We start from the raw sequence: 72089 nt of genomic DNA, 5'->3' as shown, positions 1-72089 counted from the left end.
AGTAACGTGACTTTAGAAAATCACCATAAATTTATGGATTTGAATTAGAGGCTGAATGAGACATGAAATTAAAGCTTAATGAGTCTAGTTTCTTATAAAAGAAACCGTGTAAGCAAAGGAATTTCCGATAATGAGATATTTAAAGTTGTGTGAGACGGTGTCAGAATGACTCCGAAATCCCCTGTTCGGTTTTTAGAAAATCATTATAAATTGTACAAAAATGGTTATAAGATAAAATTTATATGCTTAGACTCCTTAATGAGTCTAGTTTCAAATGAAATCAAATACAACACATTTTGAATTCTGTAAAATGAGAAATTTTATTCTTAGTGAAGAGTGGTCAGATTAGTCAAACAGTGAAACAGGGGAAACTTTAAGAAAAATATGGTATTGATTGGCCAAACCTAAAATTCTGGAAATTATATGTATGGAAGATATACGAGTCTATATTCAGGAAAAATTAACGGAAAGTGATTTGGAGTTTTGTAGCTCCAGTTATAAATAATTTAGTGACTATTGCTCAGGAAAAACAGCTTGTGCTGAATTTGAGATTATGTTGTGAACCTTGATAAACTTGTTTTAGTTGCTCATAAGCTATTGATTAAACCCATACTTGAATTCTAAATCGTGATATTGTAAGTTATGAGTATTCGAATATGAAATGATAGTAAGGCCTAATGGCCGATGTGATGAATGTGAAAGTGTATATATGTGATATGGCCTAATAGCCGACGTGATGAATGTGAAAGTGTATATGTGTGATAAGGCCTAATGGCTGATGTGATGAATGTGAAAGTGTATATGTGTGATAAGGCCTAATAGCCGATGTGATGAATGTGAAAGTGTATATATGTGATAAGGCCTAATAGCCGATGTGATGAATGTGAAAGTGTATATAGGTGATAAGGCCTAATAGCCGATGTGATGAATGTGAAAATGTATATATGTGATAAGGCCTAATGGCCGATGTGATGAATGTGAAAGTGTATATATGTGATAAGGCCTAATGGCCGATGTGTGAATGTGAAAGTGTATATATGTGACAGGGCCGAGTGGCCAACGTGATGGATGTGAAAGTGCATAAATGTGATAAGTCCCGAAGGGCATTTGTGTCAGCACTATATCCGGGTTAAAACCCCGCAGGCTTTATGCGAGAATATTATCACTGATTAGTGTCCTTAAGCTTCGTGCTTGTACTATATCCGAGCTCTAAAGACCCGATGACTACGTGTGGGGATTATGTCCGGGTAAGACTTCGTAATAAGAATTGCTTATAAATATATTCAATGCGAAAGGTTAAACAGGTATGTACTCCAAGTTTATATGTGAGCTTGATTTGCACTAAATCATAAGGTAGTTATGTGATGCATACGAGAGCAATCTATGAGACTATTCCTATGATTATGTGACATCGGATCAGTGTGAGAGGTGATGTGAAATCATACGATATATCTATGTCACATGAGCTCACTTTTATGTGAAAGTTTATCTGCTTATTGTATATGATGAGATGTGCATATTCGGTAAAGGGATGGTATGCCCGAAGGAAGAGTGAAATAAAAATACGAACAACTATGTTATAATTTGATTGTTATCTGTTGACACTGCTTAAAACTTACTAAGCATTGTAATGCTTACTCCGTTTACTCTGTTTCCTCTGCTTTATAGATCTCATTGCGAAGCTACAGGCTCGGGGATCGTCAACAACTAGTCACACTATCACTATCCACTGTTTGGTACTGCTACGTTTCGGATTGTCTTATGGCATGTATAAAATAGACTAGTGGCGGAAGAATATTTTGGTTAATGTATATAGCCATGCGAAAATGGCTTATATATATTTGAGCATCATGTTATAATCATTTGGTATGGAATGGTTAATCACTATCATAATTTGTGCTATTTATGCTAAAAGAGCTAGTTGAATCATGGAAACTATGAAATAGGTAAAGTCTACCTTAAAGGCAGATGCTGGCAGCAGCAGTGATATAGATTTGGAAAATCACTAAAAACAGTAGAATTTGAATTAAATAATGAATAAATTATGTAAACGAACCTTGATGAATCTATTTTCATAGGAAAGTAACGAAACTATCATATGGACAGTATGTTAAGAGATATTCAGGTTCTCGTGAGACAGGGCCAGAACAGTTTCTGGATTCCCTGTTCCGACTTTGGAAATTCATTATAAATTAACCAGAGATAATTAGGAGTCATTCCATATATGTATGGATTCCTCTCTGAGTCTAGTTTCTATAGAAACAAACGGCATCAGTATTGAAGCTCTGTGCAGGGAGATATCCAAGTCGTAATGCACAAAGGTCAGTGTAGTCAATCCCTGTAACATGGGAGACTTTGACTAATAAAATGTACTAATTGGCCTGACCAAAAATTCTAGAAAAAAAAATGTAGATGGGCATATGAGTCTAGTTTCAGGGAAAATTTACGGAACTGGATTTCAAGTTTCAGAACTCAAGATATGATTTTTTAAGCGACTAGTACGCAGACTGGCAGCTTGTCTGGGAAATTTTTTTTAAGTGGTTTGAAGTCTGTTAACACCTCGTGTTCGACTCCGGCGACGGCCTCGGGTTCGGGGTGTTACATTTGATTGGTATCAGAGCTACGGTTTAGTCGGTTCTAGGACTAACGTAGCACGCGTGAGTCTATTTATACATGCCATAAAGTGATAAAATGATAGTGTGATGATTTTTTGGCTATTAAAATGTGTTTGTTGTATTGTAATGAATCTTGATCCCGATCGAGCTGTAGCAAGCTTCTGACTATTAGAATTTGCGATATAACTTCACTTAGATATGCCTAAATTATTAAGTTGATCAGGTACGTATCATGTACTCGTATTTGAATTTCGATTTGGATTGAATTATAAGGGTATAAGTGATGCAATTTTGAAGGAGTGTTATGACTATAAATGTGATTTTTGTATGTGGCCATGGAACTGGAAGTTGAATGGTCGATAAGCATGTTGTGTTTGTATTCAAGTAATGTAAATGATATCCTAATGTGTATTGCTATATGTGTATATGTATGTAGAGACGAAATCGTCGAATGTAAAAGGGCAGTGAAGCGTATAGAGTGGTTGGTTTTCAGCACTAAGTGTGCGGGCAATAAGTGTTCACGATTGTGAGATTGGCACTAAGTGTGCGGGCAATAAGTGTTCACGGTTGTGAGATTGGCACTAAGTTTGGCACTAAGTGTGCGGGCAATAAGTGTTCACGGTTGTGAGATTGGCACTAAGTGTGCGGGCTTGAAATGCCTGGCACTAAGTGTGCGAGTTTAAAGTACATGGCACTAAGTGTGCGTGGTTGATTATTAAGCACTATGTGTGCGAACCCACTATATATATATATTTTCTATCAATTATTTATATTAAGGGTGCGACCTTACCGAGTCGATTTCGGACAGCGGAAAGGGGTAAGTTCTTGAGTAAAAGAGCTTAAATTATGATTTGATTAGATCATGTTTTAAGCAAATTAAAATCATGCTCTTTGTGTGGCTATTGAGCCGAAATTGCAAGAATGATAAGTGTCTTGTGTTCGAGTTTTGCTAACGAAAATGAAATACGAATGTGCCATGATTTATTGTTAAATATGCATGGTTATTTGAATGATATCCGGGCTAAGTCCCGAAGGCTTTGTGCTAAGTGACCATATCCGGACTAAGATCCGAAGGCATTGGTGCGAGTTACTAAATCCGGGCTAAGTTCCGAAGAGCATTCGTGCTAGTGATATATCCGTGCTAAATCCCGAAGAGCAATCATGCTAGTGACGTGTATTCGGGCCTTCGTGCCTAGTAGGCTTCGTGCCGGTAATTTGAGCAAAGTTTAAGTATTCATTACTATACGAATTCAAATTTAAATGAGATGATATGTTTAAAAGTGTACATACATGATGTTTATAGACTTGGTTAAGTCATATCAATGTGTATTAACGAATGAATAAGAGCCCTATGTATGTGAATAATTAGAGGCACTGTGTGTGTGCGAATTCCTTTAACCGAGCACTATGAGTGTGAGATCGGTCAGTGGGCACTAAGTGTGTGAAGTGGAATTCATGTAAGACCTCGTTTGGGACGAAGGCATTGATTTGAGATAGTGTGTAAGACCATGTCTGGGACATGGCATCGGCTCGATATGTGAGAATATGTAGGACCATATCTAGGATATGGCATTGTAAGAGCTATATGTGCTATTGCTGAATGGACACTATTTTGTTGATCTTGTTCAAGAAGTTATTTTGATTAAGTTTCGACATTCGAAAGTTTGAAAGAATTTTTGATGAATGTTGATAATTTTGGATATACGAGTTATGCGCTAGAATAAATCTCATGCCAGAGTATTATATTAGGCTTTATGCCTATTCGACTGTATACGGGTAACGTTAACTATGATTGAATGTGCTAAATGAACTAAATGTTCAGGTACGTGGAAGTTGACTTTTCTTTTGGAAATGAGTTAAGTTGAATATTGAGATGTGATAAAGTTATAAAGGATATTTATTGGGATGTTTGAGTATATGTGTACTTTTGGTCAGATTACAGCTTATACATGAATGAAAATGTGGGTTACAAATATGTGGGTTGATGATGTGAATTATACATGTTAATATGTGCTTAATATGTGTTTGAAATGCATTTGTGAATTAAATTAAGTGATTATTGCTTATGAGATCAAGAAAATGAGATATATGTGCATACTTGAAGAAATGTTTATGTATTTGTCTTAGGATAAGAAAATGATTTTACGGATCGATGCGAAATCAGTAATGAATTACAATTGCTATCGATGAGCTAATGTTTATATGGATATAATTCAATAAGAGGACGTTATCCTAAACTATGCATCGGTAGAAATTTTCGGGGACGAAAATTTCTTGAGTGGGGGAGAGTTGTGACAGCCCAAAATTGACCCTAGTCGGGAAGTGGTTTCGGGACCACAAAACCGAGTCATACTAATAATTAGCCATCATATTTGATGCTTATTATATGTATATATGCATGTGTGAAAATTTCATGCTTGAATTTTGTTAATTGTAAGTGAATTTTATTAAATAGGACTTATGTGAGAAAATTTAGAAATGTGCTAGGCAAATGTGAAGTGGCCTATTAATGCATGTTATGAAAATGATGGGTTTGCATGTCAAATTACCCAAAATTTGAGTTAGTGGCTGGCCATGCTATGGGTGGAAACATGTTGGGAACATGTTGGCTTAGTGTGTTATGTTAGAAAGAATAAATAAAAGGGTTAGTAATTAAGTAATGAAAAGGGAGGGGTGATGAAAACAAAGTTGTCTCATCCATCCCCCCCTCCATTTTGCCGTAACTAGACAAAGAAAAGAAAAAAAAAGAGAAAGGGTGTTCATCCTTTAACACCTTGGCTGAAAATTTGAAGGAGGAAGGAAGAAGAAAGGTTGAAGAGATTCGGCCATGCATGTAACTAGGCTAAGGTATGTTTGATGATGTTCCATGAGATGCATGCATGTTTTAGTTGTTAGTTTGAGTTCTACCTAGCCCATGGTCTAAATCTTGCTATGTGATGGAGGTGATATTTGGCCATGGGTGTTGTCTTTCTTGGTTGGTGTTTTGATGTTGTGGTGATGAGGCATGAAGATGATTGAGCTTGAGTGTTTAATAAAAAGGTTTGGATGTGAGAGTGTGTGAGGAGTAGAAATGAGGGGTCTTAGCAACTTCATGAAGGTTCGGCCATGGTGCTTCAATATTGCACTTGTGTTTAACCCTAGGATTAATTAGTTATATGGTTAGTATGGGTATGAGTGACCGAATATGAGAGCATGAATAGATGGAGAGTTTGGTGAATTGATATGTGGTAAATGTTAAGTGTTAAATGAAATGGAGATGATAGATTAATGTTGCACATTCGGCTATAGTTAGGCATGTTGATGATCTTATCTTGACTTAGATAATTAGGCATAAAAGGGTGGTAATGAGGTTGAGGTTGTTGAATGGTTAGTTGGGTAACAAATGAAGCATTCGGCCATCACTTGGGAGCTTATGTGATGTTGAGTTTAAAATTAGCAAAGGTGATTACCGAATGTCCAAGTATGCATATGCATGTGTGATTAGATTATTGATAGTATGGTAATTGCATGAGGTTATTAGCCGAATAGCTAAGAACATAAAGTAGCAAGATGAAAATTTTACCATGTCGTTTCGTATGTCATAAAATCATTAAAATGTGGATACCAATATATGTAGCAAAGCGGTTAAGTGAGTTAATTTATTTGTTTAAGCTCAAGACTCTAAAGGAGAGGCGTCCAACAAGGGAAAATCGAAGGTCATCGAATAGCCGCCGAAATTGATCGACCACATCCGAGTAAGTTTTAAGCGATTAAACGTTGAGTAAATTCAATTATAATAGGACATGATGAGTTGATTTAATAAGATATGATGTGGCCATGATATGTTCTAAGCTCAAATGGTAAGTTCTTAAGTGTTTGAGCTTGGGAATTCAAGGGTAATTTGAAATAGTCTGCTTAGGACAGCAGCAGTAACGTGACTTTAGAAAATCACCATAAATTTATGGATTTGAATTAGAGGCTTAATGAGACATGAAATTAAATCTTAATGAGTCTAGTTTCTTATAAAAGAAACCGTGTAAGCAAAGGAATTTCCGATAATGAGATATTTAAAGTTGTCTGAGACGGTGTCAGAATGACAACGAAATCCCCTATTCGGTTTTTAGAAAATCATTATAAATTGTACAAAAATGGTTATAAGATAAAATTTATATTCTTAGACTCCTTAATGAGTCTAGTTTCAAATGAAATCAAATACAACACATTTTGAATTCTGTAAAATGAGAAATTTTATTCTTAGTGAAGAGTGGTCAGATTAGTCAAACAGTGAAACAGGGGAAACTTTAAGAAAAATCTGGTATTGATTGGCCAAACCTAAAATTCTGGAAATTATATGGATGGAAGATATACGAGTCTATATTCAGGAAAAATTAACGGAAAGTGATTTGGAGTTTTGTAGCTCCAGTTATAAATAATTTAGTGACTATTGCTCAGGAAAAACAGCTTGTGCTGAATTTGAGATTATGTTGTGAACCTTGATAAACTTGTTTTAGTTGCTCATAAGCTATTGATTAAACCCATACTTGAATTCTAAATCGTGATATTGTAAGTTATGAGTATTCAAATATGAAATGATAGTAAGGCCTAATGGCCGATGTGATGAATGTGAAAGTGTATATATGTGATAAGGCCTAATAGCCGACGTGATGAATGTGAAAGTGTATATGTGTGATAAGGCCTAATAGCCGACGTGATGAATGTGAAAGAATGTGAAAGTGTATATGTGTGATAAGGCCAAATGGCCGATGTGATGAATGTGAAAGTGTATATGTGTGATAAGGCCTAATAGCCGATGTGATGAATGTGAAAGTGTATATAGGTGATAAGGCCTAATAGTCGATGTGATGAATGTGAAAGTGTATATATGTGATAAGGCCTAATGGCCGATGTGATGAATGTGAAAGTGTATATATGTGATAAGGCCTAATGGCCGATGTGTGAATGTGAAAGTGTATATATGTGACAGGGCCGAGTGGCCAACGTGATGGATGTGAAAGTGCATAAATGTGATAAGTCCCGAAGGGCATTTGTGTCAGCACTATATCTGGGTTAAAACCCCGCAGGCTTTATGCGAGAATATTATCACTGATTAGTGTCCTTAAGCTTCGTGCTTGTACTATATCCGAGCTCTAAAGACCCGATGACTACGTGTGGGGATTATGTCCGGGTAAGACTTCGTAATAAGAATTGCTTATAAATATATTCAATGCGAAAGGTTAAACAGGTATGTACTCCAAGTTTATATGTGAGCTTGATTTGCACTAAATCATAAGGTAGTTATGTGATGCATACGAGAGCAATCTATGAGACTATTCCTATGATTATGTGACATCGGATCAGTGTGAGAGGTGATGTGAAATCATACGATATATCTATGTCACATGAGCTCACTTTTATGTGAAAGTTTATCTGCTTATTGTATATGATGAGATGTGCATATTCGGTAAAGGGATGGTATGCCCGAAGGAAGAGTGAAATAAAAATACGAACAACTATGTTATAATTTGATTGTTATCTGTTGACACTGCTTAAAACTTACTAAGCATTGTAATGCTTACTCCGTTTACTCTGTTTCCTCTGCTTTATAGATCTCATTGCGAAGCTACAGGCTCGGGGATCGTCAGCAACTAGTCACACTATCACTATCCACTGTTTGGTACTGCTACGTTTCGGATTGTCTTATGGCATGTATAAAATAGACTAGTGGCGGAAGAATATTTTGGTTAATGTATATAGCCATGCGAAAATGGCTTATATATATTTGAGCATCATGTTATAATCATTTGGTATGGAATGGTTAATCACTATCATAATTTGTGCTATTTATGCTAAAAGAGCTAGTTGAATCATGGAAACTATGAAATAGGTAAAGTCTACCTTAAAGGCAGATGCTGGCAGCAGCAGTGATGTAGATTTGGAAAATCACTAAAAATAGTAGGATTTGAATTAAATAATGAATAAATTATGTAAACGAACCTTGATGAATCTATTTTCATAGGAAGGTAACGAAACTATCATATGGACAGTATGTTAAGAGATATTCAGGTTCTCGTGAGACAGGGCCAGAACAGTTTCTGGATTCCCTGTTCCGACTTTGGAAATTCATTATAAATTACCCAGAGATAATTAGGAGTCATTCCATATATTTATAGATTCCTCTCTGAGTCTAGTTTCTATAGAAACAAACGGCATTAGTATTGAAGCTCTGTGCAGGGAGATATCCAAGTCGTAATGCACAAAGGTCAGTGTAGTCGATCCCTGTAACATGGGAGACTTTGACTAATAAACTGTACTAATTGGCCCAACCAAAAATTCTATAAAAAAATATGTAGATGGGCATATGAGTCTAGTTTCAGGGAAAATTTACGGAACTGGATTTCAAGTTTTAGAACTCAAGATATAATTTTTTAAGCAACTAGTACGCAGACTGGCAGCTTGTCTGGGAAATTTTTTTTTAAGTGGTTTGAAGTCTGTTAACACCTCGTGTTCGACTCCGGCGACGGCCTCGGGTTCGGGGTGTTACACTGAATATGAACGAGAATTTGTGAGATTGAGCAAGTATGCTCGGGAATGTGTATCCAATGAAGCAATAATGTGTAAAAGGTTCGAGGATGGACTAAATGAAGATATTCGTTTACTAGTCAGGATTTTGGAGATTAAAGAAATGGTGGTGCTCGTTGAGCGAGCTTGTAAGGCTAAAGAATTAATTAAAGAGAAAAGAAAAGCTGATTTTCAAGTGAGAGATGCTAGAAAGAGATCTTCGAGTAAATCATTTCAGTCTGGATCAAAGGAATTCCGAGATGATCAGAACCGTTCAAATACTAATGTGGGACATTCGAGCCGAGATCGAGCTAGATCGTATTCGAACACCAGAGCCCCTGTTACTTCTGTTGCAAGTGTTGGAAATGTCCGATCTGAGAGACCTGAATGTAAACATTGTGGTAAAAGACATCCAGGAAGTTGTAGATTGAATGACCGAGCCTGTTTCCGATGCGGATCTCTGGATCATTTTGTAAGAGATTGTTCTAAACCTGTTGAGTAAGAGAATGTACAGAATCCGAGATCGAGTAATACCTCAGCTAGAGGTAGACCTTCCAGAAATTCAAGAAATGCAAGTGGTGGTCAAAGAGCTACTGGAGATACTTCTATTAGATCTGAGGTTAGAGCACCTGTCAGAGCCTATGCTATCCGAGCTTGTGAGGAAGCTTCATCACCAGACGTGATTACTGGTACTTTTACTCTTTATGATACTTCTGTGATTGCATTGATAAACCCTAGATCAACACATTCTTATATCTGTATGAATTTAGTGCACAGTAAGACTTTGCCTATAGAGTCTACTGAATTTGTAGTTAAAGTATCTAACCCTTTAGGCAAAAGTGTTTAAGTTGATAAGGTCTGCAAGAATTTCCCGTTATTGATTCGAGATATCTGTTTTCCTGCTGATCTGATGCTATTTCCTTTCAACGAATTTGATATAATTCTGGGAATGGACTGGTTAATTTCGCACGATGCTATTGTGAACTAGAAAAGAAAAGTCATTGACTTAAGATGTAAGAATGATGAGATAATTCGAATTGAGTCTAGTGATCTGAATGGGCTATCAGTTGTGATATCAATAATGAAAGCACGGAACTATGTAAAGAAAGGTTGTGAAGCCTACTTAGCTTATGTGTTAGACTCGAAAGTGGATGATAAGAAAATTGAATCAGTGCCTGTTGTCTGTAAATTTTCTGATGTGTTTCCTGAAGAACTACTTGGTTTGCCTCCGATTCGAGAAGTTGAGTTTGGTATTGAATTGGTACTTGGTACTACTCCGATATCGATAGCTCCATACAGAATGGCTCCGACTGAACTAAAAGAATTGAAATCTTAGTTCCAAGAATTGACCGATAGGGGATTTGCTAGACCGAGTTTTTCACCTTGGGGTGCTCTTGTTCTGTTTGTGAAAAAGAAAGATGGCACTATGAGAATGTGTATTGATTACCGTCAACTTAATAAAGTAACTGTAAAGAACAAATACCCTCTGCCTAGGATCGACGACTTATTCGATCAGTTGAAAGGTGCTACTGTGTTTTCGAAGATAGATCTCAGATCGGGTTACTATCAATTGCGAGTAAAGGACTCTGATATTCCGAAAACTGCTTTTAGAACAAGGTACGGGCATTATGAATTTTTAGTTATGCCTTTTGGAATAACGAATGCACCTGCCATCTTTATGGATTTGATGAATAGAATTTTCAGATCGTATTTAGATCAATTTGTTGTTGTATTTATTGATGACATATTGATTTATTCACGTAATGAATCTGAACACGCCGAGCATTTGAGAATAGTGCTATAGACACTGCGAGATAAATAGTTGTATACGAAGTTCAATAAATGTGAATTTTGGTTGCGAGAAGTTGGTTTTCTGGGCCATATTGTATCAGCCTCTGGTATCTGAGTTAATCGGAGTAAAATTTCAGCTATTATGGAATGGAAACCTCCAAGAAATGTATCTGAAGTCCGTAGTTTTTGGGACTTGTTGGTTATTATAGAAGATTTGTAAAAGGTTTTTTGAGGATTGCGACTCCATTGATGAAGTTGCTACAGAAAGATGTGAAGTTTGAGTGGTCTAAAAAGTGTCAGAACAGCTTTGATCAGTTGAAAGCTTTGTTGACTAAAGCTCCAGTATTAGTACAACCTGAATCGGGTAAAGAATTTGTAATTTACAGCGATGCTTCGTTGATTGGTCTAGGATGTGTGCTAATGAAAGAAGGTAAAGTCATTGCTTATGCTTCGAGACAGTTGAAGCCACATGAAAAAAACTATCCGATACACGATCTTGAGTTGGCAGCTATTGTGTTTGCCTTGAAAATCTGGCGTCACTATATGTTCAGTGAGAAACGCCACATGTTTTCTGATCATAAAAGTCTGAAGTATTTGATGACGTAAAAAGATTTGAATATGCGACAGAGAAGATGGTTAGAATTGTTAAAAGACTATGAGCTAGTTACTGATTTTCATCAGGGAAAAGCAAATGTTGTTGCTGATGCGTTAAGTCAAAAATCGTTGTTTGCGTTGCGTATAATGAACGCTCATTTGAATCTGTCTGATGATGGTTTAGTCTTGGTAGAACTAAAAGCAAAACCCTTGTTTATACAGCAAATCTGCAAGGCTCAGAAATCTGACAATGAATTGATAGTTAAACAAACTCTGTGTGATTCTGAATTCCGGGTTGATGTAAATGATTGTTTGAGATTCAGAGATAGACTTTGTATTCTGAGAAATCCAGAGTTAATTCAGTTGATTTTGAGTGAGGCTCATAGTAGTAGATTCTCTATACATTCGGAGAGTACGAAAATGTATAACGATTTGAAGCAATTATACTGGTGGCCAGGAATGAAAAGAGATATTTCTGATTTTGTTTCTAAATGTTTGATTTGTCAACCAGTTAAAGCTGAACATTAGGTGCCATCAGGTCTGTTGCAACCGATTATGATTCCAGAATGGAAATGGGATCAAGTGACTATGGATTTTGTTTCGGGTTTGCCTTTGTCTCCGAAAAAGAAAGATTCGATCTGGGTTGTAGTTGACAGATTAACGAATTCAGCTGAGCTTTATATTTCTAATATTGTGAGACTACATGGTGTACCATTCTCGATTGTGTCAGATAGGGATCCGAGATTTACATCGCGATTCTAGAAGAAATTGCAAGATGCTCTAGGTACTAAATTGCATTTCAGCACTGCTTTTCATCTACAAACAGATGGTCAATCTGAGTGGATTATTCAGATACTCGAGGATATGTTGAGATGTTGCATTCTTGAGTTTGAAGGTACGTGGGAACAATATCTACCTTTGATTGAATTTGCTTATAATAATAGTTTTCAATCGAGCATTAAAATGGCACCGTATGAAGCCTTATATGGTAGAAAATGTAGAACTCCATTACACTGGTCTGAGCTCAGTGAGAATAAGATTTACGGTGTTGATCTGATAAAAGAAACAGAATGAAAAGTGAAAATAATCCGAGATAGTCTGAAAGCTGCCTCTGATCATCAGAAATCTTATGCGGATTTAAAACGGAAGGATATCAAATATGAGATCACTGATAAAGTGTTTCTAAAAGTATCTCCGTGGAAGAAACTGTTCCGATTTGGTAAAAAGGGCAAGCTGAGTCCGAGATTCATCGGACCGTATGAAATCATTGAGCGAGTTAGACCAGTTGCTTATAGATTGAAGCTACCATCTGAGTTAGAAAAGATTCATAATGTATTTCACGAATCGATGCTTCGACGATACAGATCTGATCCTTCGCATGTAATTTCTCCGTTTGATATTGAAATCCATTCTGATATGACTTATGAAGAAAAGCCGATTTGAATTCTGACTTGTGAGATTAAAGAATTGCGTAATAAGATAATTTCGTTAGTCAAAGTACTGTGGCATAGACATGGAGTAGAAAAGGCTACATGGGAGCCTGAAGATGCAATGAAACAGAAATATCCGAATCTGTCTAACGGTAAGATTTTCGGGGACGAAAATCCCTAAGGGGGGAGAATTGTAACAGTCCAGTTTTGACCCTAGTCGGAATAGTGGTTTCGGGGCCACAAATCTGAGTTGAAAAATATTTTAATATTACTTTCTGTGTCTGGGATATGTGAATTTATATCTGTGAAAACTTCTGTGATTTAAATTATCTGTTTTTGTGTTTAATTACGAAGGACTTAATCGCGTAAAATGAAAAAGTTGCATGCTAATTGTTAAAGTGCTTATTTGACTTGCTTTATAAATGAGAGGTACTTATGATGCAATTGGACCATTGTATTAATGCATGGACAATTATGAACATTAGTTGGTATAAATTCAATGATATATGTTATGGGCAAAATGGTAAAAGATGGATATAATGTTTATTATAATAAAACAAAGCATGCAAATAGCTATTTTCACTTTGTTCTTGCCGAAATTCAAAGAGAAAGAAAAGAAATATAAGCATTTAGGGTTTGGCTAGATTAAAGCTCAATTAAGGTATGTGTTTTCATCCATTTTTGATAATTTCTACGTTTCTGTGATCGTTGCTTCTTGTTCTTCAAAGCCCATGTCTGAATTTCTATTTCTGTTAAAGATTTCATTAAATGCCATTATTGATATCATGAGCTTTGTGATGTTCTTGGATGAATTATGAAAGTTTGGTAGATGATTTATAAGTTTTGTCTTTAAATTTTTTTATGAAATTGAGCTATTTGGGTTAAATTTTGAAAATGAGGTTTTGAAGGACTAAATTGTGAATTAAACACGTTGTATGAGCTTATATAGAAGCCATGAAAATTCGGCTAGCCCTTGTTGCAAAGAAATTTTGCATATTGATGATTTTGTGAAAAAATGGACTAAATTGTCAAAGTGTGAAAATGTAAGGGTTAAGGTGAAAAGTGCCCAAAATATGTGTATATGAATGATTGAATGGTTGAATTTGTATTGTGTTAGATCAAGAACAAAGAAAATCGGAATTAGATCGGGGGAAGTTCAGAATAGTTGAATAGTCGACTCGTTTTATCCAAAATCCGTTTGAGGTAAGTCAAATTACAATTACATGTTAATTTGAATAAATTCTGTATATATATATATAAATTCTAATCTGTATTGGACAGCCTTGAGAGCTTGCTGAATAGAATTTGATTAAACTCTGATAATATACTAGTATTTGCAAAATTCTATATGCCTTTAAAGAATGTTGGTATTGAACTGAATTATCGTGTAAGACTATGTCTGGGACACAGGCATCAATTTGAGAATTACGTGTAAGACTATGTCCGGGACATCGACATCATATTTGATTTCGTATAAGACCCTGTCTGGGACAAAGGCATCGATACTGAATTACATGTAAGACCACGTCTGGGACATCAGCATTGTACCTGTCTGTGAATGTCTACTCTGTTTCTGGATTGTTCGATGTTAAAGTTTGAGATATGGAATGTATAATCTAATCAGGTATGTATGTATCGTATTAAATCTTTGAATATGAAAGACTTTGTTCGGTGATACAATGAATGAGATGTATGTACAAAATCATGAATTACTCTGTGAAATAACTCTGAAATCTTACAATTAACTTTTACTTGTATGTTTTAAATAGATGGACTAGTTGTATTGACTTACTAAGCTCTTTGTAGCTTACTCTAGGTGATTTCTATCTGTTTTATAGTTATCATAGCTACTGAAGGCTCGGGGATAGTCGAGGATTGTCATCACACCGTCAAACTCTTTTTGGTACTTTTGAAATGTACATATTTATAAGTATGGCATGTATAGGCTAGAATGTCTAAGTTTGTAAGCTTGATATGTATATGAGTTATGCCATATAAATTGGCTAGCAAATGATAAGTTTGAGTATAGTTTGATGTATGTTTTCAAATGTGCTATATTCTAATGTGTTTTGGTCATCTTCAAGTATGGAATTGGTTGGAAATGTTGGTATGAATGTTGCAAATTAATGCTAGTAGAATTGGAACCATAAGGGGTGGCAAACTGGTTTAAACAAAGCCTACATTGTGCCACACGGTCAGGGAACACGGGAGTGTCTTGTGGCCGTGTGAAAAAGTCAGTAGCTAGCTAAATTTTACATGGTCATGGCACATGGCGGTGCCTATCGGTCGTGTTAAAAAGTCAATATAGGACCTATTTTTGACACGGTTAGACCACATGTGCATGTCTTTTGCCCGTGCGAGTCACACAGCCTAGTCACACGGGCGTGTGACTTTGTCGGTTTTGAAAAGTTTGTTCAAGCTCTGAAAATTCTAAATGGGTTCGGTTTAGTTCTGATCCCTCCTGAATGTATGTTGTTGGTCTCGTAGACCATTTTATTGGATGAATTGTTGGTGAATGCATATGTATTAATGTTATATGACATATATGTGATTCAGTATTGTTCTGGTATGCTCTGTCTGTCTAGTAATGCCCCTTATCTATTCCGGCAACGGTTACGGGATAAGGGTGTTACAGGTGTCTTGTACGCTGTTCTGTAAGTCCATAAAGCATCATCCAATCTTTTGGACCAATCTCGTTGGTTTGGGCAAACTACCTTCTCAAGTATGCCTTTGATCTCTTTGTTCGCCAGTTCAGCTTGCCCATTCGTCTGCGAATGGTAAGTTGTAGCTACCTTATGTTTCACTCCATGTTTATCTAATAACCATTTCAACCACTTGTTCACAAAATGGGACCCTTCATCGTTGATAATAGCTCTTGGGGTTCCAAACCTTGTGAACACGTGTTTCTGCAAAAACTTAATTACAACCTTTGCATCATTTATCGGATAAGCTTCAGCCTCGACCCACTTAAACACATAGTCTACTACTACTAATATGTACTTGTGACCAAAAGACGGCGGAAAAGGAACAAGAAAATCAATGCCCCATACATTAAACAATTCTACCTCAATGATATTTGTTCAAGGCATCTCATTTTTGTTGGTGACATTTCCAACCCTTTGACATCGATCACAACTCTTTACGTAAGCATATGCGTCCTTGAATAGTGTTGGCCAAAAGAATCCGGCTTGCAATACTTTGGCCGCAGTATGTGTACCTTTGAAGTGTCCCCCACTTCGAACTGAGTGAAAATGGTATAGAATATTTTGTATTTCATTTTCTGCCACACATCTCCTGATCGTTTGATCTACGCACTTTTTAAACAAATATGGTTCTTCCCAGAAATAGTACTTCACATCGTGAAGAAACTTTTTCCTTTGATGATATGTTTTATCAATCGGCATCAAACCACAAGCTAAATAGTTAGCAATAACAGCAAACCAAGTGGTATTATGGACTTGATTTACCTTTAGTATGTGTTCATCCGAAAACGTCTCTCGAATTGGTATAAGAGGAGAGTTCCTTTCTTGCGACTCCAATCTGGACAAGTGATTTGCTACTTGGTTTTCCACTCCCTTTCGACCTTGAATTTCTAGATCGAACTCTTGAAGTAGAAGTACTCGTCGAATCAACCTCGGCTTAGCATCTTTCTTAGAAAGTAAATACTTAATTGCCCAGTGGTCCGTATAAACAGTCACCGTGGTACCTACAAGATAAGATCAAAACTTGTCAAAAACAAACACAATAGCAAGTAACTCTTTCTCTGTTACCGTATAATTCAGTTGAGCTCCGTCAGAGTTCAACTTGCGTAGTAGATGGGATGAAAAACTTTGTTCCTTCGCTGGCCCATGACAGCTCCTATCACGAAGACACTTGCGTCACACATCAATTCGAATGGAAAATCCCAGTCTGGTGTGACTATTATGGGTGCCAAAACTAGTCAAATCTTCAAATATTTAAAACTTCTTAAGAATCCTTCATCAAATTTGAATGCCGTGTCCTTCTCCAATAATTTGCATAAGGGTTTAGCTATTTTGCAGAAGTCCTTGATGAATCCTCGATAGAAACTGGTGTGGCCCAAAAAGCTCCTAACACTCTTTATAGATGTTGGAGGTGGGAGTTTCTCAATAACATATATCTTTACTTTATCAACCTTGAACCCATGTCTTGTTATCCGATGCCCTAGAACAATACCTTCTCGTACCATGAAATGGCACTTTTCCCAGTTGAGTAATAGTTTAGTTTCTTCGTATCATCTTAGTACCTTTGTTAGATTGGCTAAGCAATCATCATAAGTATCTTCAAATACTAAAAAATCATCCATAAAAACTTCAAATACTTCTCAACCATGTCAGTAAAAATAGACATCATACATCTTTGAAATGTAGCGGGTGTATTACAGAAACCAAATGGCATGCGTCTAAATGTGAATGCACCGTACGGACAGGTGAATGTTGACTTGTGCTGATCTTCCGATGCTACTGTAATCTGATTATACCCTGAGTATCCATCGAGAAAACAGTAATAGTCTCACCCTGCAAGTCTATCCAAGATCTGGTCCAAGAACGGTAAAAGAAAGTGATCTTTCCTAGTCACCTTGTTCAACTTCCAGTAATCGATGCAAATTTTCCATCCCATAACCGTTTTGGTTGGTATCAACTTGTTATTCTCATTTTCAATAACCGTGATACCTCATTTCTTTGGCACACACTAGACCGGACTTACCCATGAACTATTTGAGATGGGGTAAATTATACCCGCATCTAACCACTTGATGATTTCTTTCTTTATTACGTCCTTCATGATGGGGTTCAGTCTTCATTGTCCATCAATTGTCCCTTTTTCGCCATCTTCAAGAATAATCTTGTGCATGCATATAGATGGACTAATTTCACGAATATCAACTATGGTCCATCCAATAGCCTTCTTGCATTGTTTCAACACTAGGATGAGTTTCTCTTCTTGTTGACAAGTTAATTCTGCTGAAACAATCACCGACAAAGTACAAGTGTTACCTAAATAAACATTTTTTAAATGTGAAGGTAGTACCTTGAGTTATAATTTAGGTGGCTCCTCAATTGACGCTTTTGGTTGGGTATAATCCCTATTCTCTAATTCCAAAGATTCAAAATGGGGTTGCGGATTAAATTCCTTTTGATTAGCTTCTAACAACGCTAAGTATTCATCCTCTTCTTCATCATTTGGAGGATCTAATGTCAAAATTTGTTCCAATGGGTCCTCAACATAGTTAAGCTCCTTCTCTACTATTAAATCCTCTAAATCGGACACTGCAAAACAATCATCAATTGTGTCAGGAAATCGCATGGACTTTAAAACGTTAAATGTTACCTGATCATCCTGAACATGCATAGTAAGCTCGCCCTTCTGCACATCGATAAGAGTCCTTCCGGTTGCTAAGAATGGTCTTCTTAAGTTAATTGGCACTTCTTTGTCTGCTTCTAAGTCTAGGATAATAAAATCAGCAGGGAAGATAAATTTATCTACACGTACCAATACATCCTCGATTTTTCCTTCTAGATATGCTAAAGATCGATCTGCTAATTGAAGTGTAACCTAGTTGGTCTAACTTCACCTATCCCCAATGTTGCAAGGTATGGTAAAACATCCAGGATCCTTCAACTTTGGGGGTAATTTGTCTTGAAGATATGCACTGCTTTCCTTTGGTAGAGCTACTGTCTCAAATTCTCCAAGTCTTCATTTTTTTGATAGGATATCCTTCATGAATTTGACATAGTTTCGTATCTACTCAAGTGCTTCAACCAACAGGATGTTGATATGAAGTTACTTAAGTAAGTCTAGGAACTTCTTCAATTGAATCTCCTGCTTCTGCTTTTGAAGTCTTTTAGGGTAAGCTGGTGGTGGTTTCTTTACTGGAACTGATTGATTCATCTTTTGTGCCAATTCTGCATCTAATGGGTTTGTTAGTTGATCAGAATTTGCTGGTTCTGAAATTACCTTGTCGGGTTTTGTAGATTCTGGTTCTTGTGAAACTGGAATTTCAACACTCGGTTGAACTTCCTCTGAATCTTGAGCGTCAGCTTGCTCCTTTTCAGCTTCGACGGTGTTGGGCTCTACTGTCTTTCCACTCCTCAATGTCAACACTTTGCAATGCTTCTTTTTCAGATTCCTTGGATTCTTCGTATCACTAGGTAAAGCACCTGGTGGTCGGTTCTTGAGTTCAGTTGCAAGCTGGCCCATTTGGTTTTCCAGTTTTTTAATGTAGCTGCTTGGCTCTGGATTAAGGAATCATTCTTGGCCATGTATGCGTTCAATAGATTTTCTAAGATATTGGATGGGTCGGCTTGGGTTGGTTTCTGAAGTTTTTGCGGAAAACTAGGTGGCTGGGTTGGTCTAGGTTGGACGTAAGTGTTACTGGTTCCAGCCCCTTGGTTACTCCAGGAAAAATTGGGGTGGTTTCGCCACGATGGTTATAGAAATTGGATTGCAGTCCTTGCCTTCCTCGATTTTGGTTCTGGTTACTTATGTAGTACATAGATTCTGGGTTTGATGGACATTCTTCAAACAAATGTCTTTCCCCACAATAGACACAGGCTATATTTTCAAATTGATTTGGTGGTTGTGCTACAAAACTATTAGACCCATTAGTAGTAAGATTTTTTTAACATTGAGGATATTGAGAACACCTGAGATGCGAGTGAAATGAGAGCATCTACTTCATGTATTCTAGCAACTCGTCTTCCTAACACTGCTTGATTGGTTAGCCATTGGTAATTGTTGCTGGCAATCCTCTCAATGATTTCATAAGCTTCATTATAAGACTTAGAAAGGAGAGCACTGTTAGCAGAAGTGTCCACTACCATCCTTGTGTAAGCATTGAGACTATTATAAAATGCCTCAAGTTGGATGCAATATGGGATTCCATGATGAGGGCACTTTCGTAATAACTCTTTGTATCTTTCCCATGCCTCATACAAGGACTCATAATCTATTTGTTGGAAAGCAGTGATCTCTCGTTCCTCAACTTAGCATTCTTGCTAGGCGGGAAATACTTCATAAGGAATCTTTCTGTTAACTCTTGCCATGTGGAAATTGAGTTTAGTGGCAATGAGTTCAACCAGGCTCGAGCTCTATCCCTCAGCGAATACGGGAACAACTTCAATCGTAATGCATCTCCAGGTACTCCGGCTAACTTGAAAGAATCGCTCACCTCCATAAATAGTCTTAAGTGTAGGTGAGGATCTTCGGTAGGCATTCCACTGAATTGGCCCACTGTCTGAAGCATCTGAAACATGACTAGCTTCAGCTTGAACTGTTGTGCCTTAATTTCGGGTCTCCTAATACCCGGATTAAGATCATTAAATACTGGCACAGCATACTGTCGTAAAGCTCCATCCCTATCATCGGCAATAAGGATAGGATTTTGAGCAGGGTTTGCTCCATTTCCTTGGATTGGATTTTCAAAGTTCATCTCTCCGATCCTCCTCTGATTTGCTTGTCTTCTTCGCTGTTCGAAAGTTCTTTCTATCTCAAGGTCTACAAGGAGTAGGTCAATAATTCGGTCAATACTCATAAACACCTGAAATAATAACAGAAAAATTAATTAAGTTAAAAATTAAACAGAAAAATAAACCAAAATGAAAAAATAACAAATTCACAAATAATGACTTTTTAAAACAGTAACAAATTCAAAAATAATGACTTTTTAAAACAGTCCCCGGTAACGGCGCCAAAAACTTGGAACGATAAAAATGTGCAATTGACACAATCGCAACAAGTAATAAAGTGACAAGTAAATGTCGAGTTATTGTACCCACAGGGACTGTGAAAAGGATTATTTATGAAAGCAATTTAGAACACTTTGGTGAAGAAAAATATTTTGTTTTAAAAAGGGTGATTAAGAAAAATAAGATTTTAAACTAAGTAACTAAAGAAATAAATCTCAAATGCACAATTTCAAAATATGATTTAATTAAGATGACATAATTGTATTGATTTAATTACATTTCTTTAACTTAGAATTATTAAACTCATGCTTATGTTGTTACGAATAAATTCACGGCAACTCAGTAATTTGCTAACTTATGAACATATTCACCTACACAAATCCATTCATCTCTTAACATATCCCTCTGTTAATTCAAACGATTAAACAGATTTTAATAGGCAAACATGTTATGGCACATACATACTCATTAAATTGAACTAATCTCTTGCATATCCCTATGTCAATTCAAATGGTTAATAAAATCTAAAGAACATATAAAAGACTATGTGAGGTAACAAGGTATTCTTACCTTGAAACAGTTTAATCATAATAATCTTGCAAGTTATGCAAGGCAAGTGTATCGCCAGATACATTGCTAATTTAACCTTTAGTTACCTTAGAAGAATAAGTATGCACTGATTAAGTATTGTGTCCATTAATTACAATTTCAATCCATTTAAATAATTAATTCATTAGCTACCTCACAATTGTAATGCAAGAATAACTTAGGCATGATTTTACTTAATCAAGTATTTTACCGAGGCCTATAACAGCATAAACACAATTTTAATAAATTAAGCAGATGAAATGCAATCAAACCAACACGAATTAAATTCAAGCTAAACTGATTAAATTAACCATTCTAACAACATAAATATTCATAGATATGTTCATCATAACAACAACAAAAATTGAAGAGATAGGGAACAAGAATCAAATCCGGTGTTTTTCCGTGGCTTGACTAGGTTTCTCAGTCTTCATTCTTTGTTGTCCTCACCGATCAAGGCCGATATGAACACTTAAATGTTGCTCCAAAATGGCTGAAGAATAACCATTTCCCAAGGGGAGAAATCGGCACAAGAGTAAGGGACTTGAAATGCAAAAATGAGAAGAGAAAGTGAGAGAGGAGAGAAGAGATGTGAATGAATTGAGGGGTGTTGAATGATCAGCCAAGGGGCGTTTTTATAGCTGAATATGGCTACTAAAATTAGCTAAAAATAGATAGCAGCCAAAGAGCCATACCTTGGCCGGTCACACATGTGGCAAGGTTGATGGTTTCAACCTTGCTAAATTTGGCTTAGGGCAAATCTACAAAGCCACCAATTGTGGAGGGGTTTTAATGCAACTTGAACAAGTCTTCAAGGGCCTCTTTGTAACACCCCCTACCCGTATCCATTGCCGGAATAGGTACGAGGCATTACCGGAGTTTACTGAATATTTTCAGATAATTCTGAGTCATTTATTATTCATATTTTGAAAATAATCATAACGTCTCTCTATTGGGCCCTCAAAGCCCCAAACATACATTAAAAACCAACCAGAATTAAATTGGGATCATAAAAAAAAATTTTGCAAAATCTTAAATTTTATTTTCATCTAGGTACTTACCATTTCAATACTTCTTATAATTAAACATGTTACCATTCAATCAATAGCTTGACACTTGTCTAAGCGTCAAACAACATTATTGTTAGTATACTTGCATATATTTCATATAAATTCAACATTTATATACTTATTTTCTCGACATGTTACACTTGAGTTTAATAATTGTCTTTACTTACATAATTTCCTTGTATTAACATATCAAAGATAATCATATATGTACATGTCATGAAACATATCATTCTCTTATCGTTTCTTCATAAGTATATATCAATCATTTCATTATATCAATATTTCATGCACCATCATTTCCATATATTTTATGTATATTTATTCCGGTAAAGTTTATATCAAACTTAACATAAATTATATTCCATGTACCTATTCTTATTTTGTTTATCTATCTTCATAATTATTTCATACAACTATTTTGTACATATATTTCCATATGACCAGTTCTTGTAAACATTTCACACAACTATTTCATATAACCATTCGTCATCTGATACATATTACCTGAATATCAATTGTTCAATAGATGTCATCGCGTCTCCCATCCACGGTCTTATTTATCTTTGACATGATGTCATAGTGTCTTTCAACTATGGTCTTACTCATTTTCTGTCATGTTGCCATGGTATCTTTCAACCATGGTCTTATTCATTTCCCGTCACGTTGCCATGGTATCTTTCAACCATGGTCTTATTCATTTCATATCAGTGGTCTTAGACATTTCATATCAGGTTGCCATGGTATCTTTCAACCATGGTCTTACACATTTCATATCAGAGAGCACACTCCCGCGAACCTCATCCTTACAGTGGGATTACCAATCCAAGCTAAATCCCCTGTAATATAAACTCATAGAGTATTGTCGGGATTACCAGTCCAAGCTAAATCCCCTGCAACGACAATTACTCTAATGAGCTTGGATCTGAATTACCAGTCCAGGCTAAATTCAGACCCTAATTTGGATTACCCGTCCTAGCTAAATCCATTTACACGTATTCTTCGGGAGGGCTATATCAGGATAGGATCACCCGTCCGGACTAGATCCTTTTTACCGTCAATTCTTTTTCAGAGATCCATCGAAATTTCCTTTTATTCAACCGGGATTTCTTCCCCTTTTTATCAAATATATCAATGTTCCATCAATTTTCATACAATGAACATTCAAATTATTTTCACATCAATAACATACATTTCAAGCATTTAAGAATATAATTCAAGTTACACGAACTTACCTCATTGCTTGTTTGTGTTTATAATTTCATTAATCCAATATCTTTTCTTTTCTACGATCTAGTCTCATATTTGAGTCGTCTGGATCTTTATAAATAAATTTGATCATCATTTTCATTCATTTCATATTCTAATGCATTTAATTAATGCTCTAGACAAAATTACCATTTTGCCCCTAAACTTTTAATTAATGACGATTTCATCCTTAGGGTCAGGGAAAATAAAATTCTTGCAATTTAATCCTTATTTCTAGCTATTATTCTCATATGTATTGATAACAGTTCATGAATTCTATAAAATATCAGAATTTTCCATAATTTCAACACTTTTCAATTTAATCCCTAAAACATGTTTTCCCCCGATCTTGAACTAAATTAATAATTTCATTAAATTTTGTAATTTAAATAATAAAATAATCCATTTCATGCAATTTGGTCATTTCTGACTTTTTTACAAAATTACCCATAAAGTTTTACTTTTATTCAATTTAGTCCCTGAGCCTAAAATATAAAAATTAGCCATACTAGATGAATATTCATACATATTTTTCCTCCTCCTCCTCTCCATTCCACATCCTTAATGTAGATAACACACTTGTAAGTAACATTATCCATAATTTTTATTATTTACTTTTATGAATATTCAAGCTATCTATCTGCGTCATAGTCACTAAATTATTTATATCTGGAGCTATAGAACTCCAAATTAAGATCTGATAATTTTCCATAAAACTAGACTCATATATATTCTTACCATAAAATTTTAAGAATTTTTAGTTTAGCCAATAAGTACAGTTTATTCTTTAAAGTTACCCCTATTCTGCTGTCTAACAGTTCTAGCCCTTCTTCACTAAAAATTAATTATCTCCTCGTACAGAATTCTAATGATGTTCCTGTTTGTTTTTATTGAAAATAGACTCATTCAGAATTCTAAAAATATAAATTTAAGTCCATAATTATTTCTATCCAATTTTTTATGATTTTATAAAGTCATAACAGGGGAACCCGAAATCATTCTGACCTTGTCTCACAAAATTCATCATATCTCATGATTTACAATTCCATTTCTTACATAATTTCTTCTATAAGAAACTATACTTAATAAGATTTAATTTCATATTTTATTCATTCTATAATTAGATTTATACAATTTTTTATGATTTTTCAAAGTTAGACTACTGCTGCTGTCCAAAACTGTTTTAGTACAAGATATTAATTACCATGTTATAACACCCTTATTTTCTTTTTCTACACCATTTCTCATCACTTTTTCTTATTTTCTCTTCACTAACATATCAAGAACATAGGACCTTATGTAAGAAAACTCCACTAGAACATTATTTCCATGCTTTGTCAATAATAACAAACTTAAAAACATATTGAAATCTTGATATACTTACCTTGTTCTATTGATACTAATCTTTAACTTGATTTTTTCTCTCCTTCAGCTTCTATTTCTTGAATCCAACTTGATATTCTAACTCCCCATGGTCTCCTTAACATTTTTCTCTCTTAGTAGCTATGGAAATTCTTTTGATTTCTAGGTGAAAATGGTGAATTTTTGGTGGAAAGACCAAATTGTAAAGAAAACAAAATTTCTTTCTTTCCTTCTCTTCTAACGTTGGTTGCATGGGAAAGGAAATGTGATGTTAATTCTTCATCTTTCCTTCCTTTTATGCTAAATAAATAATAATATAATAATAATAAACATATCATAAAAATATTAACAAAATAATATTTATCTAATTAATTAATTTAAAATATCATCAACATAATCATTACATTCTAGAATTCTCTCTCTTACTAATTGACCATTTTGCCCTTCATGATCTTTTAGAATTCCATCCTTGAGTCATCACTTAATTTGGTAAAATTATGATTTAGTCCCTCATAATTTTTCACCTATTCAATTTGGTCCTAATTCATCAATTTTTCTTAGTTTCTAAATCATTCCAACCTTAAATTATTTGCACCATTAGTCCTTCAACTTTTTTATATTTACACTTCAACCCCTTAAATTTTGAGTATTTGCTCTTGTGCAACAAGACTTTTCTTATCTTTGCAATTTAGTCCTTTCTTGAATTAATATATCATAATATACTTCCCAATATTGACATAACTCAAAAATTCCCTTTTTGTCACTTTATTTCCTTATTTTACTATATCACGGATAATATTTTACTGTAAAAATTTTTGGGGTGTTACACTCTTTGCAAGCTTAAATAACCAACTAATAAGCTGATTTGGGTCAGCTCTTGGGATGGTTTTGGGCTGTCCATTTCTTGGGCGGTTCGATTCACTTGGTTCGGTTCAACTTGACCACTTTTTCATAATTAATTAATAATAATTTATTAACCCAAATTAAATTGGAAATAAATTAAAATTAATTATATTTTGAATTAATACACATAATTGGACAGTCTTAGGCCGAAAATTAATTCGCCTCGATACTTCAATTTGCTTCTCGGTTTTGTGCTTCTGACAATATCTGCCGAGCCATTTTTCACCCTTTGTATAAATCTGTCGAAAATAACCAAAATTCAACAAAAATAATTATAAAATTAACTAAATTTCAACATCTTCATATTTTAAGTGCATTTTAATTATTTTATAAAAATTAATTATTTTTCGACAAGAATTTAATCGAATTCGCATGAATTTAAGTTAAAAAGGTATGAAAAAGTGTGTAAATTTTTGTGTTTCCGCACCCTCAAAATTAATTCATTACTCGTCCTGAGTAATGCACAAATTTTGAAAAGAATTTCTCGGAAACACCTTTGAAAAATTCCTTCAGAACAACATTTTCCTCAAAATTATGAATTTAATATACTTATGCTCAAAGACAAGAAGTTTGATAGTTATGCTACTTAAGTATTCATATCGTTCAAATAAATCTCAACAACTATTGTGATAGCAAAAACTAGACTAAATGCTTCCTAATAAAGTTTATTATGTCTTCATATGTTGTACGTAGCAATTTCTCTGCACTGATGTAAGTAGCATTGGAACTTTTGAATCAATAGGTCTTTAACAAGGTTGTAACGTGGTTGGGCTTAAGGGTAGGCAAAAGATAGATAAATTTAGGCTTTTAAACCCTAGACTCAGCTTGCATCGAACCTTTGAAATAATTACCTTTAATGCATCAACTTTCTTTGCTTTCACATGCTCTTTTGTACATCTTATTTTCAGAACTCATGCTCTTTTTTTTTCATAATTCGAGCATTTTGCTGAATGTACTACAATTTTAGAGCATTCGATACTTCTTTTCAACTCCTCCAAACTTATTTTTAAAGCATACTTCGAATAGTACTGAGTCTAGTGTTTGGAACAATTTTGAGATAGTTAAGAGAGAAGTGATGGCTAAATTTGCAAGGGTTCAAAAAAAATTGGGCCATATAGTCTCAAGGTTGGGTTTCAAGGGATAAAAATTTCATCATGGTTGGCTTGAAAGGCTCAAACGGTCCAAACAAAAGTTTCCTAAATCATTTTCAATGCTCCATGCTTCTTAGGATTTCGCGTCGAGAAACTACTAAGTCAATTCTAAAGACTTAAACTTTCATGCACGCCTAACTTTCGTAAGGAACTAAAAATTTTATGGTACGATTTGCATGCTTTATTAGAAATACATTCATATCATTATTAAGCTAACATAATAATTTATTGAAATAATATAACTTTATTTATACTGAAATTTATCATACTTAACAAAATTTCAAATTATTGAACAAAATATACCCTAATCATAATTAAAAGAAAAATTTATTATGAGTGGAAATAATTCAAATTCAATTTTTCGGTCCCCTACTTAATATGAACAATATCCTCATTGTGTAAAGTGAATAGATACTATACACCAGGTAGGATTCTAGAAAAGAGGAGGCGAGTCAAATTGACTGCTTAAGCACCAAGCTCTCTTTAGATCCAATCCTAGACATGTATATACCTATTGCCACACTTTATACTTTGCGACTTGTTCAAATTTTATTTATGATTTTCCTCTCTTATTCTGCAAAAATAAAAATTCCTAATTAAACTTAATCCTAAAATGACCTAAGAACAGAAATAAAATAAGGTCAAGATCCCTCCTTTTATTTATTTACAGACCCTTCCGAATTTGACTCATATTTTACTCCATCGTTATTGCCTTTGCATGAATCGCTTCGCTCCTTCTTCGATAATGCACTCCATGGTTCAAATATAAAATCTGGAAATTTAGGCACAAAAACAAATGGGTCATTGTAAATTTTCTTAAGAGCACTTCACATCGAGTCATCCCTTGTTTCTTAGTATCTCCAGTAAGCTTGTTGCTGCCATTGCATATGCTGCATTATGTCCATCAACTTTAACAGCTCATCTTGAAGATCTGGGCTCGACGGTTGAGCTCTGAACATTGAGGTTTCGTCATCAAGTTCAACTTCTGGTTCCAGTGGTTCCACCTTATCAGGGACTTCAGTCGATTGCATTAGTTCCTCTATGGGATCTTCTTCCTCTTCTTCGGGATCCTCAATTTCTTCAATTTGCTGCTATAAAATAGAATCTCCAACTATTCGGTAGAGGTCCCAATCTGTGATTGTGCCCTAGCTATAGCCTGTCTTCTTTACGTTTGCAAGAATTTTAGCTTTCAAGCACAAAAATGTTATTGTAAAGGGATAGTAGGCTAGGCCAGAACATCTAACGGCACAAATTCGTATCTCTCAAGACGATTTTTCCCACATCAACGAAATTGTTTGAATCTTTGTATGTAGAAATTCTTTTGGTTCGACACGTTTGCTTTAATGGCAAGAATGAAACCCTTGCTGCACTTTAAAACAAGTAATCAAACTCGTGTTTTCAAACCTGGAATTTATTTTTTTGAAATGTCATTGAGAGAAGCAAGCATCCGCAATTTTTTGTGAATAAATATGTGAACCATTTTTGCTTACCTGAAGCTTTGTCTTTAAGTTTGAAAACAATACATGTGAATCTTGTTGGCTTGCAAAGTCATAATCCACTTTTTGAATTCGGATGTTGTTTTATATTGTGGTATATAAGACTCAAGCATGTGTTGCATGATAATGACTTTAACTTGCCTTATGATCTTTCTATGATGACGGTCAAGAAATTGTGAAATCAAATTGAAATGGCAGTGAATATTGTTTTTGATCCCGAAAAACATCGTTCTCTATCATTGTTCAAAGGAATTAAGTCATGGACTTTTTTTGTCCAAAAGTATAACTTTCGAGTGCTCCATGATTCTGGTTTGTTTCTATCAAGGAACAAGGTAAAATCAACTTCTGTTTTTTATCTCAGCATTGATTTATATGTTCAATTTGTGAATAAGACTTCAACAAGTTCTATTGAGCCTATATACCATGGTGTCACTAATCCATTTAAATTTCGTGTAGGTGGCACTTTGGAAAGGTTCCTTCCAAAAGAAGGAGGGCATGCAAACAATCTGTTTTGTGTTTAAGTTGTGTGTAAATTTCTGGTTATCGGGAGCAATTTTTCCAACTTCATCAACCAAGGGGGCTATGACCTTGAAAGATTTTTCACGAGCAAATAGCCCAAATTAAGGACAAATCATCTTCAAGAGGGAGAGAATGATGCGATCCCGGCCATATCCTATTGTGACTTAAATCGAAGACACTGGGAATGGTCTAAACACGAGGGTGCCAAGTGCAAAATGAAACTTAATTTCAGCTCAACGAGCTCAATCTTTGTTTTTACCCAGCTCAATGGAGCTCAATTTGACTTGATGCTAGCTCATTGAGCTTGATTCTAATTCATTTAATTTCATGCATTTTAAGCTGCTGGAATAAATTTATGTATTTAATTGAGTTAGTTAATTTAGTTAAAGTTCAGCTCAAATAATTAAATTGCGTTTTAATGTGTCTAAATTCTGGACATTTTAATTTAGCTTAAATGTGTCTTAGTTTAATGCATGGTTTAAATGTGTCTAAAGTAGAGACAAATTAATTAGTTGTTGCTGAATTTAATTTGTGTCTTAGTTAATACATGATTAATAGTTGTTTAAGGTGTCCAAATCTAAGAAAAATTAATTTCATGTTTCTAATTAATTTGTCTAGTTGAATTTAAGTTGTTTTAAGCTGATTTTCAATTTTGTTTCAAGTAGTGCATGGATGGCATTGAATGGGTGTGCTGATGGTTGAGATGCTCCAAGCACCTCTTCGTTGAGTCCAAGAGACCTTGTGCTACTGATTTCTCTTCCCCAAGCTGACCATTGTGTTCCAACAGCCCTTAAACATTTTCACACTTGTTGGAGGTTTCTTTCACTTCGGTTTGAGCTTTCACACCAAGATGGCTGCTCAATTTCATTGTTTCACACTCAAAGGCTATTGAGTACTCCAAGCTACTCAATAAAGTCCAAGACTGTCCAAATATTCAAGGCAGCTCAATTAAAACAAGTTCACACCTCTTGACCGAATTTTATTAAGCCAATTCAGCTCCTAATCACTCCAAATTAATTCCAGCTGAATAAAGGCCTCTAGAAGTATTCCATTGGCATCTCCCATGCTAGGAAACTTCAAGGAAGCTTCAAGGGATGTTCTAGGAAGTTGCCAAGAAGTTTCAGGTCATTAAAGCATAATATTTGCTACCCATTTAGCCTCTTAAGTGTCTATTCGGCTAACTAGATGTGTAGCAATAAATAGTTTGTTTTGAAATCATTTTGGGGTTAGAAAATTTAGACAAAAATACTTTTTATCCTTTTATGGATGTTTATAACATTGTGAGTCTAATTTAACTCTCTTTGTTCTTTTAAGACTCAGCTTGACTTATCTAGCCTAGCTAGTGGTGTAACAGCCCGATTTTGGGCCTAGTCAGAATAGTAGTTTCGAAACCACAAATCTAAAATCAGAGAAATTATTTTGAAATTTATTTTATGTGTTGTGGCATGATGATACGAGTGCATGAAAATTTTGGTGGATTAATTTTAGCGATTGCATGTTTAATTGTGAATAAGGACTAAATCGCATAAAGTGCAAAAGTCCTATTTTGATAGCTAAGGGTGTCAAATAGCTGGAAACCAAAATTGGGGTCTTTAAAGGGCAAATAGACCCTTAAAATAGAGGTGAATGGCCATAAGGACAATAGGGATGATAAAGTCAAAGTTAGGTGGCCTAAATTGAATAAAATAAAACATAAGAAAAAGGCTATCATCTTCTTTTTCTTCTTTTTTTGTTTTGCTCCTTCTTCTTCACCGATTTTCCTCCAAGAAAATGGCCATGGAAGCTTGAAAAATTTCAGCAACTTAAAGCCTTTGAAAGTAAGTGATTTTGAGGGCTTTTCTTGAATATTTTTATACTTTTGAGATCCTTGTAGCATAAGCTTTCTAACAAGGGGACTATTTTGCAAAATGGTTGAAAGTATAGGGTTTTACCATGATAGTAGACATGTTGATTTCTGAAATTTTATGGAAGAATATGAGTTATGGTTGTGAAATAAACAACTTTTGTGAAGTAGTTTTCATGGAAACCCTAACTAGGGAGCGTTTTGCATAAGTTGTGAAATAGATTTACATGTGTGTAATAATAAGAATTGTGGGCTGCTTCTAGTATAAAACGTATTCGACTAGGCTTGGTTAATGAGAAAATGTGATAAAAATTGATTTTTGGACCTAAGGGAAAAATGGTCATTTTGCCCAATTATGAATTTTTGAGTGTCTAGATTAATATGCTGATGAAATGAATAAATGTCTATCATTTTAGATCAAGAATTACAAAATCTGGTTTTGGACTGGGGAAAAACAAAGCTAGTGGACTAAGTCGAACTAGTCGCCTACATTTTGTATACCGAGGTAAGTTGTATGTAAATAATACAACTACATTGTGTTATATGTGCTTGAATTGATATAGCATGAGTTGCTTGATTGTGGAAATGATGATGTACGATGATAATTGAGATAGTAGAACTCCGTTTGAACCTTAAGAAATAAATCGGATATTCATGCCATGACATTCGGGTTATTTGTGTGCTAGTGTAAGACATGTCTGGGACATGCATCAGCCACATTATGAGAGCCAGTGTAAGACCATGTCTAGGATATGGCATCGACATTGAGACGAGAGCTAGTGTAAGACATGTTTGGGACATGAATCGGCTACAAGATGTGTCAGTGTAAGACCATGTCTGGGACATGGCATCAGCACATATAGAGGTGTTAGTGTAAGACCATGTCTGGGACATGGCATCGGCACGAATATGTGAGAGCTAGTGTAAGACCATGTCGGGGACATGGCGCCAGCCTCAGTTTCGATAGTCAGTGTAAGACCATGTCTGGAACATGGCATTGGCATTATACCCTATGTTTAAGGCTTAGTGAATATCCAATAGCATTCAAAATGGTTCAATGGTGAAAATTACAGTTTAAGTGAAATGAGAAAAGTATAACCATGTTGTGAGTGGTACAGGTACCTATTTGAAAGGTATGAGATGTGAGCTCAATATATGATATGTGAATTGTATTGGATAGTGATGAGTAAGTTGTGCTTATGCCTACTTTTGTATTATGAGAATGATGATGAATGGTAAAGTTGTTATATTTATTTGCATGCAACTTACTAAGCTTTATGCTTACTCTCTCTCCTTTCCATTTTTTATAGTGCCGCCAAATTAGCTCGAGGATCATCGGAGGCATCGATCACACTATCAACCGAAGCACTTGGTATAGTTGGTTTTATTATTTTAAGTATGACATGTATAGGGCTTTTAGACTTTTGAGTTTTGCGTCAATGTTAATTTAGCCAAGGTGTTAGTTTGGGATGAATCCCTTAGTTTTGTATAAGGCCTTGGATAATGGCTAATATTCATTATTGATATATGCAAATGATGATGATATTTTCATGAATAAGTTAATGCCTTGTGTGGTTGATTAGACTTTGTGCTGTTGTGTGGATTTGTCATGTTAGATGTTATGTAGGTTGACCGCAAATAAGGGTGGCAAAAAGGCTTAGTAAATAGCCTTATTTTGTTCATACGGGTAGACACACGGGTGTATGTCTAGGCCGTGTGTCAGCCTCATGGGCCTGTTGTCCGGTCATGTGTCCCTTGCACGTTAAATTTTGCAAGTCAGTATGCATGGTAGTAAACACACAGGCAGAGACACGGCCGTGTGTCTCAGCCATGTGAAGGGCACGGCCTAGCACACGGGCGTGTGCCTTGGCCGTGTGACCCTTAAGGATTGCTGACGTCAGAAACAGTATGTCAAGGTTTTTGAACACAAGCTGAGACACGGGAGTGTCGAGGCCGTGTGAGGGACACGAGCGTGTGCCAGGCTGTGTATAAACCCTTTTAGGTTCGAATTGAAAAATAAATCTACACGGGTAAAGAACACAGGTATGTCCCTAGGTGCTTAGGTCGTGTGTGCCACACGGGCCATCAGCATGACCATGTTCAAGTTTCCACACGGCATGTTGCCCCTTCACACAAGCGTGTGCCCTATTTCAAAGGTCATTTTTCTAGTGTTGGTTAAAGGACTAGAGTTGGTCTCGAGTGGTTTCCAAGAGATGTTTTGGGCCTTGTAGGCTCATGAAAAGAAGTTTTAAACAAAGTTTGAAATTTTTTAAATTTTTAACGGGCTCGTATGATCCGACTTGTACGTGTGTATGTGATTTGCGAACGGTAATGCCTCGTACCCGGTATCGACATCGAACTCGGGTTAGAGGTGTTACAAGTGGCGTTACCCTGTTTCTTTTGAACTTGTCACTTATAAACCGAGTGTGGCATTCACCCTTATACCTTTGGTTCCTACCTCCTTCTAGATAGTGGGTCAAGGTTCTATTATTTTCCATTTTAAGTGTTTTTGTAAGTCTTGGGTCAATACTGTATATAGTATTGGTTCATTCTTCAACCTTGAGCCTTTCTATTCCATCCACATTCCTCAAATTAAATATAACATTATTTCTTGTTAGCCGAAACCATATACTTACCATATATAAAATACTTCAAACCCTTTTTGTTTAAAACCTATACTTAGCCAAATTCCATCAAAATCTAAATTGAATGGAACTTCTCCATTTTACCATCGGGCAATCTAAACGATCCAAATCATCACCGAGGTGAGATCATATCAATTGGTATCTAGGTAGGTATAAATTTTGGAATGACATATTAATAAATTGTCTATTGGGGTGCCTAAAAGCACACTGGTTGTATGTGTAAAATGTCAAGTTTAAGACATGGTTTTGGTTTGTTTTAAGTTCTTTGATACGGTTTGTAAATGTATTTAAGTATTATAATAGGTGGAAGACAAGTTTGGGTGATAAATATGGCTTGGAAATGGCTTTATTTTGTCCACACGGGCAGAGACATGGGCGTGTGTCTCAGCCATGTGTGCCACACGGCCATGTGCACGGGCGTGTAGTTCGGCCGTGTGTCCCTAGCATCTTTAAAATTGCAAAATAGAATGCTCAGGTATTTTCACACGGGCAGAGACACGGGCGTGTGTCTCAGCTGTGTGTGGCACACAGCCTGGCACACGGGCGTGTGACTTAGCCGTGTGGCCCTTGCATCTAATTAATGTAAATTAAAATGTTCACACGGCCTAGGACACGGGCATGTGGCTTGGCCGTGTGACCCAAGTCAGTAACCACCCTAACTTGGACACGAGCTAGGACATGACTGTGTGTCCCTATTTCGAATGTCCACACGGCCTGAGACACAGGCGTGTCTCTTGACCGTGTGAGACACATGGCCTGGCCACACGGGCGTGCGTCCTTTGCATCTTGAAATATTTTTGAGATTTTGCAGAAAATTCTCTGAGTTGCTGGTTTAGTCCCGACTTATTTTAAATGTATATTTTGGGCCTCGATGACTCATTTAAGAGACAATATGATTGATTTCGGATATGAAATACAAATTATATGAATTAATTGTATTTGTTCTGTAAACTCTGGTAATGCTCTGTAACCCTGTTCCGACGATGGATATGGGTTAGGGGTGTTACAGTCCCCGTTTTCATAATTTTGTGAAAGAATGAATGAAGGATTTTTCCACTGATTTAATTAGTCTAATTAAGACACGAATTAGTGGACCAGGGCCGATGATATTATTGGAAAACTAGGTTATCAAAATTCTTTAAAAGTTGAAGTTGTTGGCTTTGTTGGGGGTATCTGGATTAGTTGGAATGAAAGGATTGATGTTGATTTCCTAGATTTACATCCCCAAATGATTCAAATAAGAATTTGCAGTAAATAAAGGCCATTCTAGTTTTTTATGCTCGACTATTTATGTTAGTCCACATTCAATCTTCGGCATTTTCTTAGGTTCAATTGCAGGTTCAATTGATGAACCTTAGATTACCGCTGGAGATTTCAACTCAATTTTGGATAGTTCTTGCTAGAACAAGCTGTAACCTTTTCAGATCGTTCTTATTCAAATAAGGGCTTTGAGATATATGGTTTTATGGTCCTCACTTTACATGGAATAGAGGTAATCTTTTCCAATAGCTTGGTAGAGTCATATGTAACTCGAATTGGGATTCTTTGGCAGCAAATTGCTCTGTTCAGCATCTTCATAAATTGAAATATGATCATTGGCCAATTTTGGTATCTTTGAGCTCTAACTCTCATAATATAGGTTGTCGTCCTTTTAGATTTTTTAGTAAGTTGGTTGCTACATTCAGAGTTTAGGGACCTAGTTCGTAATCACTGGAAGCATGATCTTGAGGTTGGTTCAAACTTGGATCTGTTTAAGATAGTGGTTCAAGACTTGAATTAGTGTGTTTATGGTAATAGTTTTTCTTGAAAGAGGAAGTTGATAGCAAAAGTTAATCGTGTACAGAGGATTTTGAAGCTTCGATCATAACGTCTACAATCTCATAAGTTTGAGTTGCGAAAATAGATTGATGATATCTTTAAACATGAGAAGCTTCTCTGGTTTTAGAAATCACAGATTGTTTGGCTTACGAATGGTGATAGAAATACTAAGTATTCCATAGTCGCACTTTAGCTAGGCGAAAGAGGAATGAAATTGAAGGACTAAAAATTTGTGAGTTGGGCTGGTGTTTTGGTACTGATATTTTAAAGCAACATTTTGTGGATTTTTTTCCAGAATCTCCACACTGCTGATAATCATGTAATAGGGACCTTCCCTTTTGTGATAAGTTTCCTCCTTTATCAGTATATGATCAAGACATGTTATTGATAGTGGCTACTAATGAAGAAATCTACAGAGCTGTGTTTAGTATTGTAACACCCCTTACCCGTATTCAACTCTGAAACAAGGTTCGAGGCGTTACCCGACTCAAACATAAGAAATCATACTATTCCAGGTCATGAAAATCCATCCAAATTAAAACCATTCAAAAATAATCATATTGTCCCTATTGCGAGCCTACTAGGCCCAAAACATGTGTTCGGAGTGGTTTGGGACTAAACCGAGAACTTTGAAAACTTTTAGGGAAACAGAAAATTTTCATCATGAAACAAATACATGTGCCGATGTGGGTGAAGGGACATGCCCGTGTGGCATATCACATGGACGTGCTTCAGGCCGTGTCCATCTTAGGGTGCATTTTGTTTATGACGTCATCATAAAAATGAGATCACACAGCCAAATCACACACCTGTGTGCTTAGGCTATGTCCTCTACACGGCTGAGACACACGCCCGTGTCTCTGCCCATGTGCTGAATTTTGGACGTTCTTTTTTTTTCAAAATCAAGGTGCAGGGGACACACGGCCAGAACACATGCCCGTGGGGCAGACCATGTGTCACACACGGCCTAGACACACGCCCGTGTGTCTACCCCTATGGACAAATACAAGGCTATTTCCCAAGCCATTTTGCCACCCTCACTTGTACATATTCACACTACATCATATGGCACAATCTTAAGCATATAAATTCATTTAAAAACAACTGCAATCAAGCAATAACGTATCAGTTTCATACCATCATCTATCATGCATTATAACATTAGGCCTTGCCAAATATTTCATGCTAAATTCACACTCAAAGGGCATTAACATATGAATAAACTCATAACCATCATATATCAAGCAAATATAAACCACATCACAAAACATTGACATATGCACATACATACTTATATGGGCTTACAACCATTTAGCCAATATAAGCCAATTTGCATGGCTACAAATTACATCCAACCTTTAACCATCACAAGCTAATGTATTTAGCCAAATCATAATGACTCATACACCAAATGACTAAGTCCCTATACATGCCATAAACTCAAAGGGGTTTGCATTCACTTATACCCAACATGATAGCTTGACAATGTGATAGCATCTCCGGCGATCTCCAACTCGAGCTAGCACAAAACCCTATAAGATATAAGAAAGGAAGAGGGAGTAAGCTACAAAGCTTAGTAAGTTCGTATGCAAATAATAAGCAACAATGGCAATACATTTGTCAAACATTCATAATCTCTCCAATATAAAATACCATAATAATCATTAACAAATCATTTCAAGCCTTATAGTAACATGTACATTAATTATGCGTATTCACATTTTCAAGCTCAGAGCTTAAAATCTTTCAATGGTTTAAACTCTTAACTTCTCATACTTTCATAACCATTTTAATAAGCAATTATGCAAATCTTTCATTTTTCACACATATCCAACGAATCAGAAATCAAGTGAAATAAACATCTTATCTCTCAGTTTGATATGGCTCAAAAGCCTAGCCCATGATTCTCAACTAAATTTACCATGAATTTACACATCATAAACATAAACACTTAATCACAAGATTTCATAAATATTTTTAATAGACATTAATATCAATCTTTCCTTCATTTCATGTTCATTGATTCACAATCAAGGAAATAAAACATTTCATATCTCAATTCTATTTGGCCTAAAGGCCCTTTTTCATAAGTATCAATCAACTTTACCATGTATTTATTCATCATACACATAAACCAATACTCACATGGTTAACTTAAAGTCACCTTCATAGTGATCATGAATTCATAATATCATGAAGCCAATGCTTATAAACTTTACGTACATACCCATACCAACTCATATCATAATCATTTACTTTGTCAACTTTAGCAAAATCTTTGAATTTCCCGTTAAACCACTTGGAATACTAAAGGATACTCGGGAATTCTCATACACATAGTAAGATGCCAATGCCATATCCTAGATATGGTCTTATATGGGATCACAAATCGAAACCGATAGCCCAGCTATAGTCTTACACGATGTCTCATATCGATGCCATGTCCCAAACATGGTCTTACACGAAATCATATATTGATGCCAATGACATATCCCAGATATGGTCTTACATGGGACCACATGTATCGATGCCAATTCCAAGTCCCAAAAATAATCTTACATGGGATTACATATATTGATTCCAATGCCATGTCCCTGACATGGTCTTACATGGGATCACACATAACCCTAATGTCATGATATTTGTATCCTATCTATTCCTAAGGTTCAACCGAGACTTCTTCGTTATCTTAGCATTATCGAACTTACTCATAATATCAATCATATAAATCATATAATATTAAAGCAATTTAAAACATAAATATAGCATTGCATTATTCACATACAAACTTACCTCAAATGCGACAATAGCAAAAAGGACCTATTTGTCCAATATTTGTTTTTCCCTTGATCTAGACTCGAACTTCATTTTTCTTGATGGTTAAGCTTGGAAGCTAGGAAAACCCTGGCCATGGTTTCTTCATGTAAAATTTTCCAAGGAAGAAGATGGACAAGAAATTTTGGCTTTTATTTTGTTTATTAAGTCATTTAATTACTAAATGGCCAAAATGCCCCTAACTTAAAAATATTCTATTTCACCTATTTCATGTCCATTTTTGTTCAAAAAATTACTTAATGGTATAATTACCATTTAAGGACCTCCAATTTAAAATTTCATAACAATTGGACACCTCTAGCGTCTAGAACTTAAGTTTTGCACTATTCACAATTTAGTCATTTTGACAAAATTGAGTGCCCAAACGTCAAAGTTTTCGAACGAAATTTTCACGAAATCATTTCATGAAATTTTAAACCATAAAAATAAATTTTCTTACGTCGGATTTGTGGCCCCGAAACCACTGTTCTAACTAGACCCAAAATCGAGCTGTTACAAGTATGGCATCTCCTAAAGCATAAATGATTGATGGGTTTTACGCAAAATTTTACCAATCACATTATGAAACAATTGGCGATTTGTTTGTTCTCTTGATAGAAAGTACTTGGGGGCATGTCTTGGATCCCAATCTTAACAAAACCTTGCTTGTTTTGATTCCAAAAGTTTAAAGACTTGAAAACATTTCTCCATTCCGTCCAATCAGCTTGTGTATTGTTTTGTATAAGATCATCACTAAGACAATTGTTAATCAACTTAGGCCGATAATGGAGAATCTTGTTAAAAAAAAACCAAGTAAGTTTCATTGCAGGGATGAATATATCGGATAACATCGTTATCGCACAATAGGCTTTTCATTCTATGAAGATAGTCAAATGAAGGAAATTTTGGATGGCTTTGAATGTTGACTTGGAGAAAGCATACGATAGGATCCGTTGGGAGTTCTTAAAAGATACTTTGTTGGATGCAGGTATCCCACATTTGCTGATTAATGTAATCATGAATTGTCTGTCTTCCTCTTCTTTATATATTCTTTGGAATGGGGCCATCATTGATCTTTTTTATCCCACGCAAGGAATACAGCAAGGGGATCCAATTTCTCCTTATTTATTCGTGTTGCATATGGAACATTTTGGCCATATAATTGATAGGGCAGTTGAGCGAAAAGGTTGGAGTCCTCTGTTGTTATCGAGACGAGGACTGATCCTTTCACATCTTTTCTTTGTTGATGTCTCAATCTTGTTTTGTAAGGCAGATAGGGATCAAGCTGAACATGTCAATGTAATTCTCAATACTTTTTTCCTCCTCTCTAGATAGAAGGTTAGCAGAAATAAAATTCAGGTATTCTTTTCTCGCAACACCCTAGAAGAAGTAGCATGCGCAATTTGTGGTGATCTTGGAGTTTCGAGGGTGGATTATTTAGGTAAATACCTTACTATGCTTATTTTTCACAAGAGATTTACAACAAAAACTTTTGAATTTGTGATTGATAAGGTTTGAAACAAGCTCAATTGTTGGAGGCAAGGAATCTCTCGATGGTAGGAAAAATTACTTTGGCTAAATCAGTTCTCTTAGTTATACCAAGTTATTTTATGTGTATGACTCATATTCCTCTTTCTGTTTGTAATAAAATTGAGATGCTCGCTCGAAATTTAATTTGGGGATTTAGTATAGAGTCAAGAAAACTTGTCTTTTTAAATTGGACTGATTGTTGTAAGCCACTTGATAAAATGGGGTTTTGGCATTAGAAATCTTGTCGATCAAAACAAAGTTTTCTTATTAAAGTTGGGCTTCAACATTATTTCCAATCCTGAAAATTTGTGGGTGAGCATTTTAAGGAATAAGTACAATGTTCAGGGACTGATGTTGATCTTAATTTCGAGGAGCAATTGTTCTTTCATTTGGCGGTCTATTATAAAGGTTTGGCCAAAGGTTATCAGTGACACTTATTGGTTGATTGGTTAATTTTTGGAATGATGTATGGTTTAAACAAGTTGGTCCTCTTAAGTTATTTTATGAAGGACCTGGCTAGCCGAATGAAAATGTCAGAGTGTATGATATGATTGATGATTTTGGAAATTAGGACTGGTTTTAGCTTAACCTATTGTTACCTAACCATATTCTTCTTCACATTGTAGCTATATTACCTCCTTGTAATGATGTAGGGTCTAACCAAATCACTTGGAAATGGTTTGCCAACCATTCATTTTCTTTTGTTAAAACTTATAAGAACCTTTCCTCACTTGGTAGTGTTGAATCATTTATGAACTGGAACCTGATTTGACAAAATAAAGCCCCAGGACGAGTTCATGTTTTTTCTTTGGATGTTTTGGTAGAATCGGCTCTTGACCAATGGTGAGCAGGCTCGAAGACACATGACTAATGAAGGACATTGCCCTCGATGCAGGAATTCCTTTTAGTCAAGTATTCATGCAATCCGAGATTGTGAATTTTTTAAAGCAGTTTGGCATGTTGCTGTTACTAACATTGCTAGAAATGCTTTCTTCTCAAGAAATGTGAATGAATGGTTAGTCTGAAACTTGACAAATCAAGGGGGTTTATTGATAAGGAGGAGGATTGACAGACACAGATTTTTATTTTGTGTTGGCTGTTATGGAAAAGTCGCAACAATTTTATCTTTAATAATAGCCATAGTTGCATTGAAGATACTATTTTTATAGGATTTACTTGGGCTAAAAGTATTGTGAACTAAGGTTCAGTTGAGCTTTTTCGACATTCAAAGGTCATCCCTGCATATTGGATGCCATCAAAGATAGGGTGGATCAAACTCAACAAGATGGTTTTGTTTCGGCTCTCGCTAATAGTCCTTCGATTGGAAGAGTTTTCAAAGATTCTTGCACGAATTGGCTGTGTGCTTTTGCTATGAGGACTAGCAAGGATACGATTTTCAAGGTTGAATCAAAAGTTATTTTAGAAGGACTCACCGTAGCATAAAAGACTAGTTTTAAACAGTTGGAGTTGGAATGTAATAATGCTTTGTTAGTTGAAACACTCCTAGCTGGAGATGTTGCAAATAGTAGGATGTTAGAGTTGCGCTTGATCCATCAACTCTTACGCCGCAACTGGAAAGTTCAGATTCAACATATTCCCAGAGACCACAACAAAATTATCGATCATATGGCTAAAATTGCCAGCTTAAGTTACAACAACTTGCAGTTGTTTGAAGAACCTTCAGTCCTGATCCAAGAACTACTTAATGACCATCTTGCTACTATGTCCAATATCGCACATGAGTGTTTTCTTTACCTTATAGTCACTATTTTACTGTATTTTTTCTATCAAATAAAATAAAATAAAAATAATTATTATTATCAATTGATATACTATTTCATCAATAAAATAAATATAATTATAAGTTTAAAATTAATATATTTAAAAATCTCACGTAATTATACATCATTTAAAACTTAATTTAAAAAAAATATATAAACTGTGCAGAACTTCTCGTAGTTACGCGATAATTTCCAATCTATATTAGGATGAGATAAACTTGGCTATTGAATTTTCACTCATTTTCTCAGTATTTGTCTTACTTTTCATTCCAAAAGCTCTTACATTTCTACTTCGATTTGCCTTTTTTTCTGGTCCCCTAATTTCTGCTTTTGGGTTTTCTGTTCTCTACCTTTTCTATCTTTTCTATCTTTTCTATCTTTTTCTCCTTAACTTTTAATGGGTATGTATTCGAATTGGCCTTCTTTGAAGGAGAATCTTGAATTTTGCTGCAAAAACCATCAAAAACTGCTAACTGCTTAGTATTTGACTCGAAGTTGTTTTCTTTATGCTTTTTGATATATATATTTTTTAATCTGGCGTTGCTTCGAGGCTGGCTTAATATGATTAATCGTATAAAGGGCTTGTCTGTGGCTGTAATTTCTATTTGAAACTGATTCTAGGAGTTTTTACTCCTCCATTCTTACCGAGGGTTTTGTTTGACTTCATCTTTGGTACTTAGGTTCACGGCCAAAAATATGAATATTTGGCTCTTAGGATGACCACCTTACATTCAACTTTAATGAATAAGCTTTATGATGTATGTTTTATCATTCATCCTCTTCTTAGTCGAAGTTCTAAAATTTTGGAAGTTTTGATAGGATTTTAAATCACTTGCTGATGTGATAGTGGATTAACAGTTGTATTACTATGTTTTAGATTTAACAGGTGAGATGCAAGGGAAAAATGGAAAACCCAAGCTTCTTGATCAAGCTTTTTCTGCCTTTTTTGTGCAGCTTCCTAACAAACTTCAAAACCATCTTAAGGTTAGCCATTTCTCCTACGTAGGGGGGAATTCATTTAATTGACTATTATTTTAAAGTATCTCTGAATTTGAATGAAAATTCCTTTTTTTTTTTTTTGGCCTCAGTCACAGTTCAAGGGATTAGCAAAAGATAATGATGGATTTGAATCTGCGAACTCTTTTCTCGAGAAGGAGAAGGGTTCATTTGCTGGATTGAGGATTGATCTGGAGAAACAATTGCAAGCTTGGAGAGAAAATCCTTCGTGGGTCAATCAACCTCCAGAAATAAAGGTAAAGAGTTATTGGGAACTTTCATGGTTTCCTTCTCAACAGCTATGTGACCCGAACTCTTCATTTTTCATGAAGTACCCATACTAGCATTTGTATCCGACACATAGTTAAACAAGGATACAAGTATCTGACACTCACTCTCGAGTGCCTGCTAGTAAAAGCTTTTAACTCTATGCCAGTCAAAAGCATGAACTTTCCTAGTGCTATTTCACTCATATAGCCAAAGTTGTAGAAATCCCTTGGCTTCTAATTTTAAAATATAATTTGCCCTACATTGCTGTTATCTACATTCTTGGATATTTTATTCTAAGGGTCCATTAATTTGCAAAGAATTAGGCTAATGTTATTCTTGGCAGGTTAGTGTGCCAAAAGGTTCTCTTTGCAACCTTAAGGCAAAACTTGATGTTGGGTTGCCCCCAGATGCAGTGTATGATATTTTAACTGATCCTGATAGTAAGAGAATTTTCAAGAACATTAAGGTAAGAGCGGTATATTTTGACCCATAATAGTAGATTGAAGTTTTCTATTTAGGACACCATTGCCAATTTGATGCAATGGCATTCCCAGCTTCAATGCTTCAAGCAGTCTCAGGAAATTCATATATTTATTTCATGAACTGATATTCTGCTTCAGGAAGTGATATCTAGAAAGGTTTTAGTTGATGAAGGTCAAAGACAGGTGGTTGAGGTGGAGCAAGCTGCTTTGTGGAGATTCCTTTGGTGGTCAGGTACCATCTCAGTTCGTGTTCTAGTGGATCAAAACCGGGAAGATCACTCGGTAAGGATTTTCTCAGTTTCAATTTTAAAAATCCATGACTGAATCTTTTCTGTAAGTAGGACTTTGGCGGTCTATTTTGGTTGCTTTTTTTCTTTTTTGAAGTTCAAATATAGGGTTCATCTGTTTTGAATCTCCACTTAGCTTGCCATTTAATTGATTCTAGCTCTTTATTTCTCTTTTAAGTGCTCGTATCTAACACATGGGTATGAGGAAATCAGATCCTAATATCCTCCAGAAACATGAAAAAACTTAGAAATCATATCATATCTGTATCCTACTTTTGAACAAAAGATATAACTTATTTGTAAAAAGATTATGCATGGGTTACTTGTAGTTACTTTTGATTCTAATGATGACTAGTAAACAGATGAAGTTCGAACAAGTCAACACAGGATTCATGAAGAAGTTTAAAGGTCAGTGGAGAATAGAACCTATTTTTGTGGATGAAGAAACCTGTTTTCCTTTCAAACCTAAAACATTGGCGGAGTATTGTTCATGTAGTGGGGGTAAAGGAAGAATTGGGTCAAAGGTGAGCTTGGACCAACTGGTTCAACCAGCCATTGTCCCTCCCCCACCCATTTCTTGGTATCTAAGGGGAATAACTACCAAGACCACTGAGATGCTGATACATGATCTAGTTGCTGAAGCTGACAGACTCCCAGGTGGGCGTCGATCTGACTCTGAAACTTCGAGCAAGAAGTTTAGATTATCTAAGGAGCTAAACGAATACGACCCGATTGAGCAAATATTCAACATTAAACAAAGATGGAGCTTACATAGGAGAAATGCAAAGCAACATCGTAAGAAGTTGTTGAATGTATAATCATTTAATTTTTTATTACTTCAATTTCATTTGAAATCTGTTGTTTCAATGTTTATATATGTTAAGTATGACTCCTATTTCAGTCAAATTTGAAAAATAATTTTCTTGTTAAATTCTGTTTATTTGTTTCAATCAAACTCTGATTAATTTAGATTATTTTATTATTATTTGAACTATGAATTTAGCCTATAAATACTCTTTTACAACATTAAAAATTTAGCAAATTTTGTGTTTACGATTTGAGGATTTTTTGTTTTTTAGTTTTCGGGATTTAATTTTTATTTTAATCTTTTATACTCTTCATTTTTTTCCATTATAGTAAATTTATTTTTACCTGTGATTTTTTATCCTCTTTGTAGAAATTTTTTCAAGTTAAATTTGTGTGTTTAATTTCTTATTTTCTTTCGCTATTTTTACTTGTTTATTGCTTAATCTAGTCGATTTCTAATAAGTGGTATTAGAACTAGTTCAATTTTTGTAAATCAACTCATTCAAAGATGGCAATAATAAGGTTTGAAATTGAAAAGTTTGATGGTATCACAAATTTCAATCTGTGACAAGTTCGAATGATAACAATTTTAGTTCAAACTAGCCTGAAAAGGCTGTTATCAAAAAAAGCCTGAAAATTTTAAATCAAATAGAATGGAAAGAGCTTAATGAAAAGGCCTTGTCTACAATCCAGTTGTGCTTCGTGAATACGGTATCGCAAGAGGTATTGATGGAGAAGATCTCATCCGCCTTGTGGAAAAAGTTAGAAACTCTTTACGTGATTAAGTCTCTAGCTAATCGTTTAGTATTGAAATGTCGTCTATTTACCGTTCGCATGAATGAAGGTGAGCTTCTTAAAGATAGACAAACTCTCGTTCGAAGATGTGAAGGGTTATTTGTTGAGTAGAGATAAACTCGACAATGAGTTTGGTTCGGATAGTAAGGCAAATAGGCAAGCTTCCATTTTGGTAGCATCAAAGAAGCGAGACAAAATGTGTCGCTATTGTAAAAAGTTAGGTCACGTCAAAGCAAACTGTTATAACTACGGAAAAAAAGAGCTGCTGAGAATAACGAGGAAGATGTAGTTGGTGCTAATTTGACCGATGAAAGCGGTGATGATTTCTTATTAGTGTCAACAAGCGATAACTCTAAGCTTACATCTGAGTGGATCCTAAATTCATGATGTTCTTTCCACATGTGTCCCAATAAAGAATGGTTTTCCACATACAGTTCGATTGAAGGTGGAGTTGTGCGCATGAGAAACGATTTATCTAGTAAGGTAATTGGTATTGGTATTGTTAAAATTAGGATACACGATGAGACAATTAGGACACTCTCAGATGTCAAGTATGTGTCTGATTTACAAAAGGATGCATAATTGACATCGAGTCGAGCGACATTAAAGTATCTCATGAAGTTCTTATTTTGTTAAAAGGTAAAAGGACCGGCAGTCTTTATATTCTAGAAGGTTCTATAGTGACCGGTGAAATCAGATGCCCCTCGTCCGTTATGGAGTCGAAGTCAACTAGTTTAGAGCGGGGGCAACTTGGTTAGAGGAGGGAAAATTGTATGATCGTTTCGTTGAAGAGAGGTTTTCTTTTGGATGCAGGTTTTGAAATGTTAGGGCACTGTGTTTGTGAAAATCAGACCCAGGTTAGTTTTGATTTGGCAGTATACAAGTCGAAGGCTAGAAGTCTTCTAGTTTCTAAGCATAGATTCGACTCAATTAATTCTCTACATAGTTCAAGATAGTCTCGTAGCGGGCTTTGGCAGAGATGGTGTTGTGGAAATATGAGTTAATGTGGAGATTTGTTAAGTATGACTCTTATTTCAGTCAAAATTGAGAAGTAATCTTCTAGTTAAACACTGTTTATTTGTTTCAATCAAACTCTGATTAGTTTAGATTATTATATTATTATTTGATTTATGAATTTAGCCTATAAATAGACTCTTTTACAACATTAGAAACTGACACCCATTAGAGATTAGAACTCATAACACATTTAGAGAATTTTGTGTTTACGTTTTGAGAGTTCTTTGTTTTCGAGTTTTCGGGGTTTAGTTATTATCTCTATCTTTTGTACTTTTCATTTTTTTGTCATTATAGTAAATTTATCTTTACCCGTAGTTTTTTATCCTCTTTGTAGGGGTTTTTTCACGTTAAATTTGTGTGGCCAATTTCTCAATTTCTTTCGCTATTTTTATTTATTCATTGCTTAATCGAGTCGATCCCCAACAATATATATATATGAAAAGTGACCAACAGCTATGTAATGGTGTTTCCATTGAAGGGTATCAAAGTCTCTACCAAATAAAGTATTCAGATGCATTCTAAAATACTATCAGCAAATCTATTACAGTTTATTTAGATTCAAAGAGTAATTCGGACTCCCCAAGTGCAAACTTTGGCAAATACAAATTGCTAAATTTTTTCGTTAAGCTATATATATATATGGATGAAGTTGTTTTTCTTATTCTACAGTTCCCATCTTCCTTCTCCAAACGTTATTTTAATTGGTTAGTTTCTCATGACACAAGCCAAAGACAAGTAAAATGAAGGACAATACCAAAAATTTTCAATTTTAATATTCAAAGACATCCATTTTACAGGAAAAGAATTTTTATTATCTTGATCCTGATTGCGGTTGATACTTTTATTAAATTCAAATTTGAAATATAGATAATTCTTCTGCTGCGTTTTTGGTTCAGATTGTAATGCTTAGGGTTTAAAAGCATCTATGAAAAATTTATTGAAACAAAAAGAAAGAAAGAATTGATAAATAGAAATTAAGTGATTAGAGTTAAAAAGGAAATTTAAATTAGAATTTCAAGATTCGAGTAACAGATGATTAAGAAAGATGGGAATAATTTTAAGGAAAGTAGATATATAGATCCCTTTTTAATCAAAATAATGCTTAAATTTCAGCTATAGATTTAATCCAAATGGTTCGGATCTCAAACTTGTGAAAGATATATAGACCCCTTTTTTCCTCCCTTTCTTCTCTCTTCCCAATCTAAACTTCGTATTTTGCAAAACTAATGCAGCATAAGGTTTCCAAATTCCGGGTTTCATAGAAATGCAATTCATGCAATTGCAAATAAGTTTTGGTTACAGAAAGAGATATACATCCAATCAAACCAATTTTTAGTTTTCAATATATAACCACAAGGTCCAAACTAATATGGTCATCTCCAAAAACAGAAACGCATAACAACAATCCAGCTGTCACAGTCGAAAAATGAGGGCATAATAATAATTGAAGAAAATAAGACTAGATAATGTTCACCCTGCATCCAGAATTTTTGATATTGCAAATACCCCTTCTTTAATGGCTTCAGGCCTGCAAAATTGCATGTGGACATAAGAAAACAATAAAAGACAACTTTCGACTATTTGATAGTTTGTAAAATATTATATTTCACTGCCGAATCTTGTTTCTACCTATTGTAAGAGAAAAAGAAACATGGAGTGTAGAAGACAAAATCAAACGGTTGATTATGAAGTTATACTCCTTGAAGGATGTAAATCAAGTACAATTATCCATAAAGATAAGTTCTGAAAGTATATCTTCTTACCTTGTTAGCTATGTTGTTTGAAAGCCAATCCAGACCCTCATAAAGCCCTTCACCAGATGTTGCACAGGTGCTCTGGATGTACCTGAAAAGACCAGTAAGATACATTAGTGGCAATGAATAAGAAGCTAGCAAACTAAAGCATGAAAACACAATGCAAAAGCATACCAGTGACGCTGTCGAAGGGAATTAAGACCAAGCTTATCAGTTATTTCAGCAGCATTCATTGCGTTTGGAAGATCCTGCTTGTTTGCAAATACAAGCAATACTGCATCTCGCAGCTCATCCTGAAAATGAGTTATAGTTAACCATGAAAATCCAGCAAAATTAAGCCAACATCAGAAGTTTCAACTCATGCTCCTAAGTTTACCCTCAATATTCTAGTAACTCTATTTTCATTGATATTTTTCGTATCCTCATTGAAAATGAGACTGTATAAAAATCATTACATCAAACTACTTTTGGTTAATAAATATCTGGAACAAAACCAGTAGCATAGATTATGCAGACAAATTTTATTGAAAATAACCATTAGCTTCTTAAAATTGTAGTTCCATACATGTCTTTCAACACATTTACTGAATAGCACTTGTGCAATGGTCTTTACAATTGACAGCTCAAGTGCCACTGAAGAATCAAGTCAGTTACGCTAGGAATATCTGCTTAAGAGAAAAAACCCCTCTTTGACTACTAGTGTAAGACAGTGGAAATCTGACGACCATAGAGGAGCCTTGACCCTTGAGCACTACGTTACCCTTTTGCTTGTATATAGCTATTAAATCTAATGTTATATGAAGGCAGAAACAATAGAATTCAAAGCACTTAACAGCAAAACAATTCAAGCATAAACAGTAACCGGGGAAACAAAGGTTGTTCCACTTAAAATTTAACTTGCATACCTCATTCAACATTCTATGCAATTCATCCCTAGCCTCAACAACACGGTCTCTGTCGTTGCTGTCAACCACGAAGATGAGACCCTGTGTATTCTGGAAGTAATGCCTCCACAACGGACGAATCTGCAAGATTAAGAATGAAAAACTGGGGCATTATTGACTAGCCATTACTTAGATACCACGACATGTAAAGATCCCCTAACTATCACTGCATCAAAAATTAAAAAACATTTGAACTATTGCTGAAATAATAGAGAAACATAAAAGGAGAAACTCATACCTTGTCCTGACCACCAACATCCCACACAGTGAAACTGATGTTCTTATATTCCACAGTCTCCACATTAAATCCTGCAAAGGAAAACCATGACTACTTAAAAAGATAAAGCTTGAGATGGATTAATAAAATCACAAACCCGAAGAAATTCAAAGTACTATATAAATAACAATATGAAATATTAGCACTATGGTACTCTAACTAGAGGCCACATGCTTCAGAACTAATTCCTATTTTGGATCTAAAAATCATAGGTGTAAATCGGTTGCATTTGATTTATACATGTTTCAATTTCAAGGCTCTAAACGTCTAACGTCTCAATTCTCAAATATACAAAAACAATAATGATAGCACTGACAAAGGAAAAAAAAGTTTCTTATAGGAATCACATGCTCAACCTACCAAATGATACAAACCCTGAATGAAAATATATTATCTAAGATGCAATTAAAGTTCGAAGGACCAAGAAAGTTAGATATGCTCACCGATGGTTGGAATGGTGGTAACAATTTCTCCAAGCTTGAGCTTGTACAAGATGGTAGTCTTACCGGCTGCATCAAGACCCACCATCAAAATCCGCATCTCCTTCTTAGCAAAAAGCCGGCTAAAAAGCTTCGTGAATGTCAGCCCCATTTCTCTTCCCTAATTGCTGATCCCTAAATATTACAATATTTTAAATATATTATTTCAAAAAAAAAAAAACTCAAGCGTACCATTTTCCCAATCAATAATCAGATTTTAGTAAACCAAATAGATCTGAAGGTAGAGGTGCGAAGAATCAATACCATTATACCATTTCCACGGTTACCATCGAGAATTCAGTATATACACACATAAATGGAGAAAATGAAAAACAATAAATCTAGAATACTTCATCGCCTAAATTTTCAGATAAGAGAGGAAAGCAACCAGATTTCTCAAAATTCGATCGACTGGCAAGGCTTGAGGAAAGCAAGCATTCATGCAACTAATCGTTCATAACCAACAAAGTTTAGAGTAAAATGAAAGGATTTCAAAGCCTCACATCCAAACTAAAACAAAGAGAGCGCATTGAATTGGTTTCTTTACATTTATCACTTGCGAGATCGAAAGGCAAAATCGAAATAGAGATTAGAATGGTTATATACCTTTGGAGAAAATCGCAGAGAGATTTTGGATTTGATTTTGAAGCAAATGGTAGAAAGAGAGGCAGAGAGAGCTTGAGACCAACGCAAATTAAACACGAATACCAAATATTTTTATTTATTTATGAAGGAAAAGGCGGGCTGCACCCACACCAGATACTTTTCCCCATCATTTCACATAAAATAACAAAATTGCCCCCGCATCAAAGTTTCCCGTATCAATTGCATTCAGTTTTGGACACCGCCATGCTTGCACTATCCGAGTGGCCCAGCTTTCCCACAAGACATATTTTATTTAGGTTTAATTTTGTTTTCAGCCTCTACATTTTTTGTATATTTAAAATTTAATACATTTTTTTTATATTTAAAATTCAATCTTTATACTTCTGATTCCAAGAATTTAATATTTCCACTCTTTTGATTTAGTAATTAAATTTCAATTGGAAATATTTTAAAAGAAATCTATTAAATTAGATTATGTGGCACTTTTTTTAGAAATTGCTCAATGGCCAATTTAAATGTGATGACCCGATTTTAGTTAGTGTCAGAAAATGTGGTTTATAAATCCAATTTTACAAACTGAGCCCATGAAATTATGAATAGAAGGATTTACGCATTTAGAATGAAAATGCATTTGTGGATGATCAAGTAATTAAATTGAGAAAATCATCAATTATAATATAGGGACTAAATTGTAAAAGTGTAATCGCAATTAAATTTTAATTTAGAAAAAAACTTGAGGACCCAATTAGAAATTATGAAAAGGACCTAATGGTTATTTAACCATTAATGTTTCATAAGTTAGTGGATGAGATCAATCCTTTCCATCCATTTTCCTTATGTTAAATAATGATCATGACCATTTATTTAGTTAATTAACTAAGATTTGTTCCTTAATTAAGTTTAATCATTCTATTATCTAAGAGTATATAACAAGTGAGTAGGGAGAGAAAGAGAACATTCATTCTTCTCTCCCAAATTGTTGTCTAAAGCTTGGAAGAAAGAACAAAATTTCCCTTTTACTTCCTTTTGCATTTCAATCCAAAATAGAATAAGGTTATTTGAGCTTAGTCTATCATACCCAAGTTTTAGGTTGTCAAATTGCTAAGTATATGCTAAGTTACCATTAGTAGGTTTTTGTGGAATCAAGCTTGATAATGTTAAGAATTGTTGATTAATAAACTTAGGTTATGTTAGGACTAAGTTTAAAAGTAGTGAAAAGCATAAGATGTAACACCCCTTACCTGTGTCCAACGCCAGGACAGGATACGAGGCATTACCGAACTTGAACATACACTACTATGTAAAATCGGGCCATAAAATTTCGTTCAAATTTAAAATTTATTCAAGAACATGCATATCGTCCTTTACATGGGCCTACGAGGCCCAAAACATACATTGGGGGCGGTTCGGGACTAAATCATGAACTTTAGAAAAAATTTCTTAAAACAGGGTCACACGCCCGTGTGGACACAAGGACACGCCCATGTCCCCAAGCCGTGTAACTCTCTGTTTATGACTTCAGCATAAATTTAATGTCACACAGCCAAGTCACACGCCCGTGTGCTAGGTCGTGTGGCGAATTTAATTTTCGCATTTAAGGTGCAGACTTCACACGGCCTGGGCACACGCCCATGTCCTAAGGTCGTATCCTCTATAAGGTTGAGACATGGGCATGTGCCCAGGCCGTGTGAAGTCTTCACCTTAAATGCGAAAATTAAATTCGCCACACGGCCTAACATATGGGCGTGTGACTTGGCCGTGTGATATTAAATTTATGCTGACATCATAAACAGAGAGTTACACAGCCTGGGGACATGGGTGTGTCAAGGGCACACGGGCGTGTCCTTGTGTCCACACGAGTGTGTGACCCTATTTTAAGAAATTTTTTCTAAAGTTCACGGTTTAGTCCCGAGCCGCCCCTGATGATGTTTTGGGCCTCATAAGCCCATGTAAGGGACGATATGCATGTTTTTTAATAAATTTTAAATTTGAATGAAATTTTATGGCCCAGTTTTACATAGTAGTGTATGTTCAAGTCTGATAATGCCTCGTATCTTGTCCCAGCATTGGACACGAGTAAGGGGTGTTACATTTATTGGTATCGGAGCTACGATTTAGTCGATTCTAGGACTACGTAGCGAGTGTGGAAGTCTAGCCACATATGCCATACGTGTATTATGATAGTGTGAGAACTCCTGACAATTGAAATTGTGTTTTATATAGTAAATGGATCCTGAACGAGCAGTTGCTGACGATGTAGAAAGTAACACGCCTGCTCCCACCGAAGAAGTAGTGCTAGCTGATAGTAGACCTGAGACGATTAGTAGAGGAGAAGGAGGCAGAGAAGCTTTTCTCCATATGATGAATAATTAGTACACCAAGTTTGTTCGGGCAAACCCGGGTGTTCAACCTCTCCCTCCCCCTCCCCCTCCTATTCCTCAGCCTACCCCTATAGCTCCATAAGTTGTTGAGATGGTGAGAAAGGAAAGGCCTCCGGTTGATCGAATTAGAAAGCAATGAGCTAAAGATTTCTGAGCTAACATTAATAATGATTCGGAAAGAGAAAAGTTTTGGCTTGATAACACCATCCGAGTCTTTGATGAGTTGTCATGCACACCGGAAGAGTGCATGAAGTATGTGGTATCGCTTCTAAGAGATTCCACTTACCAGTGGTGGAATACCCTCGTGTTGGTTGTGCCGAGGGAGAAAGTGACTTGGGAGCTTTTCCAAGAGGAATTTTATAAGAAGTATATCAGTCAAAGGTTTATGGATCAAAAGAGGAAGGAGTTCCTGAAGTTGAAACAAGGTAAAATGACAGTTAACAAGTATGAGCGTGAGTTTGTGAGGCTTACCAGAATACGCTTGAGAATGTGTATCTACCAAAGCCATCATGTGTAAAAGATTTGAGGACGGGTTGAACGAAGACATCCGACTGTTGGTGAGCATCCTCGACTTGAAAGAGTTTGTAGTCTTGGTCGAAAGAGCATGCAAGGCCAAAGAATTGGCCAAAGAGAAGCGGAAAGCTGATTTGGTGTCTCGATACTTGAAGAAGATGCAACTGAGCAAATCTTTTCAATCTTCTTCTAAGAAGTCGAGAGTTTACTACTCGATCTAATGCCTTTGCTGGGTATTCGAACAAGAATATGAGTAAACAGTACACGGTTTCGAAAGCTTAGAGTACCTTAATTGCCATTGTTGGGAATGCTTGACCCGATAGATTAGGATGTCCCCAATGTGGGAGATGCCACTTTGGCGAGTGTCAAGGGAATGATAAAACTTGTTTTAAGTGCAGTTCCCCTGATCACTTTGTTAGGACTGCTTCGAGAGGACGCAAAGTAGAAATCTCCAAGGAACAAGGTCAGATAGTACTACTAATAAGGGAAAACCTTAGAGGAATCCGGGTAGTGGAACGAGTAGTAAAGTTGTACCTAGAGAGTCTACTATGAGACCTGAGGGTAGGGCACCTACAAGGATCTATGCCATTCGCGCTAATGAAGAGGCCTCATCTCTTGATGTAATTACATGTACATTTTCTATCTATTAAATTCCTATTTTTGCTTTGATTGATCCGGGGTCTACCCATTCATATATTTGCATGAATTTGGTGTTTGGTATGAACTTGTTTATTGAACCTATTGAAATTCACAGTAAAGGTGTCAAACCCATTAGGCAAGTATGTGTTAGTTGATAAAGTGTGTAAAAATTGCCCTTTAATGATTAGAGGTCATTGTTTCCCAACTAATCTTATGCTATTACCGTTCGATGAATTTAATGTAATTCTTGGTATGGATTGGTTGACCACTCATGATGCGGTAGTGAATTGTGGAAGAAAGTTTACTAAACTGAAATGTGAGAATGGTAATGTTCTTCGGGTTGAACCAGATGAATTAAATGGCATGCCTGCAGTGATTTCTTCTATGTCTGCTCAAAGATGTATAAGAAAGGGGTATGAAGCTTGCGTCACTTTTGTGCTGAACACTAAAGAGTCTGAGTTAAAGATTGAGTCGGTACCGGTAGTATGTGAATATTCGGATGTGATTCCGGAAGAATTACCAGGGTTACCTCCTATTAGGGAAGTAGAGTTTGGCATTGATTTGACTCCTAGTATGTAACGCCCCAATTTTCGGGAATTCTGTGAATGTTGGCATAGGTTTAATTATGTTAGTGGGCCTCTAGAAGGCCCAAGCTTAAGATAGAACCCGGCAATTTTAGTTAATTTTTGTTCCATAAGAAAAAAGGGGGTGAAATTATGAAATAGGACCTATGTGAAAATGTTTAAAAATGCTATAGGCTAAATTGAAGTGGCCAAATAAATAGGAGTGCAAAATAGGAGGATTTGCATGACAAACCTCCCATTTTACATGAAGTGGCCAGCCATCTTGTTGTTGTAGACAATATGAGCACTTGATATCCATAATTCATGGTACAAATTGATAATGGGTTAGGTAAATGTTCCATGATAATGGATTAGGTAAATATTCCATGATAATGGGTTAGGTAAATGTTCCATGATAATGGTTTAGGTAAATGTTCCATGATGGGCATTTCATGTCTTTTGTATTAAAGAATTAAATGGATGAAATATGAAATTTTATTAAAAGAAAAAGGGGTGAAAAGAACAAAGTTTTGTCCATCTTTGTTCATCATAGCCGAAAGTTAGAGAAGAGAAAAGAGAGGAGAAAGCTCTTGAATGTTTGGTCACTTGGGGAAGAAAATTGAAGGTAAGTTCATGGTAGTTTGCTTCTATCTTGATGTTCATGAGTTCTTCTTGATTCTACCTTAACTCTTGAAGCATATTTTAGTTTTTGGTTGTGTTGTGAGCATTTGGTCATGAATTAAAATGAAGGAAATGGTTGTTGTTTCATGTTCTTTTGATGAAAAATGGAAGATAGGTGAAGTTGAGCCAAACAAATGAACATGCATGTGCCTTAGATGCTAAAGGGAAAAATCAGCTAACATGTTGTGCTTTAAAACGATGAAATGGAGATTATACTTAAGAAAATCATAGATATTTGATGATTGATTGGTGATATACATGTTTAAATAACATGCATGCAAGTTATGTGTGAAAGAGTGAATTTGGTAATTAATCCACTTGAGACAGCAGCAGTAACGTGACTTTGGAAAATCACCATAAATTGTGAGAGATGAATTAGAAGCTGAATAAATTATGTAATTAAAGCTTGTTGAGTCTAGTTTCAAATGAAATAAACGATAACATATTTTGAATTCTGTACAATGAGAAATTTGATTCGTAATGAAGAGTGGTCAGATTAGTCAAACAGTGAAACATGCGAAACTTTGAGAAAAATCTGGTATTGATTGGCCAAACCAAAAATTCTGAAAATTTTATGGATATAATATATATGAGTCTATTTTCAGGAAAAATTAATGGAACTTGATTTAGAGTTTTGTAGCTCCAGATATAAATGATTTAGTGACTGTTGCTCAGGAAGACAGCTTGCAGTGAAATTATGATTATGTGGTAAACATTGACAAAAATTTGTTAATGAGTTGCTTATTGATTTCTTATAAGCTTACTATGATCTGTAGGTGTGGTTGGCCGAATATTTTAAGGGGTTAATACGTAGTTTGTATTTGAATAGTTAGATTAACGTGTTAGTAATCCAATTGTAGGCAGTTCGTGTGTGGATCTCGTCAGCATATCGTCGCAAACAGGTGTGTAACTAACACCCTCTTTCTTAGTCTGGATCGGCAAAAGTTGAAAAGCCGAAATGCCAAAAACCGGTATTTTGTAGATTTGCGAGTGTGCGAATGCTCGTAAGATAGTTGGGTTTGTATATTTGGTAATCTAAAGTAATAAACTGCAGTACGCGCGATTTCGTACATTTTGATAATTTGGGCTTAATGGGCCAAAATTGGAATGATGGGCCAACAGGCCCAATTCGGTAAGAACCCTCGGTACGTGATTCTGTAGTACGTGAAAGGTAGAAATATGCATGAAAACCCCTAAAATAGATAAATTACTGAAATACCTTTAAAAGTGGAAAATTTACAGTTCTACCTCTAGTAGATAAATTACCGAAATACCTCTAGGGTTAAATTGACCTAAATGCATGTTTGACTGTTGTTATTTACTGCATGCCATGTTATTATTATCTGATGCATGGGATTGGAATATTGACGGAGGAAGTACTGAAAGTGGCTTGTCCACGTACTGGAGGCTTTGCCTCAATTTACTGTTAACTGAGCAGCAAGGCTGTAACTTTGGAGTGTTGGGCTGGGTGGGTTGAGCTATTCCCCACATGGAGTGTAGGGCTGGTACGGGTGGAGTGTAGTGGTTGGTGGGTTGAGTAGTCTCCCCAAATGGGCTTGCATATGTTATTGATGTTGCATGTATTTTGAAATGGGCCTATGGGCCATACTGTTATCTGAATAAGGGGCTAAGGCCCAGTTTATTGTAATCTGAAAAGGGCTCTGGTCCAGTACCACTGTTACCTGAATGGGCTTAGGCCCAATAGGCTTGAGCTGACTTGGGCTTTGAATGGGTTTTCCTTACACACTGAGTTTCTCCAAACTCACCCTTTTTATTTTCATCCACGCAGGAAATCCCCAACCATAGTGGGCTTGGAGCTGTGAGGGAATTCGGAGTGGCCACCCGTTTTGAAAGTTTGGTTTTCTTCTGGTGAACTGGGCATCCTATTATTTACGTTGAGGTTTGGGTTTTTAAATGTAATAAGGCCGCTTAATTATTTTTGATGGTTTTAATATGTATTACTAAGATAGGTATTACTTATTTTAACTGTTGAAATTGGATAACTTTAGAGCGCGTTTTCAAAAACAACAATTGATTTCAAAATAACACGACAACAAGCAAAGCTTCCGCAATGAAAGTATTTTCTAAAATTAATCACTTTTCTTAAAAATGACATAATCAAATCGGTTTCCTATAAATATCCATGACGTTAAGGTGTGGCAATGGCGGTATGCATGTCTAGGATTGGATCCGAAGGGAGCTTGGTACTTAAGCAGTCCGATGGACTCACCACCTCTTTTCTGGTTTCCTACCTAGTGCACAGCTTCCATTAACTTTAACCTATAATGAAATTATCTTTTAAAACACTAAGTAAGTTTTTTTCTAGATCAATAATATAAAATGTTTTGAATGCTTCGATGTGGCATGTCGGATCCGGTCATAACGTCTGGGCCGGGTTTGGGGTGCTACATTTAGTGGTATCAGAGCCTAGGTTGCAACAACTTGGCTGTGGAATGGGTTTACAAAAACAAAGATTTTCGAAAGCGAAAATTTTATAAAGAATGCGAAAAACTCGATTTTCAAAATTTAGATCTTTAGAAGGTGGCATTCCGAATCTCCGGCTCATGTCTGTAAGTATTCTGAATTTTTCTGAATATTTTTCTGACTTATCTATCTGTACTGAAATCTTGCTAGGATACTCTAGATAGGATGATACTGAAATCATAGGAAAATCTGATAAGAGACTGAAACTGTAGCTAGACTTCGATTCTGCGAAAACAAACTCTGAACTACTGTCTGATTCATAAAACATCTGTAATAAACACTGGAATATTAATTGATGGATAAAAATTCGTAATCAAGATAATACGATATGAGTACAAGAGGCTGTGAACGGAGCCGAGGAAGTGCTCGAGCGAGATCTTCGTCTTCGAGACATATGCCGGCGGTGGATGCACCGGTACCACCGACAACAGAGGTAGAGTCTCATGACCGCGGTGCCAGGGATGATGTCCTGTCACAGACAATGCTTCGTGTTCCAGAAAGGGTTACCGGGGCAAGTGCGGGCAACAGAGTTCGGGGGTCCATTTCTGAGCGACTCCGGGCCAACGGAGCGGAAGTTTTTAGGGGTGTATCTGGAGTAGCCCCAAATGTGGCTGAGTACTGGCTGGAAGCCACGGAGCGGATTATGGATGACTTGGACTACTCAGTGGAGCAAAAGTTAAAAGGAGCAGTATCCTTACTACGGGATGAGGCGTATCAGTGGTGGATCACTGTGAGAGAGGGTACCCCAGCTGAGAGGGTAACTTGGGAGTTGTTTAAGCATTCTTTCAAGGCGAAGTATGTCGGAGCTAGCTATGTGGATGCAGGAAGGAAGGAATTCCTGAACCTGACCTAGGGTGGTAAGACCGTTGCTGAATATGAGGCAAAGTTTCTGCGATTGAGCCGGTATACTAATGGTATTGTCTCTATCAAATACGAGTGCAGTGTTCGCTTTGAGGATGGCCTCAGGGATAAGCTATGGGTGCTCATAGCTCCACAGAGAGAGCGCGATTTTGCTGCACTGGTAAAAAAGGCTAAGATAGCCGAAGAGGTGAAGCAAGCTGAACGAAGGAACCATGATAGCGATCGAAACCGGTTCAGGAGAGATGCTGGACCAACTGGTGCTGCAAACCGGAATGTTAAGAGAGCTAGGATGGAGGAACCAGTTCAAGCAGTTCCGGTAAACACTGTTAGACCACAAGCTTGTGGAGATTATGGTAGAATGCATCTGGGGGAATGTTGGAAATGTTCTGGGGCTTGTCTTCGTTGTGGATCAAAGGAACATAAGATCAGGGATTGTCCTAAAAGGCCAGCCCAGGCTCAAGTGGTTGAACAAAGGGCTGTGCAACCCGTGCAACCAGCGCAAGGTGGACCGTCGCCGTTGAGAGGTCGTAACCAAGGTCGCAGTGGCAATAGCCATGGACGTGGGGCACCTGGCAGGGGTATTGTTAACACTGAGGCTCGTCAGCCAGCTTTGGTATATGCTGCTCGTCGCCGCGAGGAGGGTGACGCACCTGATGTCATAACTGATACGTTTTTTTATCTCTGACGTACCCTATACTGCTCTGATAGATGTGGGGTCAACTCATTCATATGTTGCATGTGATATTTCTGGGGCATTGGGCCTTCACTTTGAGGAAATTGTGTGTGGGGTAACTGTGATAAGTCCGTTAGGTCACTCAGTTAAAGTAGAGAAACTCTTTAGGGAGGTGCCTTTAGAAACTCAAGGTAGGATTTTCTATAGAGACTTAATGGAGTTACCATTCAGAGAATTCAATTTGATCTTAGGGATGGATTGGCTGACCAAGCATAGGGCAACGCTGAATTGTGCAACTAAGAGGATGGTGTTAAGGACTATTGAGGATGATGAGGTAATGATTATTGGGGAACGAAGAGATTACTTGTCCAATGTGGTATCAGCTTTAAGGGCTGAGAAATTGATGCGTAAGAGATGCAAGGCGTACTTGGCTTTTGTAAATCAAGTTGAAACTGAGGATCTGATTGTGGATACCGTCAGGACTGTTAGGGAATTCCGAGATGTTTTCCCAGAGGAGCTTCCTAGATTGCCTCCGAATCGGGAAGTAGAGTTTGGAATCGATTTATTGCCTGGAACAGCTCCATTATCCATTGCACCCTATAGAATGGCACCAAAGGAGTTAGTGGAACTGAAAGCTCAAATCCAAGAGTTGTTAGATAGAGGCTTCATTAGACCTAGTGTGTCTCCATGGGGAGCACCGGTTCTGTTTGTGAAGAAAAAAGATGGGACAATACGCATGTGCATCGATTACCGCCAGTTGAACAAACTGACGATAAAGAACAAATACCCACTGCCAAGGATTGATGATTTATTTGACCAACTTAGAGGAGCTTCGGTATTTTCCAAGATTGACCTTTGATCTAGATACCATCAATTAAGGGTAAAGGAAGTAGATATTCATAAGACAGCATTCAGGACTCGATATGGTCATTACGAGTTCTTGGTTATGCCATTTGGGTTGACGAACGTACCTGTCGCTTTCATGGATCTGATGAATCGAGTGTTCCAACCTTACTTGGACCGATTCGTGGTAGTTTTCATCGATGATATTCTGGTATACTCAGAAACCGAGGAGAAACATGAGGAGCATCTACGTATTGTGCTGCAAGTGCTGAGAGAGAAGGAACTGTATGCAAAGTTTAGTAAGTGTGAATTTTGGTTGCGAGAAGTGGCTTTTCTAGGTCATGTGGTTTCTGCTGAAGGAATTAGAGTGGATCTTCAAAAAGTTGAGGCAGTTCTGGGATGGAAGCCACCAAAATCAGTATCGAAAATTCAGAGTTTTTTGGGTTTGGCAGGCTATTACCGAAGGTTCGTAGAAGGATTTTCTCTGATTGCTGCACCATTGACGAAACCGTTAAGGAAAGGAGTAGCATTTGTCTGGACTGAGAGTCAGCAAAAAGCTTTTGACCATTTGAAAACGGTATTGACTGAAGCACCAGTGTTGATTCAATCGGAGTCTGAGAAGGACTTCACTGTGTACAGCGATGCGTCGCATGTGGGGTTAGGATGTGTACTGATGCAAGAGGGTAAGGTGGTCGCTTATGCTTCACGGTAGCTTAAGCCCCATGAAGCGAACTACCCTACGCACGACTTAGAGCTAGCAGCAGTGATCTTCGCGTTGAAGATCTGGAGACATTACTTATATGGAGAAAAGTGTATCATATACACAGACCATAAGAGCCGAAAGTATCTGTTAACTCAGAAGGAGTTAAACCTTAGGCAACGAAGATGGGTAGAGTTGCTTAAGGATTACAACTGTTCGATTGAGTACCACCTAGGTAAGGCTAATGTGGTGGCTGATGCGTTGAGTTGAAGGGTTGTTTCTGATTTGAGAGCCTTGTTTGCACGTTTGAGTCTATTTGATGATGGAAGTCTGTTAGCAGAATTGCAAGTGAGACCTATTTGGACTGAGCAGATTAAAGAAAAACATTTGAAGGATAACCCGTTGGTTCTTTGGTTTCAGCAAGTTGAGAAGGGTGAGAATGAGGATTTTGGACTGAATATTGAAGGAGTTTTATGCTTTCGAGGAAGAATTTGTGTTCCGAAGGACTCTGACTTGAGACAGTCAATATTGAAGGAAGCTCATGGGGGACTTTGTGCCATGCATCCTGGAGGGAATAAGTTGTATCATGACTTGCGAGAACTGTACTGGTGGCCTGGGCTTAAACAAGAAGTAATGGAGTTCGTGGGGAAATGTCTGACATGCTAGCAAGTGAAAGCTGGACATCAATTTCCTTTTGGATTACTGCAACCGGTGAAAATTCCATTATGGAAGTGGGAGAGAGTCACTATGGACTTTGTGAGTGGGCTACCTTTGATACCCACCAAGAAAGATTCTATGTAGGTAGTGGTGGATAGGTTAACAAAATCTGCCCATTTCATACCAGTTTGTACTGATTACTCCCTGCAAAAGTTGGCTAGGTTGTATGTGGCAGAGATAGTGTGACTACATGGAGTGCCAGTGTCGATTATTTCCGACCGACACCTTAGGTTTACATCTCGGTTCTGGAAGAAGTTGCAGGAGGCATTGGGTACACGTTTGGATTTCAGTACTGCCTTTCACCCACAGACAGATGGACAGTCGGAGAGGGTTATTCAGATTTTGGAGGATATGTTAAAGGGTTGTATCATCGATTTTAGTGGGAGTTGGGAGGATTACTTGCCATTGGCAGAGTTTGCATACAATAACAGCTACCAAGCAAGTATTCAGATGGCTCCATATGAGGCACTTTATGGGCGGAGATGTCGTACGCCTACGTGTTGGATAGAGTTGGGTGAACGACAAGTGCTTGGACAGGAGTTGGTGGCAGATACTGAAAGTAAGGTTAAGTTGATAAGAGATCGATTAAAGGAGGCATCTGATAGACAAAAGTCGTATGCGGATCTAAAGCGCAAAGAGATAGAGTTCGTGGTTGGGGATATGGTTTTCTTAAAGGTTTCACCTTGGAAGAAGATCTTGAGATTCGGCAAGAAAGGAAAATTGAGTCCGCAGTTTATAGGGCCTTATCGGGTTCTTAAACGGGTAGGGCCAGTAGCGTATCAGTTAGAGTTACCACCAGAGGTAGACAGAATCCATGACGTCTTTCATGTGTCTATGCTAAGACGATATCGATCGGATCCCTCACATGTTGTGCCAGTGGAGGAGATTGAAGTAAGGACTGATTTGACCTTTGAGGAAGAACCCATACAAATTTTAGATCGAGAGGTTAAAGTTCTAAGAAGGAAGTTGGTTCCGTTGGTAAAAGTACTGTGGCATAATCATGGAAGGGAAGAAGCTACTTGGGAATCAGAAGAGACTATGCGTCAACAATACCCTCAACTATTTGGATCAGGTAAATTTCCAGATCGAAATTTCTTTAAGGGGGTAGAGTTGTAACGCCCCAATTTTCGGGAATTCTGTGAATGTTGGCATAGGTTTAATTATGTTAGTGGGCCTCTAGAAGGCCCAAGCTTAAGATAGAACCCGACAATTTTAGTTAATTTTTGTTCCATAAGAAAAAGAGGGTGAAATTATGAAATAGGACCTATGTGAAAATGTTTAAAAATGCTATAGGCTAAATTGAGGTGGCCAAATAAATAGGAGTGCAAAATAAGAGGATTTGCATGACAAACCTCCCATTTTACATGAAGTGGCCAGCCATCATGTTGTTGTAGACAATATGAGCACTTGATATCCATAATTCATGGTACAAATTGATAATGGGTTAGGTAAATATTCCATGATAATGGATTAGGTAAATATTCCATGATAATGGGTTAGGTAAATGTTCCATGATAATGGTTTAGGTAAATGTTCCATGATGGGCATTTCATGTCTTTTGTATTAAAGAATTAAATGGATGAAATATGAAATTTTATTAAAAGAAAAAGGGGTGAAAAGAACAAAGTTTTGTCCATCTTTGTTCATCATAGCCGAAAGTTAGAGAAGAGAAAGGAGAGGAGAAAGCTCTTGAATGTTTGGTCACTTGGGGAAGAAAATTGAAGGTAAGTTCATGGTAGTTTGCTTCTATCTTGATGTTCATGAGTTCTTCTTGATTCTACCTTAACTCTTGAAGCATGTTTTAGTTTTTGGTTGTGTTGTGAGCATTTGGTCATGAATTAAAATGAAGGAAATGGTTGTTGTTTCATGTTCTTTTGATGAAAAATGGAAGATAGGTGAAGTTGAGCCAAACAAATGAACATGCATGTGCCTTAGATGCTAAAGGGAAAAATCGGCTAACATGTTGTGCTTTAAAATGATGAAATGGAGATTATACTTAAGTAAAATCATAGATATTTGATGATTGATTGGTGATATACATGTTTAAATAACATGCATGCAAGTTATGTATGAAAGAGTGAATTTGGTAATAAATCTGCTTGGGACAGCAGCAGTAATGTGACTTTGGAAAATCACCATAAATTGTGGGAGATGAATTAGAAGCTGAATAAATTATGTAATTAAAGCTTGTTGAGTCTAGTTTCAAATGAAATAAACGATAACATATTTTGAATTCTGTACAATGAGAAATTTGATTCGTAATGAAGAGTGGTCAGATTAGTCAAACAGTGAAACATGCGAAACTTTGAGAAAAATCTGGTATTGATTGGCCAAACCAAAAATTCTGAAAATTTTATGGATATAATATATATGAGTCTATTTTCAGGAAAAATTAATGGAACTTGATTTAGAGTTTTGTAGCTCCAGATATAAATGATTTAGTGACTGTTGCTCAGGAAGACAGCTTGCAGTGAAATTATGATTATGTGGTAAACATTGACAAAAATTTGTTAATGAGTTGCTTATTGATTTCTTATAAGCTTACTATGATCTGTAGGTGTGGTTGGCCGAATATTTTAAGGGGTTAATACGTAGTTTGTATTTGAATAGTTAGATTAACGTGTTAGTAATCCAATTGTAGGCAGTTCGTGTGTGGATCTCGTCAGCATATCGTCGCAAACAGGTGTGTAACTAACACCCTCTTTCTTAGTCTGGATCGGCAAAAGTTGAAAAGCCGAAATGCCAAAAACCGGTATTTTGTAGATTTGCGAGTGTGCGAATGCTCGTAAGATAGTTGGGTTTGTATATTTGGTAATCTAAAGTAATAAACTGCAGTACGCGCGATTTCGTACATTTTGATAATTTGGGCTTAATGGGCCAAAATTGGAATGATGGGCCAACAGGCCCAATTCGGTAAGAACCCTCGGTACGTGATTCTGTAGTACGTGAAAGGTAGAAATATGCATGAAAACCCCTAAAATAGATAAATTACTGAAATACCTTTAAAAGTGGAAAATTTACAGTTCTACCTCTAGTAGATAAATTACCGAAATACCTCTAGGGTTAAATTGACCTAAATGCATGTTTGACTGTTGTTATTTACTGCATGCCATGTTATTATTATCTGATGCATGGGATTGGAATATTGACGGAGGAAGTACTGAAAGTGGCTTGTCCACGTACTGGAGGCTTTGCCTCAATTTACTGTTAACTGAGCAGCAAGGCTGTAACTTTGGAGTGTTGGGCTGGGTGGGTTGAGCTATTCCCCACATGGAGTGTAGGGCTGGTACGGGTGGAGTGTAGTGGTTGGTGGGTTGAGTAGTCTCCCCAAATGGGCTTGCATATGTTATTGATGTTGCATGTATTTTGAAATGGGCCTATGGGCCATACTGTTATCTGAATAAGGGGCTAAGGCCCAGTTTATTGTAATCTGAAAAGGGCTCTGGTCCAGTACCACTGTTACCTGAATGGGCTTAGGCCCAATAGGCTTGAGCTGACTTGGGCTTTGAATGGGTTTTCCTTACACACTGAGTTTCCCCAAACTTACCCTTTTTATTTTCATCCACGCAGGAAATCCCCAACCATAGTGGGCTTGGAGCTGTGAGGGAATTCAGAGTGGCCACCCGTTTTGTAAGTTTGGTTTTCTTCTGGTGAACTGGGCATCCTATTATTTACGTTGAGGTTTTGGTTTTTAAATGTAATAAGGCCGCTTAATTATTTTTGATGGTTTTAATATGTATTACTAAGATAGGTATTACTTATTTTAACTGTTGAAATTGGATAACTTTAGGGTGCGTTTTCAAAAACAACAATTGATTTCAAAATAACACGACAACAAGCAAAGCTTCCGCAATGAAAGTATTTTCCAAAATTAATCACTTTTCCTAAAAATGACATAATCAAATCAGTTTCCTAGAAATATCCATGACGTTAAGGTGTGGCAATGACGGTATGCATGTCTAGGATTGGATCCGAAGGGAGCTTGGTACTTAAGCAGTCCGATGGACTCACCACCTCTTTTCTAGTTTCCTACCTGGTGCACAGCTTCTATTAACTTTAACCTATAATGAAATTATCTTTTAAAACACTAAGTAAGTTTTTTTTTCTAGATCAACAATATAAAATGTTTTGAACGCTTCGATGTGGCATGTCGGATCCGGTTATATCGTCTGGGCCGGGTTTGGGGTGCTACATGGTACTGCGCCTATTTCAATTGCCCTGTATAGGATGGCCCCAATAGAATTAAAAGAGTTGAAGGTTCAGTTACAGGAGTTAACTGATAAGGGTTTTGCGAGGCTGAGCTTTTCACCTTAGGGTGCTCTGTGTTATTTGTGAAAAAGAAAGATGGTTCGATGAGACTATGTATAGATTATCAACAGCTCAATAAGGTGACAATAAAGAACAAGTATCCTTTGCCAAGGATTGATGATCTATTTGATCAATTGAAGGGAGCTATAGTATTTTCAAATATAGATTGAGGTCTGGCTACTATCAGTTGTGGGTTAAAGAATCGGATGTGCCTAAGACTGCCTTTAGAATGAGGTATGGCCATTAAGAATTCCTCATTATGCCATTTGAGGTAACAAATGCTCCTACCGTGTTTATGGATTTAATGAATAGAATATTTCGGCCTTATTTGGATAAATTTGTTGTGGTGTTCATCGATGATATTTTGATTTATTCAAGAGATGAGGCAGAGCATATCGAGCATTTGAGAACTATTTTGCAGACTTTAAGGGACAAACAGTTGTATGCCAAGTTTAGTAAAAGTGAATTTTGGCTTCGTGAAGTCGGGTTTTTAGGACATGTTGATTCGAGAGACGGTATTAGAGTTGATCCGAGTAAGATTTCAGCCATTGTTGATTGGAAACCACTGAAGAATGTGACAGAGGTCAGAAGATTTTTAGGCTTGGCCGGTTATTACAGACGGTTTGTTAAAGGATTTTCGATGATTGTCACTCTAATGATGAAGTTGTTACAAAAGGATGTTAAGTTCGAATGGACAGAGAAATGGCAACAGAGTTTTGAGAAATTGTAAACATTATTGGCTGAAGCTCCAATGTTAGTTCAACCTGAGCCAAGAAAGGAGTTCATGATCTTCAGTGATACATCCTTGAATGGTTTGGGATGTGCGCTTATGCAGGAAGGCAGAGTGATAGCCTATGCATCCAGACAACTGAAACCACATGAGAAAAATTACCCGACACATGATTTAGAGTTAGCCGCCATTGTGCTTGCTTTTAAGATTTGGAGACACCATTTGTATAGTGAAACTTGCTGAATATTCACCGATGACAAGAGTTTGAAATACCTAATGACCCAAAAGGATTTAAATATTAAGCAACGGAGATGATTAGAATTGATAAAAGATTATGAGTTAATAATTTACTATCATCTGAGAAAGGCGAATGTGGTCGTCGATGCCCTAAGTAGAAAATCCTTGTTTGCTTTGAAAGCCATAGTGCTCGATTAGCCTTATCAGACGATGGTGCTGTCGTAGCGGAGTTGAGAGCTAGGTCGATGTTCCTTCAAGAAATTTGTGAAGCTTAGAGTAACGATAATGAATTGCAAGCCAAGATAACTTAGTGTGAGCCGGGTTCTGAATCCGATTTTTGGGTATATTCTGATGGTTGCTTGATATTTTGAGATAAAATTTGTATTCCTAAAGACACCGAGTTGATTCATAAGATTTTGAATGAGGCACATAATGGTCGTTTGTCAGTACACGCTGATAGTACTAAAATGTACAACGACTTGAAGAAAATATATTGGTAGGACGGTATGAAAAGAGATATTTCCGAGTTTGTTGCAAGATGCTTAATTTGTCAATAAGTAAAAGTTGAGCACCAAGTACCTTCAGGATTACTACAGCCTATCATGGTTCTCGAGTGGAAATGGGACCGAATTACCATGGATTTTGTATCGGGCTTACCTTTAACACCGAGTAAGAAAGATGCAGTGTGGGTCATTGTTGATCTACTGATGAAGTCGGCTCATTTCATCCTGGTACATACCGACTACTCACTTGGTAAATTGGCTGAGCTATATATTTAGAAAATTGTGAGACTTTATGGAATACCCTTATCGATCATATCGGATAGAGATCTGAGGTTTACCTCACGATTTTGGAAAAGGTTGCAAGAAGCCTTAGGCACGAGGTTGAGTTTTAGTACCGCTTTCCACCCACAAACTGATGGCCAATTCGAGAGAGTGATTTAAACCTTGAAAGACATGTTGAGATGTTGTGTTCTAGAATTCCAAGGTAGTTGGGAAAATACTTACCTTTGGTTGAGTTTTCCTATAACAATAGTTTTCAGACGATTTTAAAAATGGCACCCTATGAAGCTTTGTATGGCCGGAAGTGTCGAACTCCTTTTTATTGGACAGAGCTCAAGAAAAGTAAATTACACGGGGTTGACTTGGTTAAAGAAACCGAGGACAAAGTGAAAGTAATTAAAGATTGTTTAAGAGTGGCATCGGATAGACAAAAATATTATGCGGATTTGAAAAGAAAAGAAATGGAGTTTCAAGTGGGTGATAAGGTATTTTTGAAAGTATCCCCATGGAAAAAGGTTCTGAGATTCGACAGGAAGGGCAAATTAAGTCCTCGTTTCATAGGACCTTACGAGATCGCCAAAAGGATAGGACCGGTAGCTTATTGGTTGGCTTTACCACCGGAATTGGAAAAGATCCATGACATTTTCCACGTGTCTATGTTGCATCATTATAAATCGAACCCCTCACATGTGATATCACCAATAGAAGTTGAGATTCGACCAGACAAGACTTATTGTGAAGAGCCGATCAAGATTTTGGATTGGGAAGTCAAACAGTTGAGAAACAAGAATATCGCTGTAACGACCTGAATTTTACAGTTATCGAAAAAGTGTATTTTCGAGTCTCCGTTTCTAAAAAATAGATTCAAAAATATTTATTAAAAATATTTAGGAAGTTAATTGAGTGGTTAATTAGAGTTTAATTAAGTGAATTAGCTTAAATTAAGGATAATTGGATAAAAGGATTAAATTGAATATAGTGTGAAAGTTTAATTATAAAATAAAGAAAATTGAAAGAACTAAATAAGTAAATAAGCCAAAGTGAATGCCAAGCGTGTGATAAAAATAAAATACAAGTGTACTAAATATTATACATACATTTGTAATATTTGTATGTATTTGCTTATTATTTAAGTAAATATTAATGTATTTATTGATATTATATGATAAATAAATACAAGTAATACAAATGTATGGTGCATATGGTGACATGTGTGATATTAATATATATACACTTGTAAAATACATGTATATTTACTTATTATATAAGTATATTATTAAATTATATGTTACTATTAAGTAAAAGATATTTTTATAATAAATAGATTAGAGAAAAACAAGTGTAATAATATAAATGGATACAAATGTTAAAAGAATATTTGTTATTAAATAGATTTTTATAATAGATTTACTTTCTTCTTTATTGACACTGATATGATTATTCTAAATTGATCTTGGTTTGACTTATTCCTATGATTGCATGAATTCAGTATTTGTTAAAGACTTGCCTGTTGAGTTGATTGAATTATGTTGGAAGTATCAAATTTTTCGGATCAATATTTATTGGCTGATAAGATCTGCAGGAGCTGTTTGATAATGATACTAATATTTTATGATCAATTTGATGTTATTACTGTTTGATGTGATTATGAGAATGGAATGGTTAATTCTGCATGATGCTGTGGTAAATTATAAGCAAAAGTATATTATATTGTGAAGTTAGGATGATGAAATGTTTTGTTTTGAATCAGAGAAGATTGAATGATTTACCTATTGAGACATTGATCATGTCAAAACAGAAATGTGCTAGACAAAGAGTTATGGTACTTACTTTGCTTATGTATTGGATATTAAAGTATTCAAGTTAAGGTTTAAATCAGTGGTAATAGCACGAGAGAATGTTGATGTGTTTCTAGAAAAGTTACCTGAACTACTGTTGATTGAAGAAGCCGAATGTGCTATAGATCTTGTGCTTGAAATGATATTGAAAGTATATCTGAAATCAGAAGTTTTCTAAACTAGTCGAATATTACCAGAAATTTGAAAAAGGGATTTTTGGATGATATGATTACAATAGAAAGATATGGAATTGGAATGATCTGATAAATGTCAGCAAGGCATTGATTAGTTGAAAGCTCAGTTAACTGAAGCATTAGCTTTGATTTAGTCTGAAATCTGGTAAAGAAACTTGTGATTTACAGGGATAGCAGTGTTTTGATGTAAGAAAGTAAACTAATGGTTTATGTTATGGGAAGTTAGAATCACATGGAAAGAATTGTCTGATATATGATTTAGAAGTGGTAGCTATTGTCCTTATATCAAAAAATCAAGATATGATAGTTGATTATTATCCAGGAAAAACAAATAAAGGTATGTATACTCAGAACTGAAAATTTTACTTTGTGTTATGAGCTATGAACATCTGAGTGTTATTATCTGATGATGACTTAAGTGTAATTGAGATAAAAGTTAAACCGACTTCTCTACTGCAAATCTGCAAAGCTCAGGAATGTAATAATGAGTTACTAGTTATATGGGTATAGAATACAAATGACTATTGATTAAAAACTTTAGATTGGATCTGATGATTTCCTGTTATTTAGAAATAGAAGCTGTACTGAAGAATTCAGAAGCTTATACAGAAGATTTTACACGAAATTTATAGTAGTAACATGTCTATGCATTCTGGAAGAAATAAGTTGTACTATGATTTGAAGCAAATGTGTTGACAGTTTGGAATGAAAAACGATATTCTGAACTTGTACATGAATGGCAAGATAAAACTAAACATCGGATACTGATACCTTCAGAACTGTTACAGCCAGTGATGATATCAGGATGGAAATAGGATAGAATTTCTATAGGTTTGAATTGGAATTATCTTTATCTTTAAAAAAAAGAAAGAAAGATGATATTTGAATAATTGTCGAAGGTATGGCGAAGTCTGCATATATTATTTTGGTATGAATTAATTTCTCACTTAATAATTGTCTGAAATATGGGTTCCTGAGATTGTCAGATTACATGGTATGTCAGTTTCTATTATTTTGGATTGCGATGCGTGGTTTATATTTTGATTCTAAGACAAGTACAAGAAGTTCTGGGTACGCAATAACAGTTTTCAGCACTGTGCGAAGCTCTGTATGATTAAGAATGAAAAACTGCATAGTATCTGATTGAATATAGTGAGAAAAGGAATATGTAGAGTTGCTTTGATTCTGAAATTGAAGAAAAGTGGAAGTGATTCGAGATAGTTTAAAAGCAGTACTTGATTGTCAGAAATTTTATATGGATATTGAAGGGAAGAAAAATGATTGAGTTGGAATTAATTTAGGAAACAGGGAATACTGTTAATAAGATTCAAGATAAATTGAAAGCAGCCTTTGACAGACGAAAATCATATGTGAATTTGAAATGTCAAAATATCGAGTATTCTGCTAATGATAAGGTATTTCTTAAAGTTTATGTGAAATTAAGCTTTCGTTCTGTTTGGCTATGTGAAATTGTAGAAAAGTTAGACTGATAACGCATTGGTTGGTATTGCCTCTGAAGTTACAGAAAATTTATGAGGTTTTTCAGGATTTGGTATTCCAAAGATATAGATTAGATCTTTCACATGTTACCTTGGTAAAGGATATTGAAATTTGAACTGATTTATTGTATGAAGAAAAAGAGCCGATTGAGGTACTAGTTTATTATAGAATAAAGAAAATTGAAAGGATTAAATAAGTAAATAAGCCAAAGTGAATGCCAAGTGTGTGATAAAAATAAAATACATGTGTACTAAATATTATACATACATTTGTAATATATGTATGTATTTTCTTATTATTTAAGTAAATATTAATGTATTTATTGATATTATATGATAAATAAATACAAGTAATACAAATGTATGATGCAGATGGTGACATGTGTGATATTTAATATACATACATTTGTAAAATACATGTATATTTACTTATTATATAAGTATATTATTAAATTATATATTACTATTAAGTTAAAGATATTTTTATAATAAATAGATTAGAGAAAAACAAGTGCAATAATATAAATGGATACAAATGTTAAAAGAATATTTGTTATTAAATAGATTTTTATAATAGATATTTATTAAGTTATTATATTATATATATATTATATATATAATCGTTTAATGAAATAAAGAAAGAAAAGAATAGAAATAGAAACAGAAAGCCAAACGAAACAGGGAAGGAAAGAAAGAAAAAGATAAAAGAAAGAGAAAAGGGAAAATTGAAGGTTTGAAGCTTGGAAGTTTAATAGGTAAGCTAATTTAGCCCTTTTTACTTAATTTTGATGTTTTAAAAGCCTTGGAACAAGGTTTTGATGAAGTTAAGTTGATATTTTGAAAGATAGTTAATTATTAGACATTGTTCATGTTGAACAAAAAGATGAATTAAGGACTAAATTGATAGAAATTGAAGTTAGAATTGATTAAAGGATTGAATTGTAAAGTAATTCATAAGTTTTGAATGGTAGAGACTAAATTGAAAGAATTTCAAAATTATGGTTCTATGGTGAAATTAAAGGCCTGAAATTAGTTTAAAGTGAAAATTGAATGAAAATATTGAGTTAAATGTGAAGAATAATTAGAGACTAAATTGGAATTTAGGCAAATGATGAATAAAAATTGAAATATTCCAAATGATAATTGAATGGTAGTGTATTGATAATATTTAATTAATTTCTGTAGCTAGCGTTATGTCGGAAAATCTCGGCTAAGCGAGGAAAAGACCAAGTCAACGAGGGTTAGCTCGAAATCACGGTTTGTGTTTCTATAATCCGAACTTAATTTTTAATTG

General features: G+C 35.8%; 2 protein-coding genes and 1 non-coding gene across 5 annotated transcripts; 2 read left to right on the top strand and 1 right to left on the bottom strand.

Annotated features, from left to right (window-relative positions):
* The first annotated feature begins 19864 nt into the window (after positions 1-19864).
* Positions 19865-19973, top strand: LOC121207966 (small nucleolar RNA R71). The gene has a single exon (XR_005903036.1). It is a non-coding gene; the product is annotated as a small nucleolar RNA R71 (small nucleolar RNA).
* Positions 19974-41623: 21650 nt separating this feature from the next.
* Positions 41624-44404, top strand: LOC107916563 (uncharacterized). 3 transcript variants are annotated; one of them, XM_041110996.1, is made up of 6 exons: positions 41624-41839; positions 42316-42422; positions 42527-42691; positions 43048-43170; positions 43325-43468; positions 43836-44404. In XM_041110996.1, exons 1-6 carry the CDS (start codon positions 41836-41838, stop codon positions 44289-44291), a joined length of 999 nt encoding a protein of 332 aa, XP_040966930.1. In that variant the 5' UTR covers positions 41624-41835; the 3' UTR covers positions 44292-44404. The 3 variants fall into 3 exon arrangements, with proteins under 3 accessions (XP_040966930.1, XP_040966934.1, XP_040966932.1); XM_041111000.1 differs by having other exon boundaries at positions 41635-41839; positions 43829-44404; XM_041110998.1 differs by having other exon boundaries at positions 41651-42196.
* A 2927-nt stretch (positions 44405-47331) lies between these two features.
* Positions 47332-50341, bottom strand: LOC107916562 (ADP-ribosylation factor 2). The gene is made up of 7 exons (XM_016845837.2): positions 50153-50341; positions 49511-49681; positions 49029-49099; positions 48752-48871; positions 48021-48139; positions 47856-47937; positions 47332-47620 (listed from the first exon to the last, which is right to left on the bottom strand). Exons 2-7 carry the CDS (start codon positions 49656-49658, stop codon positions 47615-47617), a joined length of 546 nt encoding a protein of 181 aa, XP_016701326.2. The 5' UTR covers positions 49659-49681; positions 50153-50341; the 3' UTR covers positions 47332-47614.
* Positions 50342-72089: the final 21748 nt, after the last annotated feature.

Source organism: Gossypium hirsutum, chromosome A01 (assembly GCF_007990345.1).
Source record: "Gossypium hirsutum isolate 1008001.06 chromosome A01, Gossypium_hirsutum_v2.1, whole genome shotgun sequence".
NCBI lineage: Eukaryota > Viridiplantae > Streptophyta > Magnoliopsida > Malvales > Malvaceae > Gossypium > Gossypium hirsutum.
This window is presented reverse-complemented; position numbering and strand designations above follow the sequence as displayed.

Coding starts and splice junctions, on each gene's coding strand:
- LOC107916563 (XM_041110996.1), top strand. Junction 42,423..42,526: donor AACTTCAAAACCATCTTAAG/GTTAGCCATTTC, acceptor TTTTGGCCTCAG/TCACAGTTCAAGGGATTAGC. Junction 43,469..43,835: donor AAAACCGGGAAGATCACTCG/GTAAGGATTTTC, acceptor ACTAGTAAACAG/ATGAAGTTCGAACAAGTCAA.
- LOC107916562 (XM_016845837.2), bottom strand. CDS start 49,658: ATGGGGCTGACATTCACGAAGCTTTTTAGCCGGCTTTTTGCTAAGAAG. Junction 49,100..49,510: donor TACCACCATTCCAACCATCG/GTGAGCATATCT, acceptor TTTCCTTTGCAG/GATTTAATGTGGAGACTGTG. Junction 48,872..49,028: donor ATGTTGGTGGTCAGGACAAG/GTATGAGTTTCT, acceptor TTAATCTTGCAG/ATTCGTCCGTTGTGGAGGCA.